This window comes from Nicotiana tomentosiformis, chromosome 5, assembly GCF_000390325.3.
Source record: "Nicotiana tomentosiformis chromosome 5, ASM39032v3, whole genome shotgun sequence".
Classification (NCBI taxonomy): domain Eukaryota; kingdom Viridiplantae; phylum Streptophyta; class Magnoliopsida; order Solanales; family Solanaceae; genus Nicotiana; species Nicotiana tomentosiformis.
The window spans coordinates 53,964,493-54,036,581 of NC_090816.1; the positions used below are offsets into that span (position 1 = coordinate 53,964,493).

At 41.6% G+C, this 72,089-nt stretch overlaps 1 protein-coding gene across 1 annotated transcript; it reads right to left on the bottom strand.

Moving 5' to 3' along the window:
* Positions 1 to 14,361: 14,361 nt before the first annotated feature.
* Positions 14,362 to 52,606, bottom strand: LOC138892371 (uncharacterized). The gene is made up of 8 exons (XM_070176079.1): positions 52,354 to 52,606; positions 51,859 to 52,173; positions 51,287 to 51,717; positions 50,192 to 50,296; positions 14,999 to 15,058; positions 14,859 to 14,890; positions 14,749 to 14,768; positions 14,362 to 14,558 (listed from the first exon to the last, which is right to left on the bottom strand). The coding sequence occupies exons 1-8, from the start codon at positions 52,604 to 52,606 to the stop codon at positions 14,362 to 14,364; spliced, it is 1,413 nt and encodes a 470-aa protein (XP_070032180.1).
* Positions 52,607 to 72,089: the final 19,483 nt, after the last annotated feature.

Consider the following 72,089-nt stretch of genomic DNA (forward strand, 5'->3'; position numbering starts at 1 on the left):
GAACAACAGGTGCGAGCCCGCAGAAGCGGGAGGGAGCCCGTAAAAGCAAAAGGGAGGAGGCTTGGCAGTGGCCGCAGGTGTGAGGTCCTTTCCTCACATGCGAGGCCGCAAATACGGACCTGTTGCGCAGGAGCGCTTCCGTAGAAGCAAAAAGGAGTGCGCAAGTACGGTAGCTGGAGAAGTTAGTGATTTCCGTAGAAGCGGACTTTCTACCACAAAAGCGGGACCGCAGAAGCGGGATTTGGGCCGCAGGTGCGGAAGACCTGGGCAGAACATATAAATACGATGTTTCGAGATTTTTCACCATTTCAAACATTTAAGCTCGAAATTTAGAGATTTTGAGAGGGTTTTCAATGGGAATTTTTGAGGTAAGATTCTTGTGTCCATTTTTCTTCAATGGTGAGTTTTGAGGTGAAATTTGAGGGTTTGAGGCTAGGGATTTGGAGAGTTAATTTTGGGGAATTGAATGGCCATTTGATGTCGGATTTTGATAAATTTGGTATGGTTAGACTCGTAAATAGGCGTATGGGCGTGCACCGTAGGAATTGTGACTTGGTCCATTCCGTGGAACTGTTAAGTTGAATAACTTGTTATTAGCTATATGCTCTCCCTGTGTTATAGAAATTTGACTGCAAATCATGTTAGGAGTCATGCTTAGGCTATGTAACTGCAATGTTGGGACCCGCAAAGGTCGTATACTCGTTGAATTAATTGCTAATTGCTGTTTTGTACTTAGTCACGGTTTACTTGTGTATCATATCTTAGTCTCTTCTTATTTCTTGCTGATACATTATATTATCTTTGTTTGGGCTGATTTTTATGATTTTTGAGAGCTTGAGAGACTAGAGAGGTTGGTGACTGAGTTTTGGCCTAAGTGACGAGATGTGAGCTATATATAGGTTTATGGATCGGGTTGCATGCCGCAACGAGCCTTAGGGATGTATATATAGATCGGGTTGCATGCCGCAATGAGCCTTAGGGATGTATATATAGATCGGGTTGCACGCCGCAACGAGCCTCAGGGCTGTATGTATATATGGATCGGGTTGCACGCCGCAACGAGCCTTATGGCTATTTATATGGGATTGGGCTGCATGCCGCAACGATATAGCGCTTGGGCTGAAGGAGCCCCTCTGGAGTCTGTACACCCCCAATGAGTGCATGTACCTACTGAGTGTGAGTGTTGAGGGCTGAGAGCCGAGTGATGAGCTATTGAGAAAGATTGAGTGACTGTTTCCCTGAGAAGCGGTATTTGCTTCTATTGTTGTTGCACATAGTTGTTATATGTCATTGTTTTGAAACTTCTGAGAGATTTTGTATCAGGAGTGTTCTCGAACTTGGCATTTATAAATTGATAGACTTAAACTGCCGAATTTGAAAGCAGTTCTACTTTCTTGTTGAGATTTTTGATAATGAACTATAACTGCATAGCTCGTCACTATCTTTCAGTTCCTTATTTATTATTATTACTTACAGAGTTGGTTGTACTCACGCACCATGAACTTCGTGTGCTGATCCAAGTGTTCCCGGTCATAGCGGGTGTTGATATTTGAGCAGCTGATCCCAGAGACTATCGATGTAGCTGCATGGCGTTCGCTGGCCTTGGCTCTCCTTCATTATCTTTTTTGCATTTCAGTTCTTATTCCTTAGACATTGTATTAGACTGTTCTGGACTGTTCCTGGTATAGATGCTCATGTACTCGATAACTCCCCCTTTTTGAGATAGATTGTATTGTGTAGCGGGTTTATTTCTGTTTCTAAAAGGTTTTCTTAAATGTTAATTGCTTTCATCTAAAAATTTAAAGATTTACTTTGTTAAGATAGTTGAGTAGTGGCTTGTCTAGTACCACGATAGGCGCCATCACGACGGTTGGTTTTTGGGTCGTGACAAATTGGTATCAGAGCCTAGGTAACATAGGTCTCACAAGTCATGAGCAGGTTAAGTAGGGTCTCGCGGATTGGTACGGAGACGTATGTACTTATCTTCGAGAGGCTGCCGAACCCTTAGGAAACTTCACAATTCTTGAATTCTTGTCGTGCAAATATGTTAATTTGGGTAACTAAACTTCTGTTGTTCTATTCTCTTACAGATGGTGAGGACACGTACTACCGGGCAGGGTGGACAGCCACCGGCACCACCAATCGGGGCCACGAGAGGCCGAGGTCGTGGTAGGGGCCGCGGTAGGGGAAGAGGTACAGTTCACCCAACAACTAGGGCAGCACCTGCAGATACACCAGTTGCCCCAGTTCAGGAGCAGGTTCCAGTTGTGGAGGAGCCTGTGGGACCAGCTCAGGCACTACCTGTGCCCATTGTGATTCCAGGACTTCAAGATGCCTTAACTCAGATTCTGATAGTTTGTACCGGCCTTGCTCAGGCGTTTTTGGCTCAGGCCGCACCTGCCACTTCTCAGGCCGGGGGAGGTACTCATACCCCTGTTGCCCGTACTCCAGATCAGGTAGTACAATGACTTCAGATACTGGGGGCACTACCAGCCCAGTCAGTTGCAGCTGCTCAGGCCCATGTGGTTCCTGTTATGTCTGCTGATGAGCAACGGAGATTGGAGAGGTTTGGGAGACTCCAGCCTCCTTCTTTCAGTGGTATAGAGGCGGAGGATGCCCAAGGTTTCTTGGACAAGTATTAGAGGATTCTCCGTACAGCAGGTATTCTGGAGACTAGTGGGGTCTCGTTCACTACTTTTCAGTTCTCTGGGGCTGTCTTCAGTTGGTGGGAGGCTTATGAGAGGCATAGGTCGGTCGGCGCAACACCCCTTACATGGCAAGAGTTCTCCGTTCTCTTCCTGGAGAAGTTCGTTTCTCTGTCCCGTAGAGAGGAGCTGCGCAGATAGTTTGAGCAGCTTCGTCAAGGTGATATATCTGTGAAGCAGTACGAGATGAGGTTTTTTGAGTTTTCCCGTCATGCAGTCTGGTTGGTTCCCACCGATAGGGAGAGGATCAGGAGGTTCATTGATGGCCTCACATTTCAGCCGCGGTTGCTTATGACTAGAGAGATGGTGTCTGGTGCTACTTTCGATGAGGTTGTCGACATTTCTCGTCAGATAGAGATGGTCTGTATCCTGCAATGGATTGAGAGGGAGGCCAAGAGGCCTCGGGCACAAGGTGGATTCAGCGGTGTTCCTTCGGGGGGTCAGTGCTACCACGTCAGGGGTCATCCTTACATGCATGCTCAAACGGCTCGCCCAGGTCACCGTGGTGCATCATCTGGCCATGGTTCATATAGTTATCAGCATGGTCTCTCATCTCTCAGTGCCCTTCCAGCTCAGAGTTCATCCCGTGCTCCATCGAGTCAGAGCTTCTCTATGCCAGGTCCTTCTACCAGTTATCCCGGTGCTCGGGCCCCCCTCCAGTCCCCACCACTAGGACCGGGGAGTTGCTATGAGTGTGGAAAGTTTGTTCATATCAGGAGATATTGTCCCTGCCTTATGAGAGGTCCGGCTCAGCAGAGGAGTCAGACTACGACTTCAGCACCAGTTACTTCACCACCCGCTCAGCCAGCTCGGGGTGGGTCCCAGTCAGCTAGAGGTCGCCCTAGAGGGAGAGGCCGATCAGGTGGCGGTCAGGCCCGATTCTATGCTCTTCCCGCCAGACCAGATGCCATTTCTTCGGATGCTGTGATCACAGGTATTATCTCAGTTTGCCACAAAGATGCCTCTGTATTATTTGATCCTAGTTCCACTTATTCATATGTGTCATCGTATTTTGCCCATTATATGGATATGCCCCATGATCTCTAGTTTTATCTGTTCATGTATCTACGTCGGTAGGAGATACTATTATTGTGGACAGGGTATACCGGTCGTGTGTAGTGACTATTGGGGGATTGGAGACCAGAGTTTACCTCTTGTTACTTAGTATGGTTGATTTCGATGTGATCTTGGGTATGGACTGGTTGTCCCCATATAATGTTGTTCTGGATTGCCACGCTAAGACCGTAACATTGGCAATGCCGGGGTTGCCACTGATTGAGTGGCGAGGTTCTCTAGACTATGTTCCCAGCAGAGTGATTTCATACTTGAAGTCTCAGCAAATTGTTGAGAAGGGTTGTCTATCTTATTTGGCCTTTGTGAGGGATGTTAGTACAGAGACCCATACTATTGATTCTGTTCCGGTGGTGCGAGATTTCCCAGATGTGTTTCCTGCAGACCTACCGGGCATGCCACCTGATAGGGATATTGACTTTGGCATTGACTTGGTGCCAAGCACTCAGCCCATTTCTATTCCTCCATACCGTATGGCACCAGTTGAGTTGAAGGAGCTGAAGGAGCAACTTTAGGAACTCCTTGATAAGGGGTTTATTAGGCCTAGTGTGTCACCTTGGGGTGCACCTGTTCTATTTGTGAAGAAGAAAGATGGTACTATGAGAATGTGCATTGATTATAGGCAGTTGAACAAAGTCACAATCAAGAACAAGTATACTTTTCCGCGTATTGATGATCTGTTTGACCAGCTATAGGGACTGAGGGTGTTCTCCAAGATTGATTTGAGGTCTGGGTATCACTAGTTGAAGATTCGGGACTCGGATATTCTTAAGACAGCTTCAGGTTCAGTTATAGTCATTATGAGTTCTTTGTGATGTCCTTTGGGCTGACCAACGGCCCAGCATCATTCATGCATCTGATGAACATTGTATTTCAGCCTTATCTCGACTCGTTTGTTATTGTGTTCATTGATGATATCCTGGTGTACTCTCATAGTCAGGAGGAGCACGCCCAACATTTGAGGGTTGTGTTGCAGCGGTTGAGGGAGGAGAAGCTTTATGCCAAGTTCTCCAAGTGTGAGTTTTGGCTCAGCTCGGTGGCATTCTTGGGGCACGTGGTGTCCAATGAGGGTATTCAGGTGGATCCGAAGAAGATAGAGGCGGTTCAGAGTTGGCCCAGACCGTCCTCAGCTACGGAGATTAGGAGCTTTCTTGGCCAGTTATTATCATCGCGTCATGGAGGGTTTCTCATCTATTGCTTCTCCCTTGACCAAATTGACCCAAAAGGGTGCTCCTTTTCAGTGGTCAGATGAGTGTGAGGAGAGCTTTCAGAAGCTCAAGACTACCTTGAACACAACTCCAGTTCTAGTTTTGCCGTCAGTTTCGGGCTCTTATACAGTGTATTGTGATGCTTCTCGGATCGACATTGGGTGTGTGTTGATGCAAGAGGGTAGAGTGATTGCTTATGCTTCATGCCAGTTAAAGCCTCATGAGAAGAACTACCCTGTTCATGATTTGGAACTAGCTGCCATCGTTCATGCATTGAAGATTTGGAGGCATTACCTCTGCGGTTTGTCTTGTGAGGTGTTTACGGATCATCGGAGCCTCCAGCACTTGTTCAAACATAAGAATATCAATTTGAGGCAGCAGAGATGGTTGGAGCTGCTAAGTGACTATGACATCACTATTCTGTATCATCCAGGGAAGGCCAATGTGGTGGCTGATGCCTTGAGTAGGAAGGCAATGAATATGGGTAGTCTTGATTTTCTTCCTGTTGGAGAGAGACCTCTTGCAGTTGATGTTCAGGCTTTGGCCAACCGGTTCGTGAGATTGGAGATTTCAGAGCCCAGTCGGGTTCTTGCTTGTGTGGTTTCTCTTTGTCTTCCTTATTTGATCGCATCAAAGAGCACCAGTATGATGATCCTTATTTGCTTGTCCTCAAGGACATGGTTCAGCACGCTGATGCCAGAGATGTGACTATTGGGGATGATGGGGTATTGAGGTTGCAGAGTTAGATTTGTGTGCCCAATGTGTATGGGCTACGTGAGTTGATTATTAAGGAGGGCCACAATTCACGATATTCCATTCATCCGGGTGCCACAAAAATGTATCAGGACTTGAGGCAGCACTATTGGTGGAGGAGGATGAATAAGGAGATAGTGGGGTTTGTAGCTCGATGCCTTAACTGTCAGCAGGTAAAATATGAGCATCAGAGACCGGGTGGCTTGCTTCAGAGGATAGAGATTCCAGAGTGGAAGTGAGAGCAAATCACCATGGATTTCGTAGTTTGTCTCCCACGGACTTCGAGGAAGTTTGATGCTATTTAGGTGGTTGTGGATCGGCTGACCAAGTCCGCGCACTTCATTCCAGTGGGCACCACTTATTCTTCAGAGCGACTGACTGAGATTTAAATCCGAGAGATTGTCCGCCTTCACGGTGTGCCGATTTTTATCATTTCAGATAGAGGCACATAGTTTACATCGCAATTTTGGAGAGCCGTGCAACGAGAGTTGGGCAAGCATGTGGAGTTGAGTACAATATTTCACCCTCAGACGGACGGGCACTCTGAGCGCACTTTTCAGATATTGGAGAATATGCTACGTACGTGTGTCATTGATTTTGGGGGTTCATGGGACCAGTTTCTGCCACTCGCGGAGTTTGCTTACAACAATAGTTATTAGTTGAGCATCCAGATGGCCCAGTATGAGGCTTTGTATGGGAGGTGGTGTAGATCTTCGGTGGGTTAGTTTGAGCCTGGTGAGGCTAGGCTTTTGGGTACAGACTTGGTTCAGGATGCATTGAACAAGGTTAAATTGATACAGGAGCGGCTTCGCACGGCACAATCTAGACAGAAGAGCTACGCTGATAGAAAGTCCGTGATGTGTCTTACATGGTTGGGGAGAAGGTTCTGCTGAAGGTTTTCACCCATGAAGGGTGTTATGCGGTTCGGGAAGAAGGGGAAGTTGATCCCTCGGTTCATTGGGCCGTTTGAGGTACTTCAGAGGATTAGGGAGGTGGCCTACAAACTTGCCTTGCCACCTATCTTGTCGAGTGTGCATCCAGTATTTCATGTTTCTATGCTCCGAAAGTATGTTGGCGACCCGTCTCAAGTTTTGGATTTCAGCATGGTTTAGTTGGATGGTGATTTGACTTACGATGTGGAGCCGGTGGCTCTTTTGGGTTGACAGGTTTGAAAGTTGAGGTCAAAGGATATAGCTTCAGTAAAGGTGCAGTGGAGAGGTCAGCCCGTTGAGGAGGCTACTTGGGAGACCGATCGGGAGATGCGAAGCACATATCCACACCTATTTGAGACTCCAGGTATGTTTCTAGACCCGTTTAAGGGTGGACATTTGTTTAAGAGGGGGAGGATGTAACGACCAGATCGGTCATTTCGAGAGTTATAGCCTCGTTCCCCTTTTTCTGCTCATTTTTGTACTTCACCATTGCTTTATGACTTATCGGGTTAGTTAGCTCGGGGCCGGAGAGAATTTAGAGTGAATTGAGACACTTAGTCTCTTAATTGAAAGCTTAAGTTGGAAAAGTCGACCGGATGTCGACTTAAGTGTAAACGACCTCGGATTTGAATTTTGATAGTTCTGTTAGCTCCGTTGGGTGATTCTGGACTTAAGAGCATGTACTAATTGTGATTTGGAGGGCGGGAGTAGAATTAGGCTTGAAATGGCGAAAGTTGGAATTTTGGAAAGTTTGACCGAGAGTGAACTTTTTGATATCAGGGTCGAATTGGATTTTCAGAAGTTGGAGTAGGTTCGTGGTGTCATTTATGACTTATGTGCAAAATTTGGGGTCAATCGGACGTGATTTGATAGGTTTCGACGTCGTTTTTAGAATTTGGAAATTTCAAAGTTCATTAGGCTTGAATCTGTGTGAAATTCATGCTTTTGACGTTGTTTGAGGTCATTTGAGGGTTCGACTGAGTTTGTATTGGGTTATAAGACTTGTTGGTATGTTTGGTTAAGGTCCCGGGGGCCTCGGGTTGAATTCGGGTGGTTAACGGACTTGGAAGTAAGTTGAGGAAGTAGCTGAAGTTTTGCTGCTGCTGGTGTAATCGCACCTGCGGAATGGGTACCGCAGGTTCGAGCCCGCAGAAGCTGGAAGGAGCCCCTAGAAGCGAAAAGGAGGAGGCTTGGCAGTGGCCGCAGGTGCGAGGTCCTTTCCGCACATGCGAGGCCGCAGATGCGGACCTGTTGCACAGGAGCGCTTCCATAGAAGCGGAAAAGAGTGCGCAGGTGCGGTAGCTGGAGAAGTTAGTGATTTCCGTAGAAGCGGACTTTTTACCATAAAAGCGGGACCGCAAAAGCGTGATTTGGGCCGTAGGTGTGGAAGACCTGGGTAGAACATAGAAATACGAGGTTTCGAGATTTTTCACCATTTCTAACATTTTGTGCTCGGATTTTAGAGATTTTGAGAGGGATTTCAAGGAGAATTCTTGAGGTAAGATCCCTGTGTCCATTTTTCTTCAATAATTACGTTTCCCCACTGATTGTACACCTAGTTGGTAAGTTTTGAGGTGAAATTTGGGGGTTTGAGGCTAGGGATTTGGAGAGTTAATTTTGGGGAATTGAATGGCCATTTGATGTCGGATTTTTATAAATTTGGTATGGTTAGACTCGTGAGTGAATGAGCTTTTTGGTGACTTTTGTCGGATTTTGAGACATGGGCCCGGGGGCCGAGTTTGAGCCAATTTCGGATTTTGGCTTATAATTTATATTTTTCTTATGGAATTAATTCCTTTAGCCGTATTGATTGTATTGTATTACTTATGGCTAGATTCGGGACGTTATGAGACCGATTCGTGAGGCAATGGCATTTTGGAGTAGAGTTTTAGCTCGGTTTGAGGTAACAGATTTAAATCTGGTCCTGAGGGTATGAAACCCCGGATTTTGTTGTTATATGATTGTTTGCTGGTGACACTCATGCTGGGTGACGGGCGTATAGGCGTGCACCGTAGGAATTGTGACTTGGTCCATTCCGTGGAACTATTAAGTTGAATAACTTGTTGTTAGCTATATGCTCTCCATGTGTTATAGAAATTTGACTGCAAATCATGTTAGGAGTCATTCTTAGGCTATGTAACTGCACTGTTGGGACCCGCAAAGGTCGTATACTCGTTGAATTAATTGCTAATTGCTATTTTGTACTCAGTCACATTTTACTTGTGTATCATATCTCAGTCTCTTCTTGTTTCTTGCTGATACATTATATTATCTTTGTTTAGGCTGATTTTTATGATTTCTGAGAGCCCAAGAGACTGGAGAGGTTGGTGACTGAGTTAGGGCCTAAGTACCGAGATGTGAGCTATATGTAGGTATATGGATCGGGTTGCACGCTGCAACGAGCCTTAGGGCTATATATATGGATCGGGTTGCACGCCGCAACAAGCCTTAGGGCTGTATATATGGATCGGGTTGCATGCCGCAACGAGCCCCAGGGCTATATGTATATATGGATCGGGTTGCACGCCACAACGAGCCTTATGAATATTTATATGGATCGGGCTGCACGCCGCAACGATATAGCGCTTGGGCTGAAGGAGCCCTTCCTGAGTCTGTACACCCCCAGTGAGCACAGGTACCTATTGAGTGTGAGTGTTGAGGGCTGAGAGCTGAGTGATGATCTATTGAGATAGATTGAGTGACTGTTGCCCTGAGAGACGATATTTGCTTCTATTGTTGTTGCACATAGTTGTTATATGTCATTGTTTTGAAGCTTCTAAGGGATTTTGTATCAGGATTCTTCTCAAACTTGGCATTTATAAATTGATTGACTTAAACTGCCGAATTTGAAAGCAGGTCTACTTTCTTGTTGAGAATTCTGATAATGAACTATAACTGCATAGCTCATCACTATCTTTCAGTTCCTTATTTATTATTGTTACTTATTGAGTTGGTTGTACTCACGCTACACCCTGCACTTCGTGTGCCGATCCAGGTGTTCCCGATCATAGCGGGTGTTGATATTTGAGTAGTTGATCTCGGAGACTATCGAGGTAGTTGCATGGCGTTCGCAGGCCTTGGCTCTCCTTCATTATCTTTATCGCATTTCAGTTCTTATTCCTTAGATATTGTATTAGACTGTTCCTGGTATAGATGCTCATGTACTCGATGACTCCCCGATTTTGGGATAGATTGTATTGTGTAGCGGGTTTATTTTTGTTCCTAAAAGGCTTTCTTAAATGTTAATTGCTTCCATCTAAAATTTTAAAGCTTTTACTGTGTTAAGATAGTTAAGTAGTGGCTTGCCTAGTACCACGATAGGCACGATCACGACGGTTGGTTTTTGGGTCGTGACAACCCCACTGCAATGCGTGACCCATCCAAACACCGGTCCATATGAAATACCTCAAGCCACAATGCTCAAAATCAACAACCACACGCGATTATACATCAAGGACATGAAGTGCATGACCATAACCATGGAGAAGTGAATAACACAATATACCACAGCTCGAAAAAACCATAACTGAGGCGCAATCAACCATTTAACACCCCAATAACCATCTCGCTCGAATACTGCCGCAAGGCCTAAAAAGAAACTCATCTAGTGTGCAAATAACCAACATATCAAGACCCATTGTAGCATAGAAGAGTAACACATTGAACATATCGGAAAACGAACATGCTAAACTCCAACTGAATGACACACCCCTCAATAATAACAATGCTGAGTCAACAAATCCGACCCGGTGTAGAATACACATACTCATTGGCCCTACCAATGGGCTCCCAAATCAACTTCATTATCCATAATTAAATAAATAACCCCCCAGAAGTCTATAATAACCTAACCATAACACATACTATTAACTGTCTAACTTTGGCTATACCTTCACAGTCTACAACCAAGGAATAATCTGCCTCTGAGAACTCCTCGTCTACAAATCCCTAGAATACCCGAATCACCATACCCTAAAACTGAACCGCAAACTTGTATATGCAAACCTCAATCCCAAACGACGCACCACATCTATCATATTATCAAATAAAATACGAGAATCCCATTATCAACTCTGAGTAATAAGCAGAATACATACTCAATCGGCCCCAAATCTTCCACTTGATCTCATCCAGGAAAAAAAAAATGCACAACAAACTCCTTATGCCTGTAGAATATATCTGTAAGGCCCCGTAAAAGTTTGCCAAGGAATTTAAGGTTTCATGGTGCCGAGGTAGGCTCACGTGTTTGAGAATTGTAGAAATTCTTGACCTTTTGGGTTGAGGAATGCAATGAGGAGTTGATGGAAATCTTTGGCTGAAGAAGGCGATTTTGCAATCAGTTTCGCAATCGCAGAACCATTTCACGAGCCGCATAATCATCGCAGAGTTGAGCAGAGAATTTGTTGAATTTTGAAGGTTGTTCTGTGGTCCATTATGCGATCGCATAGTTGTTTTGCGGTCCGCACATCCATCGCAGACTTGGCATAAAGAATTTTGGAGAGTGATTCTGTGGTCCACGCGACCGCATATCTGCTGCAAACCTATCTAGACTAGCCCGGATTTGGAAGACCATTTTGTGTCCATTTTGCAGACCGCAGACGTGATCTACGGTGCATTCCGCGACTGTAAAATTGAGATCAGAGGGTCCATTTCCTGATTTTATAACCGACCCCAATTTGATTAAAAGCCCTTGAAGCTCATTTTGGAGCAAAATTGTGATATTTTTAGAGAGAAGTGAGAGTGTTCTAGAGAGAAGTGAGGAAACCATAGGCTATTTGTTCATCAATCCTTGCTCAAGACTTGGATAATTCACAAGGAAAACTCACAAGGTCTTCATCTAAGAGGTAAGGTTCTAACCCTAGTCTTCAAATTCAAGTTTGGGCAGAAGATGAGAGATTGAGAGTATGATTCTTGGGTATGAGAGTTGTTATTTATGCATGCATGTAAATATAAGGATAGTGGGAAGGTAATTGAGCTAATATGAGTAAAATCTTGGTATTAAATGGGTTATGGAGTGAAGGAAATCTTGTAGAAGAACCTTGTGGTCCAATTTGCACACCTAGTGTTTGATAAAATGCCCAAATGAGCTGAAACCATGAATATCTTTCTAATTTGTGTTCAATTGTGTTATGTCTCAAAATAGATTGGGATTTCTAGGATTTTCGGAACATTGTAGTAACTTAAGGAAAGCTCAAGAAAGGTATGTTGGCTAAACTACTCTCTTAGAATTGAATTTCATGATGTTCCCGTAAGTTTCAAGTATGGTTGGCTCAGGTTCCTTATTCCCATGTTCCGAGTTGTTCCCAATAAATTTGATTGTCCCGAGTAAGCAAATTGTCGAGAATTATGTATTCAAAATGTGTTCCGAATGTTCCTATCACATTATGTTATCCTTCGGGAATGTGTTCAAGAATGATACATGTATTAAAATGTTATGGCTTTGAGTCGTGTTTCAAATGGAAGTCCATTATGCTTAACTTAGAAAGAATACTCCATGCGTCTAAAACTCCTATTGCTCATATGTGTACTTAAGGCCTTGAATTCAAATGCTCATATTATTGATAATCCATAAAGATGCTTGAAAGTGAAAGAAGTGAGTTGGAGATATAAAGTGTGGCCACCGTGCCAAGAATGAAAGTTATATTTGTGGCCAATGGTGCCAATGAAAAGAAATTATGTGACAAAGGTTAAGAAATGAGCCTTGATTCAACTGTTCCAAATTGACTTCGAAAATAGATTTGCCTAAAAGCTTATCTACTCAAGTCGTGCCCAAATGTGGTTGTTTCAACTTATGCTATGCTTTGTAAGTATTTCCAAAGTGTTTTGAGCTCATATATATTCATGAGTTGTAATTGTGTATTTCCCTTTTGGAGAAAAGTATTTCAAGAATAAATGATGTGCTACTCGTTTATGATTTTAACTTGTGCTTCGATTGCCAATCAATTTACTCCATTTCTTGGAAAGAAATCCATTGTGTTTAAAGTCTTCATCACTAATGAACCTAAAGTTGTGATTTTCGGAATATTTTATTTGTTGATATTTATGATGATGATCCATAAAAGGAAATAAATTAAAGTGTAGAATATGAAATACGGCCATTGTGCCATGAATGAAGAATCATATGTATGGCCAAGAGAGCCAATGAAATAATGATGTTGTAAGTGGTTGAAAGTGCCAATGAGGCTATAAATGGAGTGAAAGGTTATGAGGTAAATGAAATTGTATTTTTCTTTCCCTTGTATGAAAATCAAAAATATTTTTTTTCCAGGAGTATTGTTAGTCACTGAGGAAGGGTAGGTTAGTCACTGACATAACCTAACCCCGGAATACACCTCCACCTGCATATATTGGGGTGAGGCGGCAGGGCCGCTTTGTGTAGAGATTGTAATTGTGAATACACCTCCACCCGCATACATTAGGGTGAGGCGGCAGGGCCGTTTGTGTATGGATTGTGATTGTGAATACACCTCCACCCACACACATTAGGGTGAGGAGGCAGGGCCACTTTTTGTAGAGAATGTGATATTGAAATTACACCTCCACCCGCACACATTAGGGTGAGGCGGCAAGGCCGCTTTGTGTAGAGAATGTGGTATTGAAATTAAACCTCCACCCGCACACATTGGAGTAAAACGGCGGGGCCACTTTGTGTAGAGGTTGTTACAAGGGATCTCCCAACCAAAAATAATATTACTATCGTATTTTGAAAATTATTATGTTTTAACTTGGCATTTGGATCTCATTGGTTGTTGTTGCTGTTTCCATGGTTCTCCCTTTTTATGTTGGCATTCTATTTTGAAAGAGGACAGTTATCTTTACATACTAGTACTATTCCATATGTACTAACGTCCCTTTTGCCGGGGGCCTGCATCTTCAATGGATGCAGGTGGCTCAACAACGGACAGCTTTGGACCTCGTTAGTAGTTACTCCCTATTCAGCAGGTTTTGGTGGGCCCTACTCTGTTCCGGGCTTTATGTCATTGTTGTACTTTACGTTTTGAGGTATAGCCGGGGCCTTATTATCGGCACTTCCATTATACTCTTCGGTTCTACTTAGAGGCTCCGTAGACAGGTTGTGGGTGATGTTTGAAGTTTGGAATTAAACTAGTAAGTGTTGCTATTGGGCAAACATGTTTCTCATCATATCTATAAACTTGGAATATTTTTGGAAATCATAAATGAATATCCTTTAGTAATGGAAAAAGAATGTGGAACACTTGACTCTTCTCATATCTATCACTTGTACTGGTTCTTATATTGTTAATGGGCAAGGTTGGGGTAGAAGGTATCTAACATGCTTGCTTAACCGGGGTATCTCGGTTGAGCGCCAGTTGCGCCCCCCGAGGTCGGGGCGTGACAATGTCCATCCCAAGCCATGGTAGAAATCATCGAGAACTCTACGAAGCCCATTTGCACATAACCAAGCCATCAAAACTGAATCCCTCTAAATCAAACAAGTCATGCAGGTCGCCAAACCCAGGAGAATTTCCACCTCACACCTACACAGCCTCGCCAAATTAGAGAACCAAAAGAACCGATCATATCCATTACCATGCTGATCCAACCTACTACCAAGCTGTCCTATTTCTTTGAGTTCCCTCCGAATTGCCTTCAAGTTAACACTTCTCCTTGCCAATACACTACAACCCTTAACCCTATAAATCCTAGCATGAAAACACACCATCCTAAGGTCTATAAGCCACTGTATTCCCTCTTAAGTACCCAAAAATGCCACATCTGAGATACCCATTCTGAAGAGACCTTGCGTGAATCTAAAGATGTTTCCTTAACCTCGCTGATACTGAAATATAGAATCCACAATGATACATAAATACCGCAAGCCTCGACACCATCCATTGCAAATATCAGATCATAGCCTTTTACAATTCCTGAAATTCATCAAATACCACATATGAATCTTGAATCCATTAGAACCTCCTCGAGGGTTATCCACCCTATCCAAATTAAATGCATCGCCCAAATGAGCTGAAAGACATGTGCTCCATTAGAACACCAACACCCAAGGAAGTAATCCACCCCTCTAAGCAATCGAGTGAATCCCTTTTATTAGTACATTACCTTCAACACGAGCAACAAACCTAAACCATTCCAAGACCTCTGTATATCTATAAGGTGTAATGCATCATGCATCTAAAAATTTCCTTGCTTAAGTCATCCTCAAAACCAACCTCTGCAAGTCATAACCGATCCACAAGTATGCCTGCGATCGAAACCAATACAACACATAACTATACAATCAAATTGTCGATAACAGGCTCCCCCACTTGGCTTATATCCATAAAATAAACCATCCAATAACTCACAATACCCATACTATATTACCACTATACCCGCCACACTGAGGTTCAACTAAATCCTTCATGAGCCCCTGCAACACAAACCATAAAATGCCTCAAATCATCATCTAAGCTCGCATTCATCCTCGTGAAAGTCAAGTCAACTTTCTCAACCGACCCAAACTCAAATTGCAACACATATCACTCACCGGTAGAAAGAAACTCTCCACACAACATCATAAGGATCATATTTCCGTAGACCACCCTACAGGAGATAACCCACCTGTTTAGCTTCAAATTGGCATTTCACTACACCCTACCATGTCCACGACCATCATGCAATCACTTAATCTTCCCGAGTCTAAACTTATCAACAAGACATAAGAATCCGCTTCATCCCATAACTGGACAACATAAAAGTTCCCTCGACACAATCATAACTCGAGACTGTACAACAGATCAAAATAGAAATCAAGCATCCAATAGTCCTTTTAACATCCCAAGAAACCCTTCTCGTCATATCAAAGTCATCTGAACATATCCCGCCGTCACCTCATATTCTGCATATAGCTATCCAACCACTCATCGAGCCATAAATCCCTCTCCTAGAGATACTATCGGACATATAAGTCCAAAAGCATATTCTTAAAAATTTGAAACTACCGAGCCCAAGCTGCGGCCCAAACCCGGCCTCAAGTCCTCAAGACTAACCCATCACCAAAACACAGAAAACATATCTCGCCCCTCATCCATGGAATCATAAGCCATCAATGCACAGCTAATTCCAAGCACTCACATAGCATATGAGTGAGTGGAAGGAATTCAAAGAGATACTCTTCAAACTGAACTAAAGTCACACGATAAGGAAAGAAAGATGGGAAGTTTATCCTAGATGCCCTATAGCCCCTTGAAGATAAGTATGGATGTAATCATACCGATCTGCAAGACTCTACTAGATACTTGCTCATGACTCGTAGAACCTATGAACCTTGAGCTCTGATACCAACTTGTCACGACCCAAAATCCAGCTAGTCGTGATGGCACCTAACCCAACCCACTAGGTAAACCAAATGATAGACAATACAACTAAAATAGGATAAAAGGAATCAACAAATAAAATAACTGAGCTTTCTATATATAATCCAAAGGATTGGTAGTACAAATCATGAGCTTCTAAGACTTTGAATTTACAAAGTTGGCACGAAATAAATACATCATCTGTTTGCAGCATACATAAATAGATTTTACAAATCTGGAGCTACCAATGACAAGAGATAGCTATGACCAGAACGCAGGTACATCTTCAATGCCAGCTCTCGCCATATGCGACATCATCAGCTCTAAGGTCTGCTCGCAAGGTAAGAAGTGTAGTATGAGTATAACCGACCCTATGTACTCAATAAGTAACATACCTAACCTTAGGTTGAAAGTAGTGACGAGCTCGGGTAAAATGTTAGATTCCAACATCAATAGCCAATAACAGTTCATAACAGTATAGTGAAGACAATAAAGGTATATGACTCAGGAGATGCAATGCCAACTCATTCACAGATACGGAAAACATGCTTTTCAAATATAATAGTCCCAGCCTAAATCTTAGCAATGAAATCAATTAAACATGAGTTTATCAAGGAGCCGTGTCTTTCCCAACTTACAACATCAGATAAGACCTTTCAGTTACCAGTTAGTATGAGGAAGATGCATCTCTATGCCTACATATAAGATATACATATCAAGTGATCAGGTGTCATGTCACTGTCTAGCATACAAAGATATATCTCTATGCCTACATGTCAAATACTCAGTTTCATAGTGGAATCATTAAGTACACACACAATCTTAGGACACTCAAGGTACCTGGCTCACCTCAATATCAATATTACTATTGCAACGTGCAACCCAATTAAATATCAATATCGGCTTTATGGCCACATCAGTCATCAATTCGCTCAAGTCTCAATATGCAAACATCTCACTGAAACACATTCCAATTATATAACCTGGGATAACACAATATGTCTCAACTATAGATCAAACTCGTGTCACGTACATGGACACCAATAACATGTGAGATAGCATATCTAAAATGCACATAGACCGACATATAACATGCGGATGTAACTATCATGACTGTACAATATGACTACGGCTAAGGCAAATAGCTCAACATGGCGAAAATAGCCCTATCATGTCTCAAACAATTGAACAAGTAGCCTAGGCATGATATCAAACATGAATAATATCCCATGTAGTCACATAAATGGAGAAAACATGATACCAAAGAAGCATGATAGAAAAACAAGGCATGTAATAGTCTAGGAACTACCCACATCATGAATACCTCGGTGCATACACCCGCGCCCGTCACCTAGCATGTGCATCACCCCAATTCATCTCATATAACATAGTTCCTAGGGTTAAATACCCTCAAATCCAAGTTTAGATATGTTACTTACCTCGAACAAGCCAAATCCAATACCGAGTAAGCCAAACAATACACTAGCAATGCCATCCCATGTGTATCAACCTCCGAATTTCTTGAAACTAGCCAAAATCAGCTCAAAAACATCAAATAATGCCTAAGGAAACAATACCAAATGATAAAGGTCAAATCTTTACACATTTACTCAAAGTCAACCAAAAAGTCAAACCCGAGCCCGCACCTCAGAACCTGACAAAACTTACAAAATCCGATAACCCATTCATTTACGAGTCCAATCATACTAACTTCACTCAAATCCAACTCCGAATCGATGTTCAAAACTCAAAAATTCACTTTAGGGAAGTTTAGACAAAACCCCCAATTTCTATTTAAAATTCACAATTCAAATTCCAAAATTGAAGATAGATTCATGAAATATAATCAAAACCAAATCAAGAATACTTCCCCAATCCACGTGGTGAAAATCCTTCCCAAAATCACCCAACACCGAGCTCCAAGTCTCAAATGTGAATAAAAATGACCCAGCCCTCGATATATAGCTTTTGCCCAGGCATTTCCACTTTTGCGGAACGAAGGTCGCTTCTACAACAGTGCCTCTGCAGTTATTCCATCGCAGATGCGAGACCCACTCAAATCTAGCCTTTCCTCTCCTGCGCTCCAAAATGCACATCTGCAACCTCACAGGTGCGCTCCAGTTCCACATCTGCACTTATCGCACCTATGTGCACCTTTCGCGCCTGCGGACATACATGACCTCGCCCAAAATACGCTTCTGTAGATCTATAGGTGCGTACAAAATCCCGCATTTGTGGAAACAACCCAACTCCAGCTTCCTCACAGGTGCGTTAATAAAATCCGCTTCTGCGACCATCGCACCTGCATAATTCCAACCACAGGTGTGCAACACCAGAACCAGCTAAGACCATCAACCACACATGAATGAGAAATGGTTCGAAACAAGTTCGCAACTCCCTCGAGCCATCGAGGCCCTGTCCAAACATACCAACAAGTTCCAAAACATAACACGGGCCTACTCGAGGCCTCAAATCACACATAACAAAATCAAAACTATGAATCGCACCTTAAATCAAACTTAATGAACTTTTAAACTTTCAACTTCCAAAACTCGTGCCGAACCATTTCAAGTCAACTTGGAATGTCCTCAAATTTTGCACATAAGTCCTAAATGACATAACGAACTATTCCAATTCCCGGAACCACAAACCAAACCCGATATCATCAAGGTCAACTCCTGGTCAAGCTTATGAATATTTCAAACCTTCAAATTGCCAAATTTTTCCAAATAGTGTCGAAACCTTCTAAAAACATTCAAATGCAAATACATGCACACGCCCAAGTTCAAAATCACCATCCGGACCTAACGAAACCATCAAAACTCCGATCCGAAATCAAATACTCAAAAGTCAAACTTGGTAGACTCTTTCAACTTAAAGCTTCCTAGCTGAGAATCATTCTTTCGAATCAATCCCGAATCACCTGAAAACCAAAACTGATGATTCGCACAAGTCATAATACATCATATTAAGCTACTCAATACTCCAAACAGTTGAACATAATACAAATGCTCAAAATGACCTGCTGGGCCGTTACATTCTCCCCTACTTAAACATACGTTTGTCCTCAAATGTGCCAAGAGTCATTCCAAAGCCATCCAATCACTATGAAAACTCATCCAGCACATTCCCGTGGGTGATCCCATGTCACCCCAATCCATATAAGTTTGACAACACGACCTAACTGAAGATACTTCCTTCAACCTTAGCCTATATACCTTGGAATCAAATCTCCCAGACCCGGAATCCATTATAAGACCCGATTCTCACGTCTACACATTGTATAAGTTAGAACAAGATGTACCGATCCATAACCATAACCCGAAATGTAAACACAAGATATACCACATGACTCATATACTCACAACAGTAATTTCCAGCCACAATAGCTACTAAAAAACAAATCCGGTACCGATAACAAACCTCATATCAACTAAAGCCTTGTCCTAAACCTTCGTACACGAGGAATGGTGAATGAAACACACATAACATCATAACCACTCATCAGATCAACAAGTCATGGAGCTCTCTCTCGTCCGACAAGAACCATAGCCAAATTCTAGTTGATCAGTGTCATAATCCTTCCAAATATACCGTAATCAAATCTGATAGCACCCATTCTAGGTCCAATGACCTCATCTCATCAAACATAGCTATTCTACTGACATTACACACCAATACAACCTAAATCCAAAAGCCATGCAATCTGCGCACCAATAAGCAACAATTCGAGTGTACTCAAACATGGAAAATGACTCAAATGAGAGAAACACCCCGCAAGCTCAACAAGTACCACCACAAAAGTAATGCTATAAACCCATCATACATAGTAGAACCAAGACACACGAATCTATAACAAACGATCATATCCTAACATAACCCCGCTGCAATGCGTCACCCATCTGAACACCGGTCCATATGAAATACCTCAAGCCACAATGCTCAAAATCAACAACCACACGCGATTATACATCAAGGACACGAATTGCATGACCATAACCATGGAGAAGTGAATAACACAATATACCACAACCCGAAAAGACCATAATCAAGGCTCAATCAACCATTCAACACCCCAATAACCATCTCGCTCGAATTTTGCTGGAAGGCCCAAATAGAAACACATCTAGTGTGAAAATAACCAACAGATCAAGACCCATTGTAGCATAGAAGAGTAAAACATCAAACATATCGAAAAATGAACATGCTAAACTCCAACTGAATGACACACCCCTCAACAATAAAGTGTTGAGTCAACAAATCTGACCCGGTGTAGAATACACTTCCTCATTGGCCCTACCAATGGGCTCCCAAATTAACTTCGATCATCCACAATTAGATAAATAACCTCCCAAAATTCCATAATAACCTAACCATAACACATACTCTTAGCTGTCTAACTTTGCCTATACCTTCACAGTCCGCAACCAAGGAACAATCTGCCTCTAAGAACTCCTCGTCTCTAAATCCCTAGAATACCAGAATCACCATACCCGAAACTGAACCGCAAACTTGTACATGAAAACCTCAATCCCAAACGATGCAACACATCTATCGTACTATCAAATAAAATACGAGAATCCCATTATCAACTCTGAGTAACAAGCAGAATACAGACTTAATCAGCTCAAAATCTTTCACTTGATCTCATCCAGGAGAAAAGCACAATGCATAACAAATTCCATATGCCTGTAGAATATATCCATCCCAAGCCGTGGTAGAAATCATCGAGAACTCTATTAATACCATTTGCACATAACCAAGCCATCAAAACTGAATCTCTCTAAATCAACCGAGTCATAAAGTTTGCCAAGCCTAGGAGAACTGCCACCTCACACCTATAAAGCCTCGCCACATCAGAGAACCAAAAGAACTGATCATATCCATTACCATGCTGATCCAACCTACTACCAAGCTGACCTATTTCTACGAGTTCCCCCTGAATTGCCTTCAATTTAACACTTCTCCTTGCCAGTACACTACGACCCTTAACCCTATGCTCACCACAAGAAATCCTAGCATGAAACCACACCGTTCTAAGGCCCATAAGCCACTGTACTCCCTCTTAAGCACCCAAAAATACCACATCCGAGATACCCATTCTAAAGAGACCTTGTGTGAATCTAAAGATATTTCCTAAACTTCTCTGACACTAAAATATAGAATCCATAATGATACTGAAATACCGCAAGTCTCGACACCATCCATTAAAAATATCAGATCATAGCCTTTTACAATTCCTGAAGTTCCTCAAATGCCACATATGAATTTTGAATCCATTAGAACCTCCTCGGGGGTCCTCCACCCTATCCAAATCAAATGCATCGCCCAAATGATCCAAAAGACCTGTTCTCCATTAGCATACCAACACCCAAAAAAGTAATCCACCCCTCTAAGCAATCGAGTGAATCCCTTTTATTAGTACCTTACATCCATCACGAATAACAAACCTAAACCATTCCTAGACCTCCGTATATCTATAAGGTGTATTGCATTATGCATCCAAAAATTTCCTTGCTTAAGTCATCCTCAAAACCAACCTCTGCAAGTCATAACCGATCCACAAGTATGCCTTCGGCCGAAACCAATACAACACATAACCATATAATCAAATCATCAATAACAGACTCCCCCCACTTGGCTCATATCCATAAAATAAACCATCCGATAACTCACAATACCCATACTCTATTGCCACTATACTCGCCACACTGAGGTTCAACTAAATCCTTCATGAGACCATGCAACACAAACCATAAAATGCCTCAAATCATCAGCTAAGCTCGCATTCATCCTCGTGACAGTCAAGTCAACTTTCTCTCAACCGACCCAAACTCAAATTGCAACACATATAACTCACTGGTAGAAAGCAACTCTCCACACAACATCATAAGGATCATACTTCCGCAGACAACCCTGTAGGAGATAGCCCACCCGCTTAGCCTCAAATTGGTATTTCACTACGCCCTACCATGGCCACGACCATCATGCAATCACGTAATCTTCCCGAGTCTAAATTCGTCAACAAGACATAAGAATTCGCTTCATCCCATAACTTGACAACATGAAAGATCCCTCGACACGATCATAACTCGAGACTGTACAACACATCAAAATAGAAATCAAGCATCCAATAGTCCTTTTTAAATCCCAAGAAACCCTTCTCGTCATATCAAAGTCATTTGAACACATCCCGCTGTCACCTCATATTTTTCATATAGCTATCCAATCACTCATCGAGCAATAAATCCCGCTCCCAGGGCTACTACTGGACATATAAGTCCAAAAGCATATTCTTACAAAATTGAAACTACCAAACCCAAGCTGCAGCTCAAACCCGGTCTCAAGTCCTCAAGACTAATCCATCACCAAAACACAGAAAATAGATCTTGCACCTCATCCATGGAATCATAAGCCGTCAATGCACAACTGATGCCAAGCACTCACATAACATACGAGTGAGTGGAAGGAATTCAAAGAGATACTCTTCAAATGGAATTAAAGTCGTACGATAAGGAAAGAAAGATAGGAAGTTTATCCTAGATGCCCTATAGCCCCTCGGAGATAAGTATGGACGTCATCATACCAATCCGTAAGACTCTACTAGACACTTGCTCATGACTCATAGAACCTATGAACCTTGAGCTTTGATACCAACTTGTCACGACCCAAAATCTACCTAGTCGTGATGACACCTAACCCAACCCTCTAGGTAAACCAAATGATAGACAATACAACTCAAATAGGATAATATGAATCAATAAATAAAATGACAAAGCTTTCTATACAAAATCCCAAGGATTGGTAGTACAAATAATGAGCTTCTAAGACTTAGAATTTACAAAGTTAGTACGAAAAAAATACATCATCTGTTCGGAACATACATAAACATATTTTATAAATCTGAAGCTACCAATGACAAGAGGCAGTAATGACCAGAACGCAGGTACATCTTCAATGCCAGTTCCCACCATATGCGACATCATCAGCTCTAAGGTCTACACGCAAGGTACAAAAGTATAGTATGAGTATAACCGATCCCATGTACTCAATAAGTAACATACCTAACCTTAGGTTGAAAGTAGTGACGAGCTCGGGAAAAGGGTCAGATTCCAACATCAATAGACAATAGCTGTTCATAATAGTATAGTGAAGACAATAAAGTTATATGACTCAGGAGATTCACTGCCAACTCATTCACAGATACGGAAAACATGCTTTTCAAATATAACAGTCCCACCCTAAATATTAGCAATAAAATCAATTAAACATGAGTTTATCAAGGAGTTGTGTCTTTCCCAACTTAAAACATCAGATAAGACCTTTCAGTTACCAGTTAGTATGAGGAAGATACATCTCTATGCCTACATGTCAGATATGTAGATCAAGTAATCAGGTGTCATGTCACTGTCTAGCATACGAAGGTATATATCTATGCCTACATGTCAAATATACATGTCAAATACTCAGTTTCACAGTGGAATCATTAAGTACACATACAATCTTAGGACACTCAAGGTACCTGGCTCAGATGCCCCAATAATATCACCGTGGATCCATCAAAATAATCATACTGAGCACTTTATGGGTGCCTGGCATAATTGCCCATCATCTAAGAACATATATGAAATATTGTGCCTGCTCCCACTACTGGCATGTCAGACTCCGGAGGGACGGATCCTACCCAAGCGCTAATCATAATCACTTAGCCCAAATGGTGAGGCCTGGTGCCCGCGTAACCTCAAATCAATAAAACTTATCCCAATGCGGGGCCTAGCATTTGCATCACCTCAATATCAATATTACTGTTGCAGTGTGCAACCCGATTAAATATCAATATCGGCTTTATGGCCACATCAACCATCAATTCGCTTAAGTCTCAATATGCAGACATCTCACTGAAACACATTCCAATTATATAACCCGGGATAACACAATATGTCTCAAATATAGTTCAAACTCGTGTCACGTACATGGACACCAATAACATGTGAGATAGCATATCTAAAATGCACATAGATTGAAATATAACATGCGGATGTAACTATCATGACTGTACAATATGACTACGGCTAAGGCAAATAGCTCAACATGGCAAAAATAGCCCTATCATGTCTCAAACAATTGAACATGTAGCCTAGGCATACTATCAACGTGAATAATATCCCATGTACTCACATAAATGGAGAAAACATGATACCAAAGAAGCATGATAGAAAAACAAGGCATGTAATAGTCTAGGAACTACCCGCATCATGAATACCTCGGTGCATACACCCGTGCCCATCACCTAGCACGTGCATCTCCCCAATTCATCTCATATAACATAGTTCCCAGGGTTAAATACCCTCAAATCCAAGTTTAGATATGTTACTTACCTCGAGCAAGCCAAATCCAATACCAAGTAAGCCAAACAATACTCTAGCAACGCCATCCCGTGCATACCAACCTCCGAATAGCTCAAAACTAGCCAAGTGCAACTCAAAAACATCAAATAATGCCTAAGGAAACAATCCCAAATGATAAAGGTCAAATCTTTACACATTTACTCAAAGTCAACCAAAAAGTCAAACCCGGGCTCGCACCTCGGAACCTGACAAAACTCATAAAATATGACAACCCATTCAATTACGAGTCCAATCATACTAACTTCACTCAAATCCAACTCCGAATCCATGTTCAAAACTCAAAAATTTACTTTACGAAAGTTTAGACAAAACCCCCCAGTTTCTCTTTAAAATTCACAATCCAAATGCCAAAATCGAAGATAGATTCATGAAATATAATAAAAATCGAGTCAAGAATACTTACCCCAATCCACGTGGTGAAAATCCTTCCCAAAATCACCCAAACCCAAGCTCCAAGTCTCAAAATATGAATAAAAATGACCCAGCCCTCGATATATATCTTTTGCCCAGACATTTCCACTTTTGCGGAACAAAGGTCGCTTCTACAACATCGCAGATGCGAGACCCACTCAAATCCAACTTTTCCACTCCTACGCTCCAAAATGCGCATCTGCAACCTCACAGGTGCGCTCCAGTTTCACATCTGCACTTATCGCACCTACGTGAACCTTCCGTGCCTGCGGACATACATGATCTTGCCCAAAATGCGCTTATGCGGCTCCAAAGCTCCCGTCATTTACATCATTAGCTCTAAGGTCTGCACGCAAGGTGTAGAAGTGTAGTATGAGTACAGCCGACCCCATGTACTCAATAAGTAACAAACCTAACCTTAGGTTAAAAGTAGTGACGAGCTCGGAAGAATAGTCAGAGTCTAACATCAATAGCCAATAACAATTCATAACAATATAGTGAAGACAATAAAGGTATATAACTCAGGAGATGTAATACCCAACTCGTTCACAGATATAGAAAAGCATACATGGTTTTTAAATATAATAGTCCCAGCCTAAATCTTACCACTGAAATCAATTAAACATTAGTTTATCAAGGAACTGTGTCCTTCCCAACTTACAACATCAGATAAGACCTTTAGTTTACCAGTTAGCATGAGGAACATACATCTCTATGCCTACATGTTAGATATACCTGTCAAGTAATTAGGTGTCATGTCACTGACTAGCATAAGGAAGGTATAACTCTATGCCTATATGTCAAATATACGTGTCAAATAATTAGTTTCACAGTGGAATCATTAAGTACACACACAATCTTAGCACACTGAAGGTGCCTGACTCAAATGGCCTAACAATATCACCGTGGATCTATCAAAATAATCACACTTAGCATTGTAAGGGTGCCTGTCATAATTGCCCATCATCAAAACATGTATATGAAATGTTGTGCCTGTGCCCACTACTGGCATGTCAGACTCCGGAGGGGCGGATCCTACCCAAACGCTAATCATAATCACTTAGCCCAAATGGTGGGACCTGGTGGCCGCATAGCCTCAAATCAGTACAGCTTAGCCCAATGTGGGGCCTGGCATATGCGTTACCTCAATATCAATATAACCGTCGAGGCATGCAACCCGATCCAAATATCAATATAAATACGGCTCTATGGCCCACATCAGTCATCAATCCGCTCAAGTCTTAATATGCAGACATCTCACAGAAACACAATCCAATTATATAACATGGGATAACACAATATGTCCCAAATATAGTTCAAATTCGTGTCACGTACATGGACACCAATAACATGTGGGACAACATATCTAAAGTGCACAGAGACCGAGATATAACATACATATGTAACTATCATGACTGTACAATATGACTACGGCTAAGGCAAATAGCTCAACATGGCAAAAGTTTCCCTATCATGTCTCAAACAATTGAACATGTAGCCTAGGCATGCTATCAACGTGAATAATATCCCATGCAGTCACATAAATAGAGAAAACATGATATCAAAGAAACATGGTGGCAAAACAAAGCATGTAATAGTCTAGGAACTACACGCATCATTAATACCTCGGTGCACGCACCTGCGCCCGTCACCTAGCACGTGCGTCACCCCAATAAATCTCATATATCATAGTTCCCAGGGTTAAATAACCTCAAATCCAAGTTTATATATGTTACTTACCTCGAACAAGCCAAATCCAATACCGATCAAGCCAAACAATACTCTAGAAACACCATCCTGTGCGTATTAATCTTTGAATGGCTCAAAACTAGCCAAAAGCAACTCAGAAACATCAAATAATGCATAAGGAAACAATCCCAAATGATAAAGGTCGAATCTTTACACATCTACTCAAAGTCAACCAAAATGTCAAACCTACGCTCGCACCTCGAAACCTGACAAAAATTACAAAATCTAACAACCCATTCAATTACGAGGGTAACCATACCGATTTCACTCAAATCGGACTCCGAATCGATGTTAAAACTCAAAAATTCACTTTAGGGAATTTTAGACACCCGAATCCATATGGTGAAAATCCTCTCAAAAATCACCCAAAACCGAGCTCCAAATCTCAAAATGTGAATAAAAATGACCCAGCCCTGGATCTATAGCTTCTGCTTAAGCATTTCTGCTTTTGCGAAACAAAGGTCGCTTCAGTGACACCGCATCAGCGGTTATTCCATCGCAGATGCGAGATCTACTCAAATCAAGCCTTTCCGCTCCTGCGCTCCAAAATGCGCATGTGCAACCTCGCAGGTGCGCTCCAGTTACACATCTGCACTTCTTGATGATATGCTATAATATCGTATTTTAGTCGCTTATTGCACTCTAATTCACATGACTTTATTTGTGTTTGAGCTTTAATTGGTAGTGTTTTGCACTTATTGTGTGTTTTATACCTTGTAGGAGCAATTACGAGTTATGTAGATGTTGTGGAGCTAATTCGAGCTATTTGGAGCTTTGAAGTTTGAGTAAAGGCCCAAGGGATTAAGCCGAGATCATATTCGGGGATCAATGGACGAATAGTGCACTTAGTGGGAGGAAAAAGAGTTGAGAAGGAGGAAAACCCAGGTGCACGACCACGCATGAGAGACCCCCAGCGTGCACTTGAGAGCGCAAGTGATGCAGTGTACTGCTAGAGGTGCGTGGCCATGTGTGCGGTCACACCTCCAGGTGCGCGGCCGCGTACGTCCGCTTTCGGGAACTTTACCCAAGCTTATTTTTGTAAATTTGGATGCTACTCTTTTTGACCTATACGAAGCCTAGCTCGCCTCAAAACAAGGTATCTCGGATTTTGGAGCAATGTTTGGAGAGAAGAAGGCAAGGAAACAACGGAGACTCTAAATACTTCATCCAATTCATTCAATACGGAAGTTTGGTTGATTTTGGGAATCGTAATGTCTTCTTGTTCTTCTAACACTATTGTGATAAACAACTTCTCCACTATGGAGTAGCTCCAATTAGGGTTTGATGGATTTGGTGTCTTGATGATTGTTTGTGGATTATAACTCTAGTTTTATGTCTTGAAGCATTTTTGGATGATTTAATTGCTTCATCTTTATTCACTAGTTCATGTAATCAAGAGAGGTATAACTTGTGATGTTTTTGTATTATATTGTTGGTTGAATTCATAGATTCTTCTAAGTAATCGAAAGAGGCTAGTTGAATCATTGATTAAACCTAGTTAGGAGAATAATCGAAAGAGGTTTTCCTTAAACAAACCAATTATGCATTATTGCACATCTCCACGTGCTTAAATTGGTTTATCTTATGAGGTTAAGACTTAATCGAGAGAGGAGTTTTTGCTGAACATTTGAACTAATAATTGAGTGAATTCGAAAGACTCACTTGAACATTAGAAGTGAATTATCTAGAGTTAGATCCCGAATAATTATCTTGCACCTATCCTATCAAAACCCTATCTTCTCCCATTGATAACCTTCTTTGCTTGTTCCTTGTTTCGATTGTCATTTGTCAATAGCTTTACATTCTTAGTTAATTTTAGTTAGACATCTTATAAATCTCAAATATTGATCATCTTGGATAATAACCAAGCTAGAAACTACGAGAATACTGTTTAAATCTAATCACTGTGGATACGATATTATACTATACTATATTTGATTAGCGAGCAGAATTTAAGTGTGTGTTTTGAACTCGTCACTTCTCGCACCTGCGCGCACCTTCCGTGCCTACGGACATACATGACCTCGCCCAAAATGCGCTTCTACGCCACTAGTGCCGCTTTTGCGGCTCCGCAGGTGCACACAAAATCTCGCATCTGCGGAAACAACCCAACTCCAGCCTCCTTGAAGGTGCGTTAATAAAATCCGCTTCGGCGACCATCGCACTTACGCAATTCCAATCGCAGGCGTGCAACACCAGAACCAGCTAAGACCAGCAACCACACATGAAGGAGAAATGGTCTGAAACACGTCCGCAACTCCCCCGAGCCATCGGGACCCCGTCCGAACATACCACAAGTTCCAAAACTTAACACGGGCCTACTCGAAGCCTCAAATCACACATAACAACATCAAAACTATGAATCACCCCTCAAATCAAACTTAATGAACTTTTGGACTTTCAACTTCCAAAACTCGTGCCGAACCATATCAAGTCAACTCGGAAAGTCCTCAAAGTTTTTGCACATAAGTTCAAAATGACATAACAAGATATTCCAATTCCCGGAACCACAATCCGAACCCGATATTATCAAGGTCAACTCCTGTTCAAACTTATAAAATTCCAAACCTTCAAATTGCCAACTTTTGCCAAATAGTGTCAAAACCTTCTAGAAATATCCAAATGCAAATACGGGCATACACCCAAGTCCAAAATCACCATCGGGACCTAACGGAACCATCAAAACACCGATCCGAGATCAAATACTCAAAAGTTAAACTTGATTAACTCTTCCAACTTAAAGCTTCCTAATTGAGAATCATTCTTCCGAATCAATCTCGAATCACCTGAAAACCAAAACCGATGATTCACACAAGTCATAATACACCACATGAAGCTACTCAAGATTTCAAACAGCTGAACAGAATGCAAATTCTTGAAACGACCGATTGGGTCGTTACATAAAGTTATAAAAACTCACAAACATTTAAACATCATCCTTTTAAAGGGAAATACACAACCTTTCTCAAAACTATGAGTTTTCAGACAAGACTTAAAACATATTCCTAAATCTTACTTAGCAACTTTAAGCACTAACTAAACATAATATAGACCTTTCTTTCCCCAAACCTAAGCCTAAGCTGAAGGAGCTACCTCAGGTAGATTGTAAGGGATGTCTAACACCTTCCCCGTAGAATAACTAGAACCATTACCCAAATCTCACCGGTTCGCAGACCATTAGGATAATAATTTTCACGGATTTATAGGTAAGCTAATATACCTTAAAATATTAGGCGGCGACTCTCTTTTATCAACTTTAGAAGAACCATTACTTGTATTTTGTTTTCACCTGTAGAAAATGGGGTGCAACAACATGGTACGTAGATAACCAATCCATACCCAAGATCACATCAAAATCCACCATATATAATAATAGGAAGTCTGCCCTCGTATCAAAACCACAATAGTGACTACACCTGGCCGATAAACTCGATCCACCATATTAGAATCACCAACATGTGTAGACACATTCATACGGGCATCAAGAGAATTACAAGGCATATCCAAACAAGAAGCAAAGTATGATGACACAGATTAATAAGTAGAACCTGAATCAAACAATACTAAAGCATCATATGGCACATATAAATAATACTTGTAATTATTACACTAGAAGAAACGACCTCGGTCCTTCCTGGGAATGCATAGCATCAAGCTTGACCTCCACTGGACTGAGCGCCCCCTCTAGGACATCCACATCTTGAATGGCCTCCACCCTGAGCTGGTTGAGTGAGTGGTGTAGAAACTAGTGTGGGAATCATATCCTGACCTCCCTGCTGGACTGGACCTCTACGAATACGGGGGCGATATTCCTGACATGCTCCAACTCTCCACACTCATAGCAACCTCTGATAAAAAATGACTGCGAGGCCTAAGTCGGATCTCGTGAACTAGAATAACCACTTGAAGAACCCGGTATCGATGAACCCTAAACAGATATAGCACGGTAAGAACTCTATGCTGGGAGTGCACTGAATGAAGACTGTGTAGAAGCTCCTCATCTAGGAGGTAATAAATGATATGGCCTTCTAGAATGGCCTCTCCCAAATCGACCTCGGCCTCCAGACGAGGCACCACTAAAGTTTCCTGAATATCGGGACCTCTTATCCCTACCATGCATCATCTCTCTAGTCTCGATGCGGATACGCTCTACACGACGCGCTATCTCTACCATCCGATGAAATAAAATCCCAGTCTCGGTCTCTCTAGCTATATAAAGGCAAGTACTAAGCTGAAGACCCTCAATGAATCTCGTCACTCTCTCTTCTTCAGTGGGAATCAAAGAAGTAGCATGATGGGACAACTCTGTAAACCTTATCTCATTCTCAGTAACTGACATCTGACCTTACTTTAGGTACTCAAATTGCCTCATCAGCTCCTCTCTCCTGGTGCATGGCACAAACTGCTCCAAAAAGACCCTAGAGAACTGAGCCAATGTAAGAGGAGGTGATTCTGCTGGTCAACCATCTCATAAATCTGCCACCACCTCTTAGACGGATCCTACATCTTGAAGGCGGTGAAGTCAACTACATTGTAATCAACTGGTCCCAAATTGCACAAAGTCTCATGACAACGATCCAAGAATCCCTGAGCATCCTCTGAAGGTGTACCACTGAAGTGAGGAGGACGCAACTTCGTGAACTTATCTAACCTCTTCAGATCATCAACTGACATCGCGGGCCTATCCTCAGGCTACATGGCAATAGTAGGCTGAACTCCCCCAACTGGAAACACTGTAGGAGTTTGATAACTATGGGCCACAATCTCTAGGGTACGAGTAGCTGGAGTCTACACCCCGCCCCCTACTGGGGAAGTAGCTTGTATAGTAGGAAATGCCCCAGCCTGAGCAAAACACTCGAACAAAACAACCATGTGGATCAAAGCAACCTTAACAACTAGCGAAACAAATAGACCCTGGGGAATTGCAAACCTAGTGTCGCAATTGCGACATCTGCAACTGAACAAAAGGGTTGGGAGTCAAGATTTTATATCATTTTCTCTCATTTTAGAACCCTAGAATAGATATTTGGAGAGGGGATTTTCATATACAAACTTTGGGTAAGTAATTCTAATCAACCTTCAATATATTTCATGATTATATCTTAGATTGAACATCAAATTTATGAGAATCAAAGAGTAAAATTGGGGATTTTTGTCAAAGTTTTAAAAAACAATGAAGATTTGAGTTTTGAAAGTCAATTTGGACTCAAATTTGATAACAAAATACATATATGGACTCGTGGGGTTATGGGTAGTCGAAATCTACCCTTGGACCCGAGTTTTGATCGGACGAGCCGGGGGTTGACTTTTGCTGAATTTTTTGAAATTGTGTAAAGATAAAAGCTTTATCTATTGTAATTGGTTTCCCTTGCATTATTTGGTGATAATAAGTCATTTTTGGTTAGATTTGAGCCGTATGGAAGCAAATATTAGGGGAAAAGCTATATTCGAGGGTTGATTTGGCCTAGTTGAGGTAAGTATCTTGCCTAACTTTGTGTGGGGGAAACTATCCCTTAGGATTCGGGTTGTTTGTGCTAGTTATACTATGTGGAAGACGTGTACACAAGATGACGAGTTTGTACACGGGCTATATGTGGTATTTTGACCGGTTTAGACTTTTAGACTTCTTCCATACCTTTACTTGAATTTGTTATAATATGTTACATCTTTTATTGATTAAATTTACTCTCATATGTTCTAATTGATGTTGTTAGCATATTTTATACCCTTTATTATTGTAATTGCTCTCATATGCTTTAGTTGAAGTTACTACCCGTCTTATTGTCTGCTAATCCTTATTTGTTAAATTACTCTTACTTGAAGTTGTTCTTTAGTAGATTATCTTCTTTTTGAGTTATTGATATTGAAGTTGTGGAAGCCATTATCACATTGAGGTTGAAGTTGTTAATTGTTGAGCATTCCTCATTTATTTTGTTGTTATTGAGATTCTTATACACATTGTAATTGAGCCATGGGCTATATGTTGTGATGGCATCAGTGTTGTTGATCTTGGCAAGTGTTGTGGCATATGGGCACATGTGGTGCAAGTTGAATATTATGTTATGATATTGATACGCATGCGGTGGTATAAGGATAGGGGTTGATACGCATGCAGTGAGATAACGTGGAACTTATACGCATGTTGCTAGTAAGGGAATTACTTTAAGCCACGCGGTGAGATAAGGGGGCTAAAACGCGTGTAGCTATTTCGAGATAATATTTTCAAAAATAAATGCAAGGCTCACGCGGTGATATAAGGAAAGATTTTGATTGAAATTGTGAAATGTGAATATGAGGTGGTACCTCAGTTGTGATTCTTGTTGTAAATTCCATGTTAAAAGAGGCTTATTGGTTGAACAGTTCTTGTCGTTTTCTTCATTGTCTCACTTGTATTTGTCCGTGTTTGACTACTTGTTATTTCATTATGTGTTCACTACTTGTTACCTTTACCGCTTAAATTGTCCGCTGTTAGCTTATATTATTGAACTACTTATCTGTCATTTACTTCCACACTTTCCATTATTAGACTATGCTATATTCTGTTTAGCTTTCTTATCCTAGTAGGTATCTTGACATGGCCTCGTTATTACTCTACCGATGATAGGCTTGATACTTACTGGGTACTGTTGTGGTGTACTCATACTATGCTTCTGCATATTTTTGTGTAGATCCAGGTATATCTGCCTATGCTGGATGCCAGTGATTGGTTAGCTATCTCTGGAGATTTCAAGGTACACCTGCTCGACATTCGCAGGCCTTGAAGTCATCTTCTGCTTTTAGTTGTATTACTGTTTATCTCTTGTTCCCAAAATAGTACTGTATTTCGAGACTATTAGTACACTCTTGTAGAGCTTATGACTCGGTCCCACTGGATTTTGGGGAGTTGTTGACAGTTGTACTATTGTATTTTTTTTATAGTTTAATGGCTTAATTTGATGTTTTTATTATTATTTCTGTTGTTTCTCAATGTATGTTAGGCGTAGCTAGTCTTAGAGACTAGGTTCCATCACGATATCCTAAGGTGAAAAATTGGAGTCGTGACAGATTTTCACCCCAAACTTGAGAGTGATTAATTCTTATTTAATTTTGATTGTATATCTTGATTCCCCATGAATTTCTACACCTAAAATATGCAAAAAGTAACATTTGGGGTTTTTGTCTACAACTTAAGAGAGCGTATTTTGAGGTTTTGAACATCGATTTAGACTCGAATTTCAGAACTAATCATATATTGGACTTGTAGAGTTATGGATCATCATAATTTGGTCTTGGTTGCAGGTTTTGACCATGTGGACTTGGGTTGGCTTTTGTTAACTTTTTGAGATTTGTTCAAAAATCAAAATTTTATTGATTGGGATTTTTTCTTTTAGCATTGTTTGACTTATGTGAATGATATTTGGCTAGATTTTGAGAAATTGGCGGTCAAGAACAAAGGAAATAGTGTGATTTGGGGTTGATGATTGTTGCTACTCAATTTTGACCTCCTAATATTCTATTCAACTTCTGTTGGCTATTCATATTTTATAATATTTTAAATACTATTTATATTATATTTTTGTGTTATTACTTCCTATTACATGTTTAAAGTGGTAATTTTATTCTTTATTATTACTTCTTGGCAGATTTAAAATTATTGTTATAATAATCGGTATGCAAATAATTTGTTTATACATTGTATAAATATTTTAGTAATTAATTGATCTATTTAGTATTTTTACCAATATTAAACAATGTTTTTATCACCTACAAGTGGTCAATTGATCATTCTCTCTCTCTCTCTCTCTCTCTCTCTCTCTCTCTCTATATATATATATATATATATATATATATATATATATATATATATATATATATATATATATATATATAGCTTTTCTTATGATTTATGGCCTTTTATTTTGTTTTCGCATTATTTATAATAATAAGCTTATGTATCATAATCACATATTGCTTTATCCAAATGATATTCCTATATTTCTTATCTTAATTTATTTATATTATATTTTTATTATTTATTTTTTCAACTAACTTTCCTACGATTTTTATCACACTCTTATATGATTTTATATTATTTTCAATAATAGCCTATTCTATTGCAATTAATTACATATTTCTTTATTTAAGTAATATTTCTTTATTTTTACGTCTTAATTTACTATGTTAATATTAATGTTTCAACTAACTTTCCCTATGATTTTTATCACACTCTTATATGATTTTATATTATTTTCAATAATAGCCTATTCTATTTTAATTAATTACATATTTCTTTATTTAAATAATATTTCTTTATTTTTACGTCTTAATTTACTATGTTAATATTATTCAATTTTTCTAATAATAATTTCTATGATCTTAATATATTTATATTAGTTTTTACATTAATATAATAATAATCTATGTTTATTACAATTAATTACATATCCTTAGATTGCTTCATCGAAAATAATATTTTATATTTTATGACTTAATAAACCATATTATATTATTTAATTTTCGTAAAAATAGCATTTTTATCTTTCTTTAATATTCTTATGAATTATTTTATTAATTTTCCATTGCATTTTGAAAGACATCCCAATGAAAGGCTAAAATTCAGACAAAAGCGGCCAAATAACCTTCAAGCCCAATCCAGTAGCCCAAAAAATTGAATGACTCAACCGTTGAACCCAACCGGTTAACTAGTTAACCTGATCCGGTTCATTTAAACACCATCCATTGATCTCAGATGATCAATGGCTCACAATATGTTACATCTCGTGTTTTCGTACGTTAAAGTTTCGTCGTAAGTTAATCAACGTAAGTTCGGGAATGAGGTTATTTTGGGATTATAAGCATTATGCTATTTCAAACAAGTGATAAGTAAATTCGTGAAGGTGAGAGGATAAGCAAATCGAAGAAAATGAATATCGTCGAAGTTTTACATTTTGGGAAAAAATACGGCACGAGCTAAAATACCCGGTATTTATGGATTAGTGCCATAAAATGTACCACATGACCATGATAGGAAGGTATATAAAGTGTGTTAAGAGCGAATAGTATTTTAAGTAATTTGAGATAATTGTTAATTATGTGGGTAATTGGGTAATTATTGATTTGAGTGGGAATTTAACAAATTAATTAGAAGTTGTGGATAATTATTTTGAGATTTGGATAATTATTAAGGGGGCAACTATCCACGTGGGGGAGGGGGGGAGGGGAGGGGTATGGAAGTGTGGCAACAAATTGCCAACTAATCAAGCCTATGGAGATGGTGGCACAAAATAAATCAAACATGGATAATTGGAGTCATTGTTACTGGACCAACAATTGGGAATGAATATATTTTCCAATGATAAAACTGGATGCTTGAGTCTATGCATCAGAAAGGACTCCAACAAATGTTAATGATTTTTTTCCAAATCAAAGTTAAAAGGAATCTTGCACGAAACTATATCCACCAGTGACCAAGAACGCAAGTGAAGATGCAACAACCATTAAACCAGTTTTGACTTCAAATAAATTAGCTGCAAAAGTGCTGCAGCTTCGCATTGCCTGACGAAGCATACAAACTTTTAATTCGGGATGTGTGTTAGAGGGATTGTCAAGAAAATCGGCTCAGGTATGTTAAGGCTAAGCCCTTCCTTCATTTTGGCATGATCTCGTAATTACATATGTTTGATAACGAGGCATAAAGAGAAGTTCATACTCCCGAATTTATATACATTATCTTAGTCTCATAAATTATAGTACTCTCCTTATCGGGACTTTATATTCATTTGAGCATTGTCTTCTTCAAGTCAAGAGAGCAGAGGGTCTATATATGTATACAGTATTACAGTATTTTCATCACTATCGAGCTATAATCGATGGGCAGGCCCCTATTGGGCTACCTCTAATCAGATGGTAAGTTATATACCGAGCCTACTGTGGCCGAGCGCCTATAAAGGAGCCCAATTAGCCAAGATACGGAGCCTAATATGGTCGAACGCCTATGAGCGAGCCTACTACGACAGAGCAGTTGTATATATACCGAGCCTTATAGGGCCGTACATCTATTTTACTTACTATATTGAGAGAGTTGAGTCAGTATCAGCAGGTAAGCATATCTTTAGATTATCTTTGACTCCCAGTTACTTTCAATTATTATATTATCAGTTCAATTTCAGCTTTCAGTTATTCTGTTGCCTTACATACTCGGTACATTATTTTGTACTAATGTACCTTTCTCTGAGGACGCTGTATTTTATGCGTGCAGGTTCAGACAGATAGGAGGGTAGACCTCCTCAGTAGGTGTTGCCCGAGTTCAGCTTTATTGGTAAGCTCCACGTCCTTCGGAGTTATCGGGTATAAGAGTTTTGTGTACATCTTGTGTATATATGTATCAGTAGAGGCTTATAGACATAACCTGTCAGTTAGTGCAGTATGTTGGGCTTGTAGGCCTTGTATGTATATTTTGTTGGTTTGTCAGCTGTAGTAGTCATGACGGCCTTGCCGGCCCAACTTTATATTGATGTTTTGTCAGCTTTGGTATCTATTCAGTTTTATATTTTGCTTTGCAAATTGTATTGCATTGTGGCCCATGGCCAAAGTATGATATTATATGTTCAGATTTCCTTAGTCGCAAGTTGGTAGTCAACGATAGGTAAGGCACCGGGTGCCGGTCTCACTCCTCAGGTTCGGGGCGTGACAAAAGTGGTATCGGAGCAGTTCTGTCCTAGGGAGTCTACAAGCCGTGTCTAGTAGGGTCTTGTTTATAGATATGTTATGCACCACATTATATAAGCAGGGGACTACAGGGTATTTAGGAATTGGTTACCCTTCTTTCAAATCTAAATCGTGCTATAGAATTGAGTTATAGGAAAATTGAGTTAAACTTATGTGTTGGCATTTGCATGCACAGATGACGGTGACTAGGAAGAATACGGCTAGTCAGAGGAGAGATACAACAGTAGGTGAGGGGACCAGCAGGGTACCCCAAGTAGATGGGGCCCAATCAGAGGCCCAGGGAGAGATTCCTACCCAGCCATTACCAGCTCCTCCACCACCTGAGGAGATTCCTAAGAGACCGCACATCCAGCTCCCCCTCTGCTTCCATCAGATCAGGACTTGAGGAGTACGGTGCATTTGGTGACAAAGTTGGTAGCTACCCAGCAACAGGCTAGGGCACCCGCTGGTGTAGGCTCCTCTGAGGGGTTTGGGAGTTTAAGGGTCCGAGAGTTTATTGCTTTGAGTCCCCCAGAGTTCACGGAGACAGATCAGAGGGAGGACCTACATGATTTCATAGATCAGCTTCGCAGGAGCTTTCAGGTTATGCATGCCACGGAGAAAGAGGCAGTTGAGCTAGCAGCTTTTTGACTTCGAGATATAACCATCCTTTGGTACGAGGGATGGGACAGGTCCAGGGGACGTGATGCACCTCTAGCTATTTGGGAGAATTTTTCGGATGCCTTCCTTGACCAGTACTTACCACGAGAGATTCGACAGGCTCGAGTCGATCAGTTTCTAGCCCTCAAGCAGGGCAATATGAGTGTTCGAGAGTATAGTCTCCGTTTTGACTCATTGGCCAGATATGCACCATCTATAGTTGCTACTATGCGGGACACGATTCACAGGTTTATAGCAGGGTTGGCCCCAGAGTTGACCGAGGCATATCCCACCGCTGCATTGCAGGATAGTATGGATATCTCCCGAATTCAGGCATTCGCCCAGAATATAGAAAGGGGTAGGTGTTGGCAGCAGGGTACCGAGAGGACTGAGTCAGGACAGCATAAGAGGATGAGATTTTCCAGTTCTTAGGAGCAGTCTCAGGGTAGTTATAGGCCCAGTACTTCGAACGGCCACCTAGGATTCTGCCACCTCAGTTACAGGGTTACATGTATGACCGCTATACTCAATCAGTACCAGGTGAGAGCTCACGGGTGTCGGGTTTGCAGCGATAGCAAGGTTCAGGGCAGACATGGTCATTTCCACCGCAGTATGACATCTGTGGTAGAGGACACTTGGGCCAATGCCGATCCAATTCCAATGCTTGTTATATATGTGGACGTCCGAGGCATATGATGCGAGATTACCCAAATAGAGATTCTGGAGGTATGGCACAACCAACGAATTCAACAACAGGATCATCTATGTCTGTGCATCCTTCAAGGCGTGAGTCTCAGTCTTCGGCTAGTAGAGGTCGAGGTAGAGGTAGAGGTTTCAGTTCCAGCGGTAACCAGAATTGTAGCTATGCTTTAGCGAGTCGACAAGACCAGGAGTCTTCACCAGACATTGTGACAGGTATGTTGACCATTTGCTCTCACGATACTCATGCTTTGATAGACCCAGGATCTACTTTATCGTGTATTACCCCATTTGTCGCAGGGAAGTTTGGTATAGTGCCTGAAATACTAAGTGATCCTTTTGCGTTATCTACACCGGTCGGAGAATCGATTATTGCTAGACATGTTTACCGAGGTTGTACGGTGGCAGTTTGTGGTCGTCAGACCTCAGCCGACCTAGTTGAGCTAGAGATATTGGATTTTGATGCTATCATGGGCATGGACTGGTTGGTAGCTTCCTATGCCACAGTTGATTGTCGAACAAAGACAGCCAGATTTCATTTTGCGGGTGAGCCAGTCCTTGAATGGGAAGGTAATACAATGACACCCAGAGGTAGGTTTATTTCCTGTCTGAAGGTGAGGATAATGATCGCAAAAGGGTGCATTTATCATATTGTGCGAGTTAGAGATGCAGATGCTGAGATACCTACACTTCAATCTATTCCAGTAGTCAAAGAGTACAAATGTATTTCCAGATGAACTTCCAGGTATACCTCCAGAGCGAGAGATTGATTTTGGCGTCGATTTGCTTCCGGGAACTCAACCATTATCCATCCCTCCGTATAGAATGGCACTTACCGAATTGAAGGAGTTGAAGGAGCAGTTAAAAGATTTGTTGGAGAAAGGTTTCATCAGGCCCAGTACCTCACTTTGGGGTGCACCGGTACTGTTTATGCGGAAGAAAGATGGCTCGCTAAGGATGTGTATCGATTATAGGCAGCTGAACAAGGTAACTATTAAGAATAATTATCCACTTCCAAGGATAAATGACTTGTTTGATCAGTTGCAGGGGGATAGATGTTTTTCAAAGATAGATTTGAGGTCAGGGTACCATCAGGTCCGAGTTCGGGAGAAAGATATTCCGAAGACAGCCTTCAGGACCTGATATGGCCACTTCGAGTTCCTTGTCATGTCCTTCATGTTGACGAATGCACCTGCCTATTTATGGACTTGATGAATAGCCTATTCCGGCCATTTTTAGATCTGTTCATAATAGTATTTATTGATGATATTCTGGTTTATTCACGTTCAGAGGATGAGCGTGCAGACCACTTGCGAGCGGTACTCCAAACCCTCCGTGATAGTAAATTGTATGCTAAGTTTTCTAAATGTGAGTTCTGGTTGAAGTGTGTCGCATTCTTGGGGCACATTGTATCCGATGGAGGCATAGAGGTAGACACTCAGAAGATTGAGGCTGTGAAATCCTAGCCTAGACCTACCACTCCGACAGAGGTTCGTAGCTTTATAGGCTTAGCAGGATACTACCAGAGGTTCGTAGAGGGTTTTTCTTCCCTTTCTGCACCATTGACAAAGTTTACGCAGAAAGAAACTAAGTTTCAGTGGACAGAGGCTTGCGAACAGAGTTTCCAAGACCTTAAGAATAGATTGACCTCGGTGTCAGTCCTAACACTTCCAGAGGGTCCAGATGGTTATGCCATGTATTGTGATACCTCAGGTGTCGGGTTAGGATATGTCCTGATGCAACATGGGAAGGTAATTGCGTATGCTTCAAGGCAGTTAAGGAAGCATGAGCAGATTTATCCGACCCACGACCTCGAGTTAGCTGCAGTTGCTCATGCACTTAAGATATGGCAGCATTATTTATATGGTGTTCATGTTGATATATTCACAGATCATAAAAACCTGCAATATATCCTCAAGCAAAAAGAGTTAAATTTGCGACAGAGGTGATGGCTTGAGTTATTGAAAGATTACGATGTTAACATTCTCTACCATCCATGGAAAGCTAATGTTGTAGCAGATGCCTTAAGTCACCGGTCTATGGGTAGCTTAGCACATGTAGAGGCCGAGAAAAGACAATTAACTAGAGAAATTCATCAATTGGCTTGTTTGGGGGTTCGATTAGTAGAATCTGGCGATGGTGGAGTTGTACTCGAAAATACTGCAAAATTATCTCTCATAGCTGAAGTAAAGGAGAGGCAGTACGAGGACCCAGAGTTGGTCGAGTTGAGAGAGCGAGTTCCGCAGTAGAAGAAGCCGTTGTTAGAGCTCAAGGGAGATGGGGTTCTCAGATATAGGGGTTGTTTGTGTGTTCGAGATGTAGCAGGGCTACGAGACATGATTGTGTTAGAGGCACATTATTCGTGGTACTCCATTCACCCTGGGTCGGCGAAGATGTACCATGACATTAAGGATGTGTACTGGTGGAATGATATGAAGAAGAATATTGCTGAGTTTGTCGCTCAGTGTCCTACTTACCAGCAGGTGAAGGTAGAGCACCAGAAGCCCGGAGGGCTAATGTAGAATATAAAGATCCCGATGTGGAAATGAGAGGCGATAAACATGGACTTTGTCACGGGTTTACCCCATTCTCATCGTAAGTTCGATTCCATATGGGTGATAGTCGATAGGCTCACAAAATCAGCTCATTTCCTACCAGTTAGATCTATATATACAATAGAAGATTATGCAAAGTTATATATTAAGGAGATAGTGCGGCTACATAGAGTACCAGGATCTATTATATCTGACCGTGGGGCCCAGTTTACAGCACATTTTTGGAGGTCATTTCAGAGAGGTCTAGGGACTCTGGTGAATCTCAGTACAACTTTTCATCCACAGATTGATGGACAAGCCGAGCGCACAATTCAGACGCTCGAGGATATGTTACGAGCATGTGTGTTAGATTTTAAAAGAAGTTGGGATGAACATTTACCTCTTATTGAGTTTGCATATAATAACAGTTACCACTCAAGTATCCAGATAGCTCCGTACGAGCCTTGTATGGGCGTAAGTGCAGATCTCCTATAGGGTGGTTTGATGTTGGAGAATCTGGGTTACATGGGCCAGACCTGCTTCAGCAAGCCGTAGAGAAAGTAAAGCTTATTCGGGAGCGACTGTTGACAACCCAGAGTCGCCAGAAGTCATATTCTGACGTGCGGCAACGAGACTTAGGGTTCGCGGTTAATGACTGGGTATTCATAAAGGTGTCACCTATGAAGGGCGTGATGAGGTTTGGCAAGAAAGGAGTCTGTCCATAGGATCATTCGGAGAGTGGGCCAAGTAGCTTATGAGTTAGAATTGCCCGCGAAATTGGAGTCTGTCCGTCCAGTTTTTCACGTGTCTATGTTACGGAAGTGCACTGGAGATCCTACCCGAGTGGTGCCCACATATGATGTACAAATTACAGAGGACTTGTCATACGAGGAAATTTCAGTTGCCATCCTAGACCGACAAATCCATAAGCCACGAAATAAGGAGGTAGCCTCCGTGAAGGTTTTATGGAGAAGCAAGAATGTGGAAGAGATGACGTGGGAAACGGAGGAAGAAATGAAGTCTAAATACCCCACCTATTTCAAACCGAAGATATGGCTCAAGGTGGGATACCTCAGCATAGCTCGATTCAGGCCAGTAGGACTTTAGGTAAGCTCTTATTTTTGACTTTCAGAATTTATAATGGACTGCTGTGTGAAGCCAAGTGTTGCTATTTGTAGACATTGGCCATGCGTGGCATGTATAGTATATTTTCTGGCTGTGTACAAGTTGGTTTTAATCTAGTGTACTGAGGAGACTCTGGCAAAAGTTTCCCAAAGTCTCTTAGAATAAACATTCGAGGACGAATGTTTCTAAGGGGGGAAGGATATTACATCTCGCATTTTCGTACGTTAAAGTTTCGTCATAAGTTAATCAACGTAAGTTTGGGAATGAGGTTATTTTGGAATTATAAGCATTATGCTATTTCAAACAAGGGATGAGTAAATTCGTGAAGGTGAGGGGGTAAGCAAATCGAAGAAAATGAATTTCGTCGAAGTTTGACATTTTGGGATAACATACGACCCGATCTAAAATACCCGATATTTATGGATTAGTGCCATAAAAAGTAACACATGATCATGATAGGAAAGTATATAAAGTGTGTTAAGATTGAGTAGTATTTTAAGTAATTTGAGTTAATTGTTAATTATATGGGTAATTGGGTAATTATTGATTTGAGTGGGAAGTTAACAAATTAATTAAAAGTTGTGGATAATTATTTTGAGATTTGGATAATTATTAAGGGGGGCAACTATCCATGTGTGTGTGTGTGGGGGGGGGGGGGGTATAGAAGTGTGGCAACAAATTGCTTCGAGCCTAAGGAGGTGGTGGCACAAAATAAATCAAACATGGATAATTGGAGTCATTGTTGTTGGACCAACTATTGGGAATGAATATATTTTCCAATGATGAAAGTGGATGCTTGGGTCTATGCATCAGAAAGGACTCCAACAAATGTTAATGATTTTTTTCCAAATCAAAGTTAAAAGGAATTTTGCACAAAACCATATCCACCGGTGACCAAGAACGCAAGTGAGGACGCAACAACCATTAAACTAGTTTTAACTTCAAATAAATTAGCTGCAAAAGTGCTGCAGCTTCGCATTGCATGACGAAGCATACAAACTTTTAATTCGGGACGTGTGTTATAGGGATTGTCAAGAAAATCGGCTCAGGTATGTTAAGGCTAAGCTCTTACTTTATTTTGGCATGATCTCGTAATTACATACGTTTGATAACGAGGCATAAAGAGAAGTTCATACTCCCGAATTTATATACATTATCTTAATCTCATAAATTACAGTACTCTCCTTATCGGGACTTTATATTCATTTGAGCATTGTCTTCTTCCGGTCATGAGAGCAGAGGGTCAATATATGTATACACTATTATAGTATTTTTATTACCATCGAGCTATAATCGATGGGCAGGCCCCTATTGGGCAACCTCTAATCAAATGGTAAGTTATATACCGAGCCTACTGTGGCCGAGCGCATATGAGAGAGCCCAGTTGGCCGAGATACAGATCCTAGTATGGCCGGGCGCCTATGAGCGAGCTTACTATGGCAGAACAGTTGTATATATACCAAGGCTTATAAGGCCGGACAACTATTTTACTTACTATATTGAGAGAGTTGAGTCAGTATCAGTAGGTAAGCATATCTTCAGATTATCTTTGACTCCCTGTTACTTTCAATTATTATATTATCAGTTCAGTTTTAGCTTTCAGTTATTTTGTTTCCTTACATACTCGGTACATTATTTTGTACTTACGTCCCTTTCTCTGGGGACGCTGCATTTCATGCGTGCAGGTTCAGACAGACAGGCGGGTAGACCTCCTCAGTAGGTGTTGCTTGAGTTCAGCTTTATCGGTAAGCTCCACGTCCTTCAGAGTTGCCGGGTCTAGTGTATATATGTCTATAGGTTATGAGTAGGTCGGGGCCCTGCTCCGATCACGGTACATCCATCAGTAGAGGCTTGTAGACATAACCTGTCAGTTAGTGTAGTATGTTGGGCTTGTAGGCCTTGTATGTATATTTTATTGGTTTGTCAACTGTAGTAGTCATGACGGCCTTGCCGGCCCAACTTTATATTGATGTTTAGTCAGATTTGGTATCCATTTAGTTTTATGTTTTGCTTCGCAAATTGTCTTGCACTATGGCCCATGGCCAAAGTATGACATTATATGTTTAGATTCCCTTAGTCGCAAGTTGGTACGCAAGGATAGGTGAGGCACCGGGTGCTGGTCTCGCTCCCAAGATTCGAGGTATGACACAATACCCCTCTCTTTTCCTTATTTCCCCAAACCCCCAAATCCTAGCTCATTTTCCACTCTCTCAGCCGCCCACCTCCCTCTTTCTCTCTTCTTTCTTAGCCGTAATTACCCTTTTCCTCCTCGGAACACTCACCAACAAGATTGACGTCCTTTCTTTTCTTTCCTTTCCTTTTTACACAACAATCAGGGACCTACTTACCTTAATCGACCTCTTCCCCTCTATTCTGTCACTCATTCAATTGTGGAAGTTTTTGTTCTGATTTCATTTTGGTACTTGAAGGACAGATTTCCAATATTATCCGAATCAAAAAAGGAAAAGATCTTTTCCTTCAAAGACTCGTCTGATACTAAACCTATTATTTGGGAAATATCTCTAGCTCTACGATTCAATGAGGAATAAAGATGTTCTTTTGGATTCATACTCCATATGGGAAAGAAATACGGTTTTCCTTTGGCACTCGGATTTCCAGTTTTAAATTCGTACCTTGCATATTTTCACCTATGGTTATTTAGCGGTGCCCTAATTGTGATTTGCATGCCACCGATTCAAAATTGCCTTATTTATTTGCATGAGTATTAGATATAAAACCCAATTTCCTTTTCCTCTATAGACAAACTTAAGTCGTTCATCGCCTCTCACTCTCACTCCAAAAATTTATCACTGGTTTTTCTTATCATCTTTCTCTTGGCTGTTCTTGTTTGTTGGCTATAAGCTAAGGCAAACTCTTGGTTATATTCGTTCATCCCCACGACATAAATACTGCTTAGGTCTATAAAGACTTCGTGAACTCTGACTTGCCTGGACCTGGGATTTATTGGTTCGAAGCTTGCTCCTCTGCCTATTGTGGAATTGTTCCGGAATTCTTTGGTTTTTTTTCACTATTGTTATTCTTCACAAATGGTTAGTGGTTTAAACTTTGAAATTTTAATCCACTACTTGTTAAACTAGAATTACCTTTCGATATCCTATGTGTGTCTAATAGAAAACATGACTATAGGAAATTATGGTTGCTCGTCATATTTTGGTAATTCTTGTTGACAGAATAGATATTTGCTTCTGGTTTTTCTCAAAAGATTTATGTATGCTTATGCGGGTAGATCTTTACTAGGTTGGTCATTAGTCAAATTCATGTGAATTAGAGCTGCTGCTCATGTTAGCATGACTATTCGCTAAACTCTCTGACATATATCTGTAATCTTGCTGATGAGTTATTTCTTTGTTCTAATTATCTGAGAATTGGTTTGTCACGACCCAAAATATAGCTTGTCGCGATGGCGCCTAACGTGGTACTAGGCAAGCTGACACTTTAAAATACTTCCACATTTTTAAATGAAAAATAAGAATAATACATGTTTAAATCATCAAAACTCTCAAAATGGATAGAAAGTCAAAACCAATATAGAAATTCCTAACATCGGGGTATCACTGAGTACATGAGCATCTAAACATCATAATTCTGGGAGTACAGTCTATAATAGTCTGAAACTAAATACATAAAGTGGAAAGACAGGGAAGGAGAGACAAGGTCTGTGAAATGCCAGCCAGCAACCTTGAAGTCTCCACACGATCAACTGTGCAAAGGAATCAACACCCACCGTGTCTAGAAATACCTGGATCTGCACACGAAGTGCAGGGTGTAGCGTGAGTATAACCAACTCAGTGAGTAACAAGACAATAAAGGACTAAAAGTAGTGACGAGCTTCACAGTTATAGTTTAATTACAGTAATTTCAACATAGGAAGGTAGGCATGCTTTCAAGTTCGACAATTTAGGCCACAACAGTTAATTCATGTCAGGTTCAGGTGAAACAGAATATAATCTCTCAGAAATTACAAGACGGTGATATATGACAGCTGAAGTGCAACATAAATGAAAGTCAAATGCATCCTCTCAGAACAACAATCACTCATTCCTCCCATTCACTCCAACCTCACCATCACTCATTCCTCATAGTCGCTCATTCCTCTTAATCACTCAGCACTCAACATTCGCACTCAGTAGGTACCTGCGCTCACTAGGGGTGTGTACAGACTCTGGAGGGGCTCCTTCAGCCCAAGCACTATAACAAGCCAATCATTGCATAAATCAATGAAACATGTTGTGGCATGCAGCCCGATCCCATAAATATCCTCACAATCAGGCCCTCGGCCTCACTCAGTCATCAACCTCTCCAATCTCTCGGGCTCTCAGAAATCATGATAATCAGCTCAAACATCAATAATATAATGCAAACAATAGAGACTGAGATGTAATATGCAAGTAAAACTGTGACTGAGTGCAAAACTGCATTTTAGCAGATAATTCAACATGTACACGATCTCTGTGGGTCCCTACAGTGCCAACACATAGTCTAAACATGATTTCTGACATGATTTGTAGTTCAATTTCTCTAATACATGGATAATGTACGGATAACAATAGATTATTCAACTACACAGTTCCATGGAATTGACCAAGTCACAATTCCAACGGTGCACGCCCACACGCCCATCACCTAGCATGTGCGTCACCTCAAAACCAAATACATGACACATAATACGGGGTTTCATACCCTTAGAATCAAATTTAGAACTGTTACTTACCTCAATCTGAGTAAATCTCTACTCCAACACACCCTTGCCTCGCGAAATGGCCTCCGAATGCCTCGAATCTAGCCACAAACAATTCGATACATTCGGAGGCCGTTTCGCGGGCTAAAGGAATTTATCAAGAGTCAAAATTGACTCAAAAGCCAACCCCCGGGCCCATGTCTCGAAATCCGCTAAAAGTCACAAAACCCGAAAGCCCATTCATCCATGAGTCCAACCATACCAAATTTACCAAAATCCGATACCAAATCGTCACCCAAATCCCCAAATTCAACTCTTCAAATCCCTAACCTCAAACTCCAAAATTTCACCTTAAATACACACAAACTAGGTGGTAAATTCAATGGGGAAACAAGATTATTGATAAAAAATGAGCACAAGGGACTTATCTCAAGAAACCCCTCTAAAATCCTCACAAGAATCGCCCAAACCCGAGCTTGAAATGTTTAAAATGAAGCAAAATTGCGAACCCTCATTTTAAATAATCTGCCCAGCATTCTCTCTTCTGCGGCACCGCTTTTGCGGTCCATCATCCGCATCTGCGGAGGCCACTAAGCCGACCAACCACTTCTGCGATCGAAACCCCCACTTCTGCGGGCGCGCATCTGCGCAAACAATCCGCTTAGGCGGACCAGCCTAACCACTCTCGCACCTGCAGAATACTTTCCGCATCTGCGCTCCACAGTCTCCAATCCAATCCTCCGCTTTTGCGCTTCCTAGCTTGCTTCTACGAGCTCGCTCCTGCGACCAATGTTTCGCAGGTCCAATTGCACCAGAAAGCTTCAGCTACTGTAGTCTCTCAAACTCAAACTTTGATCCGAAAACCATCAGAAATAAACCCGAGGCTCCCGGGACCTCAACCAAGCATACCAACAAGTCCTAAAACACAATACAAATCTAGTTGATTCCTCAAATCACATCAAACAACATCAAAAACACGAATCGCACCCCAATTCAAGCCTATTGAAACTAAGGAAATTCCAACTTCTACAAATGATGCAGAAACCTATCCAATCACGTCCGATTAACCCCAAATCTTGCACATAAGTCACAAATGACACCACAGACCTACTCCAACTCCTGGAACTCCAATCCGAGCCCGGTAAGCACAAATTCCACTCTTGGTCAAACTTCTAAATTTCTAATTTTTGCCATTTCAAGCCTATTTCAACTACGAACCTCCAAAACACAATCCTGACGCGCTTCTAAGTCCAAAATCACCTAACGGAGCTAAAGGAATCGTCAAAATTCCATTCCAAAGTCGTTTACTCATAAGTCAACATCCGGTCAACCCTTTCAACTTAAGCTTCCAAGTTTGAGACTAAGTGTCTCAATTCATTCCAAAATCTCTCCGGGCCCGAACCAACCACCCCTGGTAAGTCACATAACATCTATAAAGAATAAAAGGAGCAGTAAATGGGGTAACGGGACTACAACTCTCAAAATGACCGGTCGGGTCGTTACATCCTCCCCCTCTTAAATAAATGTTCATCCGCGAACGGGTCTAGAAACGTACCTTGAGTCTCAAATAGTTGTGGATATATGCTCTGCATCTCCCACTTGGTCTCCCAAGCAGCCTCCTCAACTAGCTAACCTCTCCACTGCACCTTCACTGAAGCTATGTCCTTGGACCTCAACTTTCGAACCTGCCAATCCAAAATGGCCACCGGCTCCACATCATAACTCAAATCACCATCCAACTAAATCGTGCTGAAATTTAAAACATGAGACAGATCGCCGACATACTTTCAGAGCATAGAAACATGAAACGCTGGATGCATGCTCGACAACCTAGGTGGCAAGGCAAGCATGTAAGCGACCTCTCCAATCCTCTGAAGTACCTCAAATGGCCCAATATACCGAGGGCTCAACTTGCCATTCTTCCCGAACATCATAACACCCTTCATGGGTGAAACCTTGAGCAGTACCTTTTCCCCAACCATGAAAGCAACATCACGAACCTTCCTATCGGCATAACTCTTCTGTCTAGACTATGCCATGCGAGGCCGATCCTGAATTAATTTAACCTTGTCCAAAACATCCTGAACCAAGTCAGTACCCAATAGCCTAGCCTCACCTGGCTCAAACCAACCCACCGGAGATTGACACCGTCTCCCATACAAAGCCTTGTACGACGCCATCTGAATGCTCGACTGGTAACTGTTGTTGTAGGAAAACTCCACAAACGGTAAAAACTGATCCCATGAACCCCTAAAATCAATAAAACAAGCGCGTAGCATGTCCTCCAATATCTGAATAGTGTGCTCGGACTGTCCGTCCATCTAAGGGTGAAATGCTGTACTCAACTCAACCTGGGTGCCCAACTCTCGCTGCACAGCTCTCCAAAACTATGATGTAATCTGCGTGCCTCGATTTGAAATTATGGATACCGACACACCGTGAAGGCAAACGATCTCGCGGATGTAAATCTCAGCCAACCACTCTGAAGAATAAGTAGTCCCAACTGGAATGAAGTGCGAGTACTTGGTTAGCCGATCCACAATCACCCAAATAGCATCGAACTTTCTCGAAGTCCGTGGGAGCCCAACTACAAAATCCATGGTGATCCGCTCCCATTTCCAGTCTGGAATCTTTAATCTCTGAAATAATTCGCCCGGTCTCTGATGCTCATATTTCATCGGCTGACAGTTGAGGCACAGAGCCACAAACCCCACTATATCTTTGCGGCACCCGGATGAATGGAATACCGCAAACTATGGACCTCCTGAAGAATCAACTCACGTAGCCCATCAACATTAGGCACACAAATCCGACCCTACATCCTCAATACCCTATCATCCCCAATAGTAACATCTCTGGCATCATCGTGCTGAACCGTGTCCTTAAGGACAAGCAAATGGGGATCATCATATTGGCGCTCTCTAATGCGATCATATAAGGAAGACCGAGAAACCACACAAGCTAGAACCCGTCTTGCTCCGAAACATCTAATCTCACGAACTGGTTGGCCAAGGCCTGAACATTAACTGCAAGAGGTCTCTTACCAACAGGAATGAATACAAGGCTACCCATACATACTGACTTTCTACTCAAGGCATCGACTACCTTATTGGCCTTCCCGGGATGATACATAATAGTGATATCATAGTACTTTAGTAGCTCCAACCATCTCATCTATCTCAAATTTAGATCCTTCTATTTGAACAAGTGTCGGAGGCTCCAATGATCCATAAATACCTCACAAGACACACCGTAGAGATAATGCCTCCAAATCTTCAATGCATGAACGATGGCAACCAACTCCAAATCATGAACAAGGTAGTTCTTCTCATGGGGCTTCAACTGACACAAAAAATAAGTGATCACTTTACCCTCATGCATCAAGACACACCCAATACCGATTCGAGAAGCATCACAATACACTGTATAAGAACCAGAAGCTGAAGGAAAAACTAGAACTGGAGCTGTGGTCAAAGCAGTCTTGAGCTTCTAGAAGCTCTCCTCACACTCATCCGACCACCTGAAAGGAGCACCCTTCTGGGTCAATTTGGTCAAAGGCGATGCAATAGACGAGAAACCCTCCACGAAGCGACGATAATAACCGGCCAAACCGAGAAAGCTCTGAATATATCTAGTTAAGGACGATCTAGGCCAACTCTGAACTGCCTCTATCTTCTTTGGATCCACCTAAATCCCCTCACTGGACACCACGTGCCCCAAGAATGCCACTGAACTAAGCCAAAACTCACATTTGGAGAATTTGGCATAAAGCTTCTCCTCCCTCAACCGCTGTAACACAATCCTCAAATGTTGGGCATGCTCCTCCTGGTTACGAGAGTACACCAGGATGTCATCAATGAATACTATGACAAACGAGTCGAGATAAGGCTGAAATATACTGTTCATCAGATGCATGAATGTTGCTGGGGTGTTGGTCAGCCCAAAAGCCATCACAAGGAACTTATAATGACCATAACGGGTCATGAATGTTATCTTTAGAATATCCGAGTCCCAAATCTTCAACTGGTGATACCCAGACCTCAAATCAATCTTGGAGAATACCCTCACTCCCTGAAGCTGGTCAAATAGATCATCAATACGCGGCAAAGGATATTTGTTCTTGATTGTAACTTTGTTCAACTGCCTATAATCAATGCACATCCGCATAGTACCATCATTCTTCTTGACGAACAGAACCGGTGAACCCCAAAGTGACACACTAGGCCTAATAAACCCCTTATCAAGAAGTTCCTGAAGTTGCTCTTTCAATTTCTTCAACTCAGCTGGTGCCATATGATATAGAGGAATAGAAATAGGCTGAGTGGCCAGCACCAAGTCAATACCAAAGTCAATATCCCTGTCGGGCAGCATGCCCGACAGGACTGGAGAAAACACATCCGGAAAATCTCGCACCACCGGAACATAATCAATAGTAGGAGTATCAGCACCAACATCCCTCACAAAGGCCAAATAAGATAAACAACGCTTCCCAAGCATCCGCTGGTCCTTCAAATATGAAATCACTCTGCTGGGAATATAGTCTAGAGAACCTCTCCACTCAATCCTCGGCAACCCTGGCATCACTAGCGTCACAGTCTTAGCGTGGCAATCCAGCATAGTGTAACATGGAGACAACCAATCCATACCCAAGATCACGTCGAAATCAACCATACTAAGCAACAAACGATCAACTCTAGTATCCAATCTCTCAATAGTTACTACACACGACCGATATACACGGTCCACAATAATAGTATCACCCACTGGTGTAGATCCATGAATAGATGAAACTAGGGACTCACAGGGCATATCCAGATAATGAGCAAAATATGATGATACATACGAATAAGTGAAACTGGGGTCAAATAATACAGAGGCTTCCCTGTGGCATACTGAGACAATACCTGTGATCACTTCGTCTGAAGAAACAACATCTGGTATGGCAGGAATAACATAGAATCGGGCATGGCTGCCACTTGATCGACCTCCCCCTCTTGGGAGACCCCTAGCTGACTGAGCCCCACCCGAAGCTGGCTGGGCGGGTGGTGAAGTAACTGGTGCTGAAGTCGCAGCCTGACTCTTCTGCTGCACTGGAACTCTCGGACGACGAGGACACTGCCTCCACATATTCCCAAACTCCCCGCACACGAAGCAACTCCTCGGTGTTGGTGGTGGGGATTGAAGGGAGCCCCGAGCACCGGGATAACTACTAGAAGGACCTGGCACAGATGAACCCTGAACCGATGGATCACAGGACAAACTCTAAGCTAGAAGGGCACTAAGAGATGACTGACCATGATGAGCACTAGATAAACCATGGCTGGATGATGCACCATGGTGAGATGGATGAGTCGTGTGAGCCTGCCTATAAGGACAACCCCTGTTGTGGTAGAACTAACCCCCAGAAGGAACAGCGCTGAAAGGACCCAATCGACGAGGCCTCTTGGCCTTCCTCTCCCCATGCTCCTGACTACAGACCATCTCTATCTGCCGAGCAATATCAACCACCTCGTCAAAAGTAGCACTAGATACCCTCTCCCGAGTCATAAGCAACTGCAACTGATATGTGAGGCCATCAATAAACCTCCTAATCCTCTCCCTATCAGTGGTAACCATCCAAACTGCGTGACAAGCCAACTCAGAAAACCTCATCTTGTACTGGGTTACTGACATGCCATCCTGACGTAGCTGCTCAAACTGTCTGCGCAGCTCCTACCTGTGAGACTGCGGCACGAACTTCTCCAAAAAGAGAACGGAGAACTCCTGCCATAAAACTGGTGCTGCACCGACTGATATGTGCCTCTCATAATCCTCCCACCATCTGAAGGCAGCCCCAACGAACTAAAAAGTAGTGAACGATACCCCACTGGTCTCCAGAATACCAGTCGAAACCCAGGGCATCCTCTCACTTGGCCTCGCCAAATGATGGAGGCTAGAGCCTCCCAAATCTCTCTAGTCTCCTCTACTCATCATCAGTCATAACGGGGACCACCTGGGCCTGAGCAGCTGCAACCAGCTGGGCTAGTAGTACCCCCCGTGTCTGGAGTCCCTGCATCACCTGCTCTAGAGTACGGGCGGCGGGAGTCTGAGTACCTCCTCCAGCCTGAGAAGTGGCTGCTCTGGCCGGAATAGAGACTGCTTGAGCAAGGCTAGTGCACACCATCAAAATCTGATCCAAGGCCTCCTGAAGGTTTGAAATCATAATGGAAACAACTGGTGCCTGAGTTGGCCCCTCTTGCTCAACCGTATCTAGTACCTGCTCCTGAGCTGGAGCGACTAGTGGATCTGGAGGTGCTGCTCTAGCTTCTGTACGAGCTGCACCTCTGCCCCTACCGCGACCTCGACCTCTCGTGGCCCCTACCACGACCTCGGCCTCTCGTGGTCCCTACCGCAACCTCGGCCTCTCGCGGCCCTAGCTGGTAGTACTGGTGGCTGTCCGTCCTGTTCGGTAGCACGTGTCCTCACCATATGTGAAAGAATAGAATACAAAAGTTTAGTTATCAGAATCAACAAATCTGCATGACAAGAATACAAGAATATGAAGTTTCCTAAGGGTTCGACAACCTCTCGAAGATAAGTACAAACGTCTCCGAACTGATCTGCAAGACTCTAATAAACTTGCTCATAACTCGTGAGACCTATGTAACCTAGGCTATGATACCAACTTGTCATGACCCAAAACTTAGCCTGTCGTGATGGCGCCTAACGTGGTACTAGGAAAGACGACAGTTCAAAATACTTCCATATTTTCAAATGAAAAATAAGAATAACACAGGTTTAAATCATCAAAACTCTCAAAATGGATAGAAAGTCAAAACCTATACAAAAATTCCCAACAGCGGGGTTTCACTGAGTACATGAGCTTCTAAACATCAAAATTCTGGGAGTACTGTCTATAATAGTCTGAAACTAAATACATAAAGCGGAAAGATAGGGAAGGAGAGACAAGGTCTGCGAAACGCCAGAAAGCTACCTTGAAGTCTCCACACGATCAACTGTGCAAAGGAATCAACACCCACCGTGTCCGAAAACACCTGGATCTGCACACGAAGTGCAGGGTGTAGCGTGAGTACACCCAACTCAGTAAGTAACAAGACTAAATAAAGGACTGAAAGTAGTGACGAGCTTCACAATTATAGTTCAATTATAGTAATTTCAACATAGGAAGGTGGGCATGCTTTCAAGTTCGGCAATTTAGGCCATAATAGTTAATCCATGTCAAGTTTAGGTGAAACAAAAATTACAGGACGGTGATATATGACAGCTGAAGTGCAACAGAAACGAAAGTCAAATGCATTCTCGCAGAGCAACAGTCACTCAGTCCTCCCATTCACTCTAACCTCACCATCACTCACTCCTCACAGTCACTCATTCATCTCAATCACTCAGCACTCGGCAGTCGCACTTAGTAGGTACCTGCACTCACTGGTGGTGTGTACAGACTCCGGATGGGCTCTTTCAGCCCAAGAACTATAACATGCCAATCATGGCATAAATCAATGAAACATGCTGCGACATGCATCCCGATCTCATAAATAACCTCACAATCAAGCCCTCAGACTCACTCAGTCATCAGCCTCTCCGGTCTTTCGGGCTCTCAGAAATCATGATAATCAGCCCAAATAGCAATGATATAATGCATCAATAACGAACAATAGAGACCGAGATGTAATATGCAAGTAAAAGTGTAAATGTGTACAAAATAACATTTTAGCATATAATTCAACATGTACACGACCTCTGTGGATCCTTACAGTGCCAACACATAGTCTAAACATGATTTCTAACATGATTTGTAGTTCAATTTCTCTAATACATGGAGAATGTACGGATAACAACAGATTATTCAACTACATAGTTCTATAGAATTGACCAAGTCACAATTCCTACGGTGCATGCCTACACACCCGTTACCTAACATGTGCGTCACCTCAAAACCATACACATGACACATAATACGGGGTTTCATACCCTTAGAACCAAATTTAGAACTGTTACTTACCTCAATCCGAAAAAATCTCTACTCCAACACACCCTTGTCTCGCAAAACGGCCTCTGAATGCCTCGAATCTAGCCACAAACAATTCGATATAATCAACACGGGCTAAAGGAATTAACTCCATAAGAAAATACTAAGTTATTAATCAAGAGTCAAACCATACCAAATTTACCAAAACCTAAAAGCCCATTCATCCATGAGTCCAACCAAATTTACCACAATCCGACACCAAATCGTCACCCAAATCCCCAAATTCAACTCTCCAAATACCTAGCCTCAAATTCCCAAATTCAACATTAAATACACACAAAATTACCCAACGGAGCTAACAGAACCGTGAAAACTCCATTCCAAAGTCGTTTACTCATAAGTCAACACTCGGTCAACCCTTTAAACTTAAGTTTTCAACTATGAGACTACGTGTCTTAATTCATTCCGAAATCTCTCCGGGCTCGAACCAACCACCCCGGCAAGTCACATAACAGCTATAAAGCATAAAAAGAGTAGTAAATGGGGGAACATGGCTATAACTCTCAAAACGATCGGCCGGATCATTACATGGGTATTATTTTAAATTCTATTGTGCACGTCTCACTTGGTTAGTCACATATGCTTTAGAGGAAATTCTAGATTTCCCTATGATGTTATTCTCTATTTACTAGCCTGAAACTCCACACCTAGTTAATAGGTGTAAAATGACCCAGTCGGTCGTTTTGAGCTCTAGTATTATGTTCGATGGTTTGAGGTGTTGAGTAGATTCATATGATGCATTATGACTTGATGTATAGTTGGCTTTGATTTTTGAGAAGTTAGGGACTGATTTGGAAGAGTGATTCTTAATTTTCAAACTTTAAGTTGAAAAAGTTGAACAAGGTTTAACTTTTGAGTAAACAACCTCAAAATCGAGATTTGATAGTTTAGTAGGTTCTAGGGTTAGAATTAGGTGTATGTTCATATTTGGATTTGGAGGTTCCTAGAAGGTTTTGGCCCTATTTGTCGAAAGTTGGCAATTCGAAGGTTTGGAGAGTTCATAGGTTTGACCAGGAGTTGACTTTAATGTTATGGGATTTCGATTGTGGTTTCGAGACTTGGAATACGTTTGTTTTGTTGAATGGAACTTGTGTGCAAAGTTCGATTGTTATTCGAAGTGGTTAGCCATGAGTCAAACGCTTCGTTGAAAGTTAGAAGCTTATGAACTTAAGAGTAGTTCAACTTGTGGTTTGACCTATGATTCGTAGATGTAATCATCTCGTATGTATTTGGAAGCTTTGGATAGGCCCAAGTAGTATTTGCGGACTTGTTGGTATGATTAGATAGGGTCTCGAGTGGCTTGGGTGAGTTTCGGACCACCCAGAGAATGTTCGCGATCGCGAAAGGCTTTTGGGAGCCAGCTGGTTTTGTTCTTCACATACGGGGACTGCGGTTTGTGTTCATGATGTGTTGTGGTTAGTTGGTCTTCGTGTTCATGAAGAGCTGAGGTAGGCTAGAGGCTTGGCCTACACGTACACGATGGGAAGCTCGCATTCGCGTAGGAGGATGGTCATTTGTATATCCCATTCGCGATGAGTATTTTCTGGGCAAGGCTGATGTTTTCTTCCCAAACTCAAGGCTTTGGCCACGTTCGCGAAGGATACTGCTGGGCAGACCACTTAAGTTCTATATTTCAGGATTTTTTTGCATTCTTCCATATTTTGAGCCATAGACTTCGAGAAGAGGATAATGTGAAGAGGAATTTCACTACTACATCGGAGGTAAGTAATATTTACTTGGATTTGTCTTTATATATTTTTTCCCATGGAATTTTTACACTTTAATCATGGAAAGTTTAAGAAATATTTGAGGGTTTTGCCTACAATTCAAGAGAGTGTAAAATTGGAATTTGAGAGTCGAATTGGGCTTGGTTTTGCAATCTAATCATTTATTTGGACTCGTGGGGTTGTGGGTAGTCGAGATTTACCCTTTAACTTGGGTTTTGTTCATGTGGGCCCAGGTTAACTTTTAGGAATTTGATTAAAGATTGAAGCTTTATTATTTGGAATTGATTCTTATGGCTTTTTTGGACATTATTGAGTTGTATTTAACTAGATTTGATTCATTTGGAGTTGGATTTTAAAGGAAACATGGTTTGTTGTTGATAGCTTGCCAGGTGGAGGTAAGTCTCTTGTCTATCCTTGTAAGTGGGAATTCTTCCCATAGGTGATCTATTTGATACTTGTTCCTCGATTTAGAAGCCTCGTATATGCGAGGTGATGAGCGTATATGCTTAGCTAGGTCATGACCATAGCTGATAAAGTTTTGCTTAAGCTTTTGGCTTGTTTGGACTATGTGAACTTATTATTTATGTTTCATTGACTCTATGACTACGTGATGATTTGATTGTGGCTTAGAAGCATGCTTAAGGTTATGACTTGTTGAAATTGAGTATAAAAGATGACTTTGCCATATTGAGCTTCTTTGTTAAGAGGTTATGACTTGTTGAAATTGGGTAAAATGATGACTTTTCCATATTGAGCTTCTTTGTTAAGCCGTATTCATATGCTTACCTTATTGATTCATGATTTGGTGCTTACATAGCTTCATCTATTCATGTTCAATGTTATGAAAAAACTGTTAGATATGAAATTGTTCATTGAATTATTGAGATGAATTGATTACATGATTTGCCATAGCCATCTTTTAGCCTTATGGGCTTTTTTTGCATTTATATTATTATTGATCCTATGCTTTTAATTATGTTGCCTCATACATATATTTATGAGTTGGAGAGTTGAATATTGTGTAAAGACGAGAATTCTGGCACCACAGACATTATGAGCGGATATTGGTTATTGATGATATATGTGTGGATCGGGTTGCACGCTGTAATAGTACAATGTGTGGATCGGGTTGCACGCTGTAACAGTACAATGTGTGGATCGAGTTGCACGCTGCAACAGTACTATGTGTGGATCGGGTTGCATGCCGCAATAGTATTATGCATGGATCGGATTTCATGATGCAACGATAAATTATTATTAGTGGATCGAGTTTCGCGCTGCAACGATATTTGGATATGGTACCGTCCCTCTGTAGTCAAGTGATTACCCATATTACTTTAGGCCATGTGAGCGCAGGCACTGAGATTGATGCTAGTTTGGACACTTGGCCAGTGTCCGATACATATACACATTGTATTATGAGATTTGGTATTGAATTATGAGCATGTACTGACAACCTTGACTCGTTCAATGGCTCTTACATACACACACACTCATGCACGCATGCACACACACACACACACACACATACATGTAAATATTTCATTAAGAAAGATTGAGAAAACTGATATTGTACTATCCATCTTGTCTGCACATACATTTGAAGCTTAGACTCGTGCATTGGCTCTTATATTATGTATGAACATTACTTTACTCGTATCATGATTATGGAAAGAACTGAGATAATCGGTATTGTATTCTATCTCCCTACTTGAAAAGCATGTCTAAATTCCTGCTTTTACTGAGTTTCTTTTGGCAGACCTATTTGATGATATCATGCTTTATTCTATGCTCTATGTATGCCTCATATGTTTATTGAGCTAGTAGTAGGTGTCAGAATCAAACCCTCGCCACTACTTCTTCGAGGCTAGACTTGATACTTACTGAGTACCGTAGTTTTGTACTCATACTATATTTTTGCATAATTTGTGCAGGTTTTGAGACCGACATTGCGCTACCCTTTGAGTTGATTAGGAGTGTGTTATTGTGTAACGACCTGGCCGGTCGTTTTGAGTATTTTAGCCCTGATCTCCTAAATTATGCTTCCTCTATGCTATATTGTGGTTATGTAACTTTCCGGAGTGGTTGGTTTTGGTTTCGGGTGAGTTTCGGAGTAAATTTGGACACATAGTCCCTAAGTTGGAAGGTTAAGTCGTACGAGTTGACCGTAGTTTGATTTGTGTGAAGATGACTCTATAATGGAGTTTTGATGGTTTCGATAGCTCTGTATGGTGATTTTGGTCTTAGGAGCGTACCCGGATGTTGATTTGGAGATCCGTAGGTCGTTTCGGCGTGAAATAGCAAAGTTGGAAAATGGAAGATTTTGGAATGTTTGATCGGGAGTTGACTTTAGTGATATCGGGGTCGTATCATGATTCCGGAAGTTGGAATAGGTCCGTAATGTCATTTATGACTTGTGTGCAAAGTTTGAAACAATCAGAATTGTTTTGGTATGAATCGACATTAGTTTTGGAATTCGGAAGTTCATAAGTTCTTAGGCTTGAATCGATGCGCAAATTGTGATTCTAGTATTGTTTGATGTGATTTGACGCTTCGAGCGTGTTTTTATGATGTTTTAGTACTTGTTGGTATGTTTGGTTGAGGTTCTGGGGGCCTCGGGTGTAATTCGGATCATGTTCGGCGCATTTCAAAACATTGAAGATTGCTGAATCTGGTGGTTCTGGTTTCCTTATATATGATCGCGAGTAGATTAACGCGATCACGAAGAGTAGTTTAGCACTGGGGGAATTTTGCTTCATGCAATCGCGAAAGGATGTATGCGATCTCAGAGGTTTGGTTTGTAGTGAATCGTGAACACGTGAAGGTGGTCGCATTCATGAAGAAGGAATGGCGAAACTGGGGGGCTGAGGCAGTTATGCTACGCGATCGCGTGGCCTGGGACGCGATTGCGATGTTGAGGCAGCTTGTTAATCACGTTCGCGGGTGCTTTTACGCGATCATGGAGAGTAAATTTGAGTTGGGCAGAAATTGTCTTACATGATCGCGAATGGATTTCCGCGATCGCGATGTGTAAATAACTGGGCAATAGAACTTAAGTTTGAAATCGAGGGTTTATTTCATATTTCACAATTTGGACATAGAGAGCTCGGTTTGAGGCAACATTTTGAGGGATTTTCAGAGAGACCATTGGGGTAAGAATTCCTAACTCGATTTTGGTTAAATTACTCGAATCTATCATTGTTTTTATCATGTAATTAGGGATTGGAGTTGAAACAATTGGGGAAAAGTGGTAGAACTTCTTAGGCGAAAGTTTTGAATTTTGAAAGGCGAAATAAGGTCGGATTTGAATAATTCTTGTATGGTTGGTGTCACGACCCAAAACCTAACCCGTCGTGATGGCTCCTTTTGTGATACTAGAAAAGTCGACATTTCCAAAACACTTTCAACATTTAACATAAATGAATTAAGACATTTAAAATAACTGGAGTTTTTCATAAAAACAAAGTAAAACCCAAAACATAAGTGCGGAAAAATAGCCCGACATCGAGGTGTCACTTAGTCACGAGCATCTAACAACCAATCTAGAAAACAGAGTCTACTACAGTCTGTGCCAAATGCCAATAATCAGCTCGCGCACGAACTCAGCAATCGCTAGAACCGTACACGCCCGAATCTACACATGAAGTGCAGGGTGTAGCATGACTACAACCAACTCAGCAAGTAATAGAATTAAATAAGGAACTGAGAAGCAGTGACGAATTATAATAATACAGATCATTTCAAAAGTTTTCAGTAAAGAGTGAACATGCTTTCAAATCCGGTGGTATAAGTCAAATCAGTTTGAGCTCAAGTAAAACAGATATGAATCTTCCAGAAATTTCACAACAACATCAGATAGCTACTAAGTGCAACAATAAATAAAAGAAAATATAGCCTCTCAAGGCAGTAGTCACTCAACTCATCTCAACAGCTCATACCCTCGGCTCTCAGCCCTCAATACACACTCTCAATAGGTACCTGTGCTCACTAGGGGTGTAAAGACTCGGGAGGGGCTTCTTCAGCCCAAGCGCTATATTGTTGCGACGCGCATCCATAATCAAAACTCTATTAGACACGGCTCATAGACAACCCCTAGGACAGACTTACTCTGATACCAAGTTTGTCAAGACCCAACTGGAGGGTCATGACTAGCACCCGGGCCATACTTGCCGAGCACCAACGTACATTTTATCTAACCTTCCTTATTATTTTTAAGGGCCGACAAGATCAATATAAATAGTAGACATGGATCATGAACATCCAACAATGAAAGATAATGTCATGAACATACATAACATGGGACGACAAGACTGTCAAGAAACTATATATAAGGTACGAGCTATCATGATGCCATGAAAGACTATACAACAAAAATCAGCCGAAAAGGCATTCTAAACCATACATAAGTCGACACCTGTCTATGAGCCTCTAAAGGAACATAAGTGCTACAACATTGCCGGAACAGGGCCCCGACATACCCATAATGTCTATAACAAAAATGCATACCAAGACCACGGCAAGTCCGGAGAAGGGATCTCGCCAATAACCGCTGAACTGGACAGCCTACTGTGGTGGGGGAGCTACGTCTACCTGTCTATCAGGACCTGCAGCACGACATGCAGCATCCACAAATAAAAAGGACGTCAGTACGAATAAAGTACTGAGTATGTGAGGTAAGAAAGCATAAGTAAGAACAGTAATGTAAACAGGGATAGAGAATATACAACCTGTGACATCTGGGTACCTCTGAGGGCTACTGACATGAAATACATGATACATACATATATATACATAAACTTTTAAAACATACGCCTTTGTGGGCATCACCATCATCATATCGTACCCGGCCATAATAGGCTCGGTAAAACGTACCCGGCCATCATAGGGCTCGGTAGAATCGTACCCGGCCACGTGGAGCTCGGTAAAACCCAACTGATCAGTGGTTGCACAATAGGTGCCATACCCGGCCGACTATAGCGCGGCTCGGTAGAGTAAAATAGATACATATATATGATGCATGCTGGACTCATTGGAATCACATTTTGAACCTTTCGGAGTGACGTAAGGTCGGTATCCTTCGTACACGTTATTAGGATTAACTCTTCATCAAGAATCTTATAAGAATCAGGAACTACCAACAACATTGATAATATAAGAATAAGAGAAGTAACATCAATATCAATCGTTTCATAAGAAGGGCAGCAATGTAAGTACTGCTAGCTTCTAAGAGTAGAGTATCTTTGGGAGCTCGTCATTACATTATGTACAATCGGAGTCGTGCAAAAGAATGAAGGGGATAGCCTCACATACCTTGTATATACTGCCCAACCTCAAGCTATGCAAATGTCACGACTCCTTAGTCTACAATAAGACAAATGACACTATCATTATCGTTTAAGCGTCGTAACTATTATGTATCGACCACAACCTATTTTACGATGAAACGGACAGCACCTCCCCTATTTATATGACTTCCCACAAGTCAATACAATCACCAAACAGCCCAAACAGCATCATTAATAATCATATTGAGCCTCCAAAACAGTCCACCAACCAACAACATTACTACCAAGCCTTTCGATATATATTTCACAAGTTCTAGCTTCAACGACTTAGCTGCAACTTGGATAATCTTAAATATATATAGAGTAAGAGGTTCCTTACCTTTAAACATAAAGAACAACTCCAATTTGACCTTAATTTTCCACGAAATATCCCTTCAATTCTGCCACAAGAACAAGGAAGCGAAACTAGCAATTAATTCGGGTTTTTCGGCACTAGAATTACTTTAGAAGACTTGAAATCACCTAGGGTTGATATTAAAAACTTGAAGGTGTATTTACAGGACATAAAACACTTAAAACAACCTCCCACACGAGCTGTAACAACACAAAAATCAGCAACAACAAGAAGAACAAGAAACTTACTAGCGCCACGGGATTCCCGACATTTGATTTGTGTTGTTTGCCCTTTGTTTGGGTCTTGGATCATGAGAGAACCTTGAGAGACTGTTTTTAGGGTTATAAGGTCTGAATATACTGAAAAATAATGACTTAAAACGGGGTTGAGGTATCTTATATATGTCCATATGTCTTAAACCGCCTTTGTGGGCCCCATAGAGAGCAGCTTGGCGCACTCTCGCGAAAATACGAATATCTCTATTCCGAGATCGTATCGACGAACGGTTTAATGCGTTGGAAACTAGACTCATAGATCTTCAATTTGATAGATAGATCACCCCATAATTCTAAGCACATTGGGAGAAAAATGCAGTATCATTTGACCTAAAGTTTAAGTAAAATTATAAACCTAAGTTGCGACAACTTTTATCGACTTTTGTTTCATAACTCGCTTGACTTCAAGACTTATGATGCAGATATTATATGATTCAAATACATTAAAACAAGACCTCTTGGGACAATTAATCACCTCTAGTGTTACCCGAAAATACGAGTTACAACATCCTTGATTCGTTTAACTTCAAATACTTGTTAACCACTCTTATACACCCTTGTATCGTTTAAGACCAATAGGATTAACTTCTTATCATCTCAAAGATAATCTCTTCTTGGATTTACGTCAACTAACTTACGGCGTGATCTATGGTATGCGAATTTGGGTTGTAACACCCTCTCCCCCTTAGGAATATTCGTCCTCGAATGTAAGGGTTTATGGGGTGTCTAACTCATTGTGGATTCCGACGGAGATTTCCGGCTGAGTTTCCCCTATAAAATGGACACTAGCCACACTTGCAAGCAGTTAAACCTAACCTATGGCCTTACAAGACTATACAAAGCATTATGGATATGTACATTATCTGCATATTACCATTTTGTATTAAAAAAAAGAGTATTCACAAGCTATTGCTTACCTCATAGAGCCGTTTCACCTTATAATGCGTCCTTCTTTCCCCCGGCATCCTCGTTATCTTCACTCTGGAATAGGTAAGGGTATTTAGACTTCATCTCCTCTTCTGCTTCCCATGTCATTTCTTCTATATTCTTGTTCCTCCATAATACTTTCACGGAAGCTACATCCTTTGTTCTCAGCTTGCGGACTTGTCGATCTAATATAGCCACTGGCACTTCATCATATGATAGATCCTTTGTAACTTGTACATCTTTGATAGGGACGACCCGAGAAGGGTCTCCAATACATTTCCTCAACATAGATACATGGAATACCGGGTGGACAAATTCCAATTCAGATGGCAATTCTAACTCGTAAGCAACCTGTCCAATTCGTCGAAGAATTTTGTACGGCCCAATATACCGCGGACTCAACTTACCCTTCTTCCCAAAACGCATAACACCCTTCATCGGCGAGATCTTCAGGAAAACCCAATCACCAACCTCAAATTCCAGATCACGACGTCGGACGTCGGAATAAGACTTTTGCCTGCTTTGTGCCGTCCTCAGTCGCTCTTGTATCACTTTCACCTTCTCAATGGCTTGGTGAATCAAATCTGGCCCATATAATTCTGTCTCACCGACTTCAAACCATCCAACTGGTGATCTACATCTCCTCCCGTACAGTGCCTCATACGGGGCCATTTTAATACTGGAATGGTAGCTATTATTGTAGGCAAATTCTATAAGTGCCAGATGGTCATCCCAATTCCCCTTGAAATCTAGAACACATGCTCGTAGCATATCTTCAAGCGTCTGGATGGTACGTTCAGCCTGTCCGTCAGTCTGCGGATGGAATGCAGTGCTGAGATTTACTTGTGTGCCTAAACCCTTCTGAAAAGACCTTCAAAAGTTAGCCGTAAATTGAGCTCCTCGGTCTGATATAATAGATACCGGCACACCATGAAGCCTAACAATCTCCTTGATATACAACTTCGCATAATCTTCAGCCGTGTAAGTTGTCTTAACTGGCAGAAAATGGGCAGATTTTGTAAGTCGATCAACTATCACCCAGATGGAGTCAAACTTATGATAAGAGCGAGGTAATCCAATAATGAAGTCCATATTAATCACCTCCCATTTCCAGGTCGGAATCTCTATATTCTGAATCAATCCACTAGGTTTCTGATGCTCGATCTTTACTTGTTGACAATTAGGACACTGGGCTACAAATTCTGCAATAGACTTCTTCATGTTATCCCACCAATACTGCTCCTTAACGTCATGATACATCTTTGTCGAGCCAGGATGGATAGAATATCGGGACTGGTGAATCTCAATCATAATCTTCTCTCGCAACCCTGCCACACTAGGTACACATAATCGGCCCTGGTATCTCAGTGTCCCATCTCCTCCGATCTTGAAAGCTGTAATCTTACACTGCTGAATTCCCTCTCTCAATCTTACTAAGGTAGGATCTTCATATTGCCGTGCTTTTACCTCGGCTACCAAAGATGATTCTGCTGTATTCTGTACAGTAACACCTCCGTCATCAGAGTCCAACAATCTGATTCTCATATTGGCCAGCTGGTGAAGCTCTTTGGTCAACCCTTGTCTACCTGCCTCAATATGTATTAAGCTTCCCATTGACTTACGGCTGAGAGCGTCTGCCACAACATTAGCTTTACCGGGATGGTACAATATCTCGACATCGTAGTCTTTCAGTAATTCAAGCCACCTACGCTGCCTCAAATTCAACTCCTTCTGCTTGAAGATGTATTGTAAACTCTTGTGATCTGTGTAGATGTCAACATGGATGCCGTATAAGTAGTGCTGCCATATCTTCAAAGCATATATTACTGCAGCCAATTCCAAATCATGAGTCGGGTAATTCTTTTCATGCTTCTTCAATTGTCTTGATGCATAAGCAATCACCTTCCCACGTTGCATCAATACGCACCCCAAACCTATACCTGAGGCATCACAATATACCACATAACCTTCTGTTCCTTCTGGGAGAGTGAGCACTGGCGCGGATGTCAATCGATTCTTTAGCTCCTGAAAACTATGTTCACAAGCATCAGACCACTGGAACTTGGTAGCTTTCTGTGTTAACTTAGTCAATGGTGCTGATATAGAGGAAAACCCTTCTACAAACCGCCTATAATATCCTGCTAGCCCCAGGAAGCTGCGGACTTCTGACGGTGTTGTAGGTCTCGGCCAATTCTTCACTGCATCGATCTTCTGAGTGTCGACACTAATACCCTCATCAGATATCACATGGCCAAGGAATGCTACTGAGTTCAGCCAGAATTCACATTTAGAGAGCTTAGCATATAACTTATGATCCTGAAGGGTCTGTAATACTATCCGCAAGTGGCCCGCATGTTCCGCCTCCGAACGAGAATACACCAGAATGTCATCAATGAATACGATCACGAACACATCAAGATAGGGCCTGAATACACTATTCATGAGATCCATAAAAGCTGCTGGGGCATTTGTTAGCCCGAACGACATCACCAAGAACTCAAAATGCCCATATCTTGTCCGGAAGGCCGTCTTTGGAATATCCTTCTCCTTAACCCTCACCTGATGATACCCTGAACGCAAGTCAATCTTGGAGAAATACTTGGCACCCTGGAGTTGGTCAAACAGGTCATCAATTCTTGGAAGTGGATACTTGTTCTTTATTGTAAACTTATTCAACTGTCGATAATCGATACACATCCTTAACGACCCATCTTTCTTCCGCACGAACAAGACTGGCGCACCCCAAGGTGAAGTGCTAGGCCTAATGAAACCCTTATCCAGCAAGTCCTTCAACTGTGCCTTCAACTCTCGCAACTCTGCCGGGGCCATCCTGTATGGAGGGATAGAGATCGGTTGAGTGTCAGGCAATGCATCAATGCTAAACTCAATCTCCCTTTCAGGAGGAAGGCCTGGGAGTTCATCTGGGAAAACATCTGGAAATTCATTGACCACGGGGATTAATTGTAGAGTAGGCGGCTTCGCCTCCGCATCCCTAACGCGAACAAGATGATAAATGTAACCTTTTGAGATCATCTTCCTTGCCTTAAGATAGGAAATAAACCTACCTTTCGGCGTAGCAATGTTCCCCTTCCATTCAATGGCGGGTTCACAAGGAAACTGAAACCTAACCATCTTCGTACGACAGTCAACATTTGCATAGCATGAGGCCAACCAGTCCATTCCCATTATCACATCGAAATCAACCATTTCTAACTCAAATAAATTTGCCGAGGTTTGACGACTACAAATCATCACAGTGCAACCTTTATATACCCTTCTAGCAATCACAGAATCTCCTATCGGAGTGGATACTGCAAGTGGTTTACTTATCAATTCAGGTTCAATACCAAACGTATTAGCCACAAAGGGTGTAACATATGATAAGGTAGATCCTGGATCAATTAGCGCATATATATCATAAGAAAACACAGACAATATACCTGTAACAACATCCGGAGATGACTCGAGATCTTGTCGACCTATTAGAGCATAGGTTCAATTTTGAGCACCACTCGAACTCGGCACTGAACCTCTACCTCTACCACGACCTGTCGACTGTTGAAAACCTTGTGCTGGAGGTCGAACTGATGAGGAAGAACCAGACACAGATCCAGTCGGTTGAGCCATACCACCACCTCCTCTGTTAGGACAATCCCGCATCATATGGCCACGCTGTCCGCAAGAATAGCACGCATCGGAACCTCGACGGCACAGTCCAAAGTGGGCCTTGCCGCACTGATCACAACGAGGTGTTGGGGGTCTCGTCTGACTAGTATCTCTATGAAATTGTGAGCCCGATGCCCTCAAACTCTGACCTGAACCAGAATAGGTAAATCGATCATACCGAGGCCTCTGAAACTTTGGAGGAGCACTAGCTACAGGTGGCGCCAAACTCCTCGAAGATTGGGGCCTGATACTGCCTCTGAACTCATCAGAATACCCTGCAAATCTCGCCCTCTTATGCTGGCCCATATCCTGCTCCCTATCTGCCCTTTGCTGGCGCTTACGATCCTCTAGGGTCTGGGCATAAGCCTGAATACGGGAAATATCCATGCCCTCTACCAAGGAGGCTGTTGTGCACTCATTTATCAGATGTGGTCCCAACCCGTTCACGAACAGATGCACCCTATCACTCATCTCTGACACCATATGGGGAGCATACCTTGCTAAAGAATCAAACTGTATACTATACTCTCGTACACTCATATTACCCTGTCGAAGGTTCAAGAACTTATCAGCTCTAGCTCGTCGTATCTCAACTGGCAAGTAGTGACGAAGAAAGGCCTCAGAAAATTCCTTCCACACGGCTGGAGGAGCGTTCAGACACCTAGATCTCTCCCAACTATCATACCAGAAAACCGCTAAATCCTGTAACCGATAAGAAGCCAACTCTACTGCCTCCGTATCACTAGCATGCATAACCCGCAATGTACGATGAATCTGATCAATAAATGTTTGTGGGTCCTCCTTGGGGTCTGATCCGGTAAACATTGGAGGGTCTAGATTAATAAAATCACGAACTCTCGCACTAACCGATTTATCAGCAGCACCGGTATTCTGCCTATGAGCCTGAGCAGCTACCAAGCTAGTCAATAATTGCACCGCACTGCACATATCGTGGTCTGTAGTGCTAGACGGAGGAACTGGATGTACTGGGTGCCTCCTAATATCCTCTGGAGGAGACGGAGAGGTATGAGACGGCATCTCACTCTGAGCCTCACTTTGGCCTGCTCTGGCTGGAGGCACCTGAATGTTACCCTCTCCCACAGCTGTATCAAGCCGTTTACTAATTGCTTGCTTCCTAGTCGAAGGCATCGCTGAAAGAAAACAAGGTGAATATTAGATATGAACACTTACTACTCAACTCTACGCACGATCTAGATTCAGGAAGAAGGTAACAACCCTAGATGTCACGTAGCCTCCTGATTATAAATGTGGCGCGCTACACATCCATAATCAAAACTCTACTAGACACGGCTCATAGACATCCCCTAGGACAGACTTGCTCTGATACCAAGTTTGTCACGACCCAACTGGAGGGTCATGACTAGCACCCGGGCCATACTTGCTGAGCACCAACGTACATTTTATCTAACCTTCCTTATTATCTTTAAGGGCCGACAAGATCAATATAAATAGTAGACATGGATCATGAACATCCAACAATGAAAGATAATGTCATGAACATACATAACATGGGACGACAAGACTGTCAAGAAACTATATATAAGGTACGAGCTATCATGATTCCATGAAAGACTATACAACAAAAATCAGCCGAAAAGGCATTCTAAACCATACATAAGTCGACACCTGTCTATGAGCCTCTAAAGGAACATAAGTGCTACAACATTGCCGGAACAGGGCCCCGACATACCCATAATGTCTATAACAAAAATGCATACCAAGACCACGGCAAGTCCGGAGAAGGGATCTCGCCAATAACCGCTGAACTGGACAGCCTACTGTGGTGGGGGAGCTACGTCTACCTGTCTATCAGGACCTGCAGCACGACATGCAGCGTCCACAAATAAAAAGGACGTCAGTACGAATAAAGTACTGAGTATGTGAGGCAAGAAAGCATAAGTAAGAACAGTAATGTAAACAGGGATAGAGAATATACAACCTGTGACATCTGGGTACCTCTGAGGGCTACTGACATGAAATACATGATACATACATATATATACATAAACTTTTAAAACATACGCCTTTGTGGGCATCACCATCATCATATCGTACCCGGCCATAATAGGCTCGGTAAAACGTACCCGGCCATCATAGGGCTCGGTAGAATCGTACCCGGCCACGTGGAGCTCGGTAAAACCCAACTGATCAGTGGTTGCACAATAGGTGCCATACCCGGCCGACTATAGCGCGGCTCGGTAGAGTAAAATAGATACATATATATGATGCATGCTGGACTCATTGGAATCACATTTTGAACCTTTCGGAGTGACGTAAGGTCGGTATCCTTCGTACACGTTATTAGGATTAACTCTTCATCAAGAATCTTATAAGAATCAGGAACTACCAACAACATTGATAATATAAGAATAAGAGAAGTAACATCAATATCAATCGTTTCATAAGAAGGGCAGCAATGTAAGTACTGCTAGCTTCTAAGAGTAGAGTATCTTTGGGAGCTCGTCATTACATTATGTACAATCGGAGTCGTGCAAAAGAATGAAGGGGATAGCCTCACATACCTTGTATATACTGCCCAACCTCAAGCTATGCAAATGTCACGACTCCTTAGTCTACAATAAGACAAATGACACTATCATTATCATTTAAGCGTCATAACTATTATGTATCGACCACAACCTATTTTACGATGAAACGCACAGCACCTCCCCTATTTATATGACTTCCCACAAGTCAATACAATCACCAAACAGCCCAAATAGCATCATTAATAATCATATTGAGCCTCCAAAACAGTCCACCAACCAACAACATTACTACCAAGCCTTTCGATATATATTTCACAAGTTCTAGCTTCAACGACTTAGCTGCAACTTGGATAATCTTAAATATATATAGATTAAGAGGTTCCTTACCTTTAAACAGAAAGAACAACTCCAATTTGACCTTAATTTTCCACGAAATATCCCTTCAATTTTGCCACAAGAACAAGGAAGCGAAACTAGCAATTAATTCGGGTTTTTCGGCACTAGAATTACTTTAGAAGACTTGAAATCACCTAGGGTTGATATTAAAAACTTGAAGGTGTATTTACAGGACATAAAACACTTAAAACAACCTCCCACACGAGCTGGAACAACACAAAAATCAGCAACAACAAGAAGAACAAGAAACTTACTAGCGCCACGGGATTCCCGACATTTGATTTGTGTTGTTTGCCCTTTGTTTGGGTCTTGGATCATGAGAGAACCTTGAGAGACTGTTTTTAGGGTTATAAGGTCTGAATATACTGAAAAATAATGACTTAAAACGGGGTTGAGGTATCTTATATATGTCCATATGTCTTAAACCGCCTTTGTGGGCCCCATAGAGAGCAGCTTGGCGCACTCTCGCAAAAATGCGAATATCTCTATTCCGAGATCGTATCGACGAACGGTTTAATGCATTGGAAACTAGACTCATAGATCTTCAATTTGATAGGTAGATCACCCCATAATTCCAAGCACATTGGGAGAAAAATGCAGTAACATTTGACCTAAAGTTTAAGTAAAATTATAAACCTAAGTTGCGACAACTTTTATCGACTTTTGTTTCATAACTCGCTTGACTTCAAGACTTATGATGCGGATATTATATGATTCAAATACATTAAAACAAGACCTCTTGGGACAATTAATCACCTCTAGTGTTACCCGAAAATACGGGTTACAACATCCTTGATTCGTTTAAGACCAATAGGATTAACTTCTTATCATCTCAAAGATAATCTCTTCTTGGATTTACGTCGACTAACTTACGGCGTGATCTATGGTATGCGAATTTGGGTTGTAACAATATATATATATATATATATATATATATATATATATATATATATATATATATATATATATATATATATATATATCCCGGAGGCTTGTTGCGGCGTGCAACACGATTCAAAAATATCTCACAGCTCGTAGCTCGGCACTCAGGCCCTATCTCAGTCACTAACCTCTCCAGCCCCTAGGGCTCACAGAATATCATAATCACCAGCCCAAGCAGAAAATACAACAAGTATCAACAAGGAAGGAGAGGAAACAGAGATATAACACACAAGTAAGATTGTGACTGAGTACAAGACAGCAATTAGCAGTCAATTCAACAAGTATACGACCGTTGCGAGTCCCCACAGTGGTATCATATGGTTTAAGAATGATTTCTAACATGAAAGGCAGTCAATTGCTCAAAGAAAAGGAAAACAAGTAATAACAATGGCTATTCGACTTTACAGTCTCACGGGACGGACCAAGTCACAATCCCTCACGGTGCATGCTCGCACGCCCATCTCCTAGCATGTGCGTCACCTCCAATATTCACATTATACAAATTCTCGGGGTTTCATACCCTCAAAACCAGATTTAAGACTGTTACTTACCTCAAACCGAGAAAATCTCTACTCCGAAATGCCTTTGCCTCTCAAATCGGTCTCCAAACGTCCCGAATCTAGCCACAAGTAGAACAATACAATCAATATAGGCTAAAGGGATCAATTCCACAAGAAAAGTACTAAATTATATCGAAAAATCCGAAATTGGCTCGAACTTGGCCCTCGGGCCCACATCTCGAAATCTGACAAACGTCACAAAACCCGAAAGCCCATTCACTCACGAGTCTAACCATACCAAATTTGCTCAAATCCGATAACAAAATCCTATTCAAAACCTCAAAATCCAAACTCAAGAATTCTTCCTCTTTATCCCCAATTTCTCACCCCAAATCACAAATTAGATGATAAAATTAAAGATGAAATCATGGAATTTAACCAAAACTAAGTAAGAATCACTTACCCCAATCAACTCCACGAAAAT

Bases quoted from the DNA above. Each gene is read 5' to 3' on its own strand.
- LOC138892371 (XM_070176079.1), bottom strand. From the start codon at position 52,606: ATGAGGTTTTCTGAGTTGGCTTGTCACGCAGTTTGGATGGTTACCACT. The intron at 50,297-51,286 runs GTGCTGGCCACT...TTTTTGTGTCAG, and splicing joins TTGACTTTGGTATTGACTTG to TTGAAGCCCCATGAGAAGAA. The intron at 14,559-14,748 runs GTAATGTACTAA...GATGAATTTCAG, and splicing joins GTTTGTTGCTCGTGTTGAAG to GAATTGTAAAAGGCTATGAT.